The sequence below is a fragment of the Scyliorhinus canicula genome, unplaced genomic scaffold (genome assembly GCF_902713615.1).
Source record: "Scyliorhinus canicula unplaced genomic scaffold, sScyCan1.1, whole genome shotgun sequence".
NCBI classification, from domain to species: Eukaryota; Metazoa; Chordata; class Chondrichthyes; order Carcharhiniformes; family Scyliorhinidae; genus Scyliorhinus; species Scyliorhinus canicula.
The window spans coordinates 81,893-153,981 of record NW_024055453.1 but is presented as its reverse complement, the minus strand read 5'-3'; the positions used below and the strand labels follow the sequence as shown (position 1 = coordinate 153,981).

General features: G+C 47.6%; 2 protein-coding genes and 1 non-coding gene across 3 annotated transcripts; all 3 read left to right on the top strand.

Moving 5' to 3' along the window:
• The first annotated feature begins 23,675 nt into the window (after positions 1 to 23,675).
• Positions 23,676 to 23,748, top strand: trnak-cuu. Its single transcript has one exon. It is a non-coding gene; the product is annotated as a tRNA-Lys (tRNA).
• A 1,600-nt stretch (positions 23,749 to 25,348) lies between these two features.
• Positions 25,349 to 27,220, top strand: LOC119959534 (zinc finger protein 774-like). Its single transcript, XM_038787756.1, has 2 exons — positions 25,349 to 25,692; positions 25,995 to 27,220. Exon 2 carries the CDS (start codon positions 26,339 to 26,341, stop codon positions 27,167 to 27,169), a length of 831 nt encoding a protein of 276 aa, XP_038643684.1. The 5' UTR covers positions 25,349 to 25,692; positions 25,995 to 26,338; the 3' UTR covers positions 27,170 to 27,220.
• A 17,910-nt stretch (positions 27,221 to 45,130) lies between these two features.
• LOC119959530 (zinc finger protein 271-like) lies at positions 45,131 to 68,000 on the top strand (the record flags this gene model as incomplete). Its single annotated transcript, XM_038787750.1, has 2 exons — positions 45,131 to 45,741; positions 67,025 to 68,000. Coding segments are annotated over exons 1-2 (1,464 nt in total), but the record flags the coding sequence as incomplete, so codon positions are not given.
• Positions 68,001 to 72,089: the final 4,089 nt, after the last annotated feature.

The window sequence follows — 72,089 nt, the reverse complement described above, 5'->3', positions numbered from 1 at the left end:
TACAGTTCAGAAGGAGGGCATTTGGCCCATCGAGTGCACCGGCCCTTGGACTTAAGCTCCCGACTTCAGCCCATACCTCCATCCTAATCCATAACCCCACCTCACCTTTTTGTACACTTAATTGCAATTTAGCATGGCCAATCCACCTAATCTACATATCTTTGGACTGTGGAAACCGGAGACCCGGAGTAAACCCACACAAACACTGGGACAACGTGCAGACTCCGCACAGACAGTGACCCAAACCGGGAATCAAACCTGGGCCCCTGGAGCTGTGAAGCAACAGTGCGAACCACTGTGCTACCGTGTGGCCCACACGTGGGAGTGGTACTGGGGAGAGGCTTTTTTACTGTTCCATGTGTGGGAGGAGATTCACTCAGTCAAACAACCTGCACAGACATCAGCAAGTTCACAGGCAACAGCAGGGTTTGGATTCAGCTGTTGTTGCTGCTGTTAGTCACATCCAGGACTGAATGATGCCTGGACGGCTGTTTCCAGTGGGGCTCCACAGATTTCCGGGATATATCCATGATTTAGAATGAAATGTATGCACCAGGATTATACAAAAGTTGCTGATGTGTTTTAGTGAATGAGGGAGAAAGCCATGGACTGGGTCAGATGGACAGAAAAATGGTGAATGGAATTCAGTCTGGGGCAGTGGAGATAATGAATTCAGGAGGGTAAAGAAGGCACGGGAATGACCAATAAATGGGATGATGCTGAGAAGTGTTGGGAAACAGAGAGACCTTGGAGAACATATCCACAGATCCCTGAAGGTGGCTGGACAGGTAGATCAGGTGGTCCAGAAGGCATTTGGGACACTTGCCTTTCTTGTCGCAGGACCAGAATATAAGAGCAGGGAGATAATGTTAAAACTTCATAAAATACTTGTTCGTGCACAGCTAGAGGACTGAGCACAGTTCTGGTTACTGCTGGAATCAACTATAAATGAAAACCAAATTCGTTAAATAGCTTAAAACTGAAATTAATCTTTTAATTACAGTCTGTGTTTAATAAATCAAATCTAGGGGTGAAGAGGAAGCTAAATAACAAGTGACTGAACAGTGACCTAATCTGAATTTTTCAGTAAATAAAAATCTGAGGCATTTAGATAATGAGGTTTGGCAAACAGTTAACTTCCTATAAAAATACGGTGACTTCAGGATAATGATTGGTGCGTATCTGCTGAATATTTGTTTTATTCTGAAGTTTATTTACTTCAGTCAGTTAATAATGAAATAAATAAAGACATGACAGCACATCCCAGCCCTGTGGAATACACATCCAGTTCCACGTGGGAAAACCAGGGCACTTCCATTACGCTGGAATGTCATCAGCTGGAGCAGCAGGAAGCAAAGGGGATTGGTCCAGAGGTATTTTTGTGATCAGAAGACTGTTTCCAGCGGAGTTCTGGATTGTTCAGGACAAGATTCCCTGCTTTGTGTGTTATATATGAATTATTTAGACCAGTGGTTCTCAACCTTTTTTAACCCATTGACCCCTTTTCCTCTTAATTTTGTTTTGTGGACCCCCATAGCCATTCCACAGAAAAAAAAGCTTCTTATATTTTTCACTAACAAAAAAGTAAAGGAATTGTATCAAATATTAAAGAAATAGTAAATGATTATGCTTTATTTTGAAGGAAAACTAATTTATTGCAAATAAACATATTTAACAATTAAATTCTATAGAGCATTATGTACACTAGTGAATAATTCATAATAAACCATTTTAAGATAGGCCTAAGTGAGTAATTAAGAAAAAGATGCAGATTTATTCAATGAGATCCCTGTGGTTGATGCTGCTCAGCGAGTTTTTTTATATTCGGCTCCATCGCGGTCAATGGTAGCCGAAGATCACCCTTTTTCACAATGTCGAGTCTATTACGAGCTTTTGATAATAAGTGAAAAACACGACTAAATCCTGATTCAACAAGGTAAGATGATGGAAAAGCTATAACGTAGAGCTGTGCTTTATCCCAGAGTAGTGGGTACTTTTTAGCAGTGTCATTTGTTTTCCATATATTATGCTTCCCATCTTTGAATTTTGCGTGCAATATTTCATCACTTTGTAATTCAATGAGGGTCTCCTGTAAAGAAATGTCTACATCGGCAGCATTAACTTCAAAAGGAATTGCCACCCAAGTTGGTATATCCATCATGAGTAGGTCACTAAACCGAGCTTGCATATTTTAATGCAAATTTTCCAAATATTCAGCATAAATTAGATAGATTATAATCTCTCTTTGACCTTTGTCAGTGCGAGAGAGAGAGAGAGAAAGGTGAATATTCATCATGAAAACAAACATCTAAGGTCGCTGCCTGCTACCTGAGAAAAGATGAGTGATTTTCACCTCCGTTTGTTCTAGGTAACTTTAAATTAACGACACTGTCAAATGTAAGTTTTTTTTCTTCTTGATTGCCATAAAAAATTCATAGCTACATGAATATTTCTACTTTTAGTATTTTAATATGGCGTAGATTACTGTAAAAATTTAATTCTCAGTAATAACAATTGTTCTGAAGTAGAATTGCTCTATGGACCACTAAAATATCACCGTGGACCCCCAATTCGGTATTTGTTTGTGTGGACCCCCAGTAATGTTACATGGACCCCCAGGGTCCATGTGGACCCCGGTTGAGAACCACTGATTTAGACTTTAACAAAGGGACATGGTTGAAACATTTGCAGTCTTGTGGTTGACAGTGAGGAATAAAGTTGGAGACTACAGAAGATATCAGTAGACTGATCAGCTGGGCAGCACGGTAGCATAGTGGTCAGCACAATCGCTTCACAGCTCCAGGGTCCCAGGTTCGATTCCGGCTTGGGTCACTGTCTGTGTGGAGTCTGCACATCCTCCCCGTGTGTGCGTGGGTTTCCTCCGGGTGCTCCGGTTTCCTCCCACAGTCCAATGATGTGCAGGTTAGGTGGATTGGCCATGATAAATTGCCCTTAGTGTTGAGTGGGGTTACTGGGTTATGGGGATAGGGTGGAGGTGTTAACCTTGGGTAGGGTGCTCTTTACAGGAGCCGGTACAGACTTGATGGGCCGAATGGCCTCCTTCTGTACTGTAAATTCTATGAAATGGAGATCAATCTGGAGGAGTGTGAGGGAATAAATACACTTGTGGTCTGTGTACAAGGACACACAGAACTTTCTCTACTGTGGTATTCTGCAGTCTCTCGATTTAAATTATTATTATTATTCCCAACATGGGACAACTTCACTTTTTCCCCAAATTATACTTTATCTGCCAAATATCTCCCGCTGACTTACCCTATGTATGATCTTTCTGTAGGCTGTTTCTGTAACTGGGTGAAGCTCTTTTCACAGTCAGTTCACTGGAACACTCACTTGATTGTGTGTGTATCGGCACTTTTCCAGTCACAATAATACTTGAAATCTTTTCCCATGGCCAGAATAGACTTAACATTCCTCCTTCCACATTCAATGTCTGTAACATTCTGATCCTAATGAATCGAATAACTTAGCCGTGAAGGCACACGGTAGCACAGTGGGTAGCACTGTTGCTTCACAGCGCCAGGATCCCGTGTTTGATTCCCGCTTGGGTCAATGTCTGTGTGGCGTCTGCATGTTCTCCCCGTGTCTGTGTAGGTTTCCTCCGGGCTTTCCGGTTTCCTCCCACAAGTCCCAAAAGACGTGCTTGTTAGGTTAATTGGCATTCTGAATTCTCCCTCTGTGTACCCGGAATGTGGTGATGTGGAGCTTTTCACAGTAACTTAATTGCAGTGTTCATGTAAGCCTACTTGTGGCACTAATACAGATTATTATTAACTCATTGACCCATCTCCACCATTCTGTTCCTCCACTCCCAGTTTTCTCCCATCCTCTACTCTGGTTTGGTTCAATTCTAACCTTTGTACAGACAGAGTGAAGTTAACGACTCAATCATTTTCTCTCCTGGTCACTGAAGCCCCACCCACTTCCTGTTGCCTCACCATGATGGCCGTACATGAGCTCTGCTACTCCCTGAACCATGATGTGGAGATGCCGGCGTTGGACTGGGGTGAGCACAGTAAGAAGTCTGACTTTGAATGTGAGCCTTTGCAGATAATTACAGGATCTGTAAAGGCTTAATTACCGGCAAAGACTCACATTCAAAGTATCGCCTTGCATCTTTGACTTTGTATATATGTTTCAGGAACCTACCTCTTCATTCACCTGAGGAAGGAGCAGTGTTCCGAAAGTTAGTGATTCCAAACAAACCTGTTGGACTTTAACCTGGTGTAAGACTTCTCCCTGTACTCCTTGAATCAAGACGGCAGGCATTAGCCTGCGACTGTTCCTGGGAAAAAGCCCCAGACCAGCAAATTTGGGACCCACCAACAAGCAGTAAACGGTAACAAATACAAAGTCAATACCCTTAACATCAACAATGATCCCATCCTCCCACCACCCCAACCAACGGCCCACCTGTCAATATCTGCATCAAATAAAACAAACTCTCTCACGGTGGGAAAAAAAACAAAGAAGAGAAAGGAGTCCGGAATCTCCCATGGTCACCACTATAGAGCCCCCCCCCCCTCCCTCCAATGACACTCAATGCCATCCAACCTCCAAAAGAGTACTGTAAATGACACCCAAGAGTTGTAAACCCCCCCTCCCCCCACAACTCCGCCCCTCCACTTTCTCTTGTAAAAATCCTCCCCCCCACCTCGGTTCCTTCCCCCCCCCAACTATCCACCCTGGCTAGACCACTCGGACCCTGTTCTGCCAGGCTCCGATGGCCGCAGCCCCTCCCCCCACCTCACCCCCGTTCACTGGCCTGCTTAAACCGGCCAGCGTGGAGGCCCCCGCCCGGGTCTCTTTCCCCCTTGCCCAGCCCCAGGAAAAACCCAGAAATCCCCTTTAGCACACAAACCCCGCATACACACCCACACCCCAAAGAACCCACATTACGACTGAAAGTCCCATTTCTTCCCTTGTCCAAATATATACAACGTTGGCTCCTATAGCCCATACACCAGCACGCAGTGAAACAAAATAAAAGAAGAATACAGTCATGAGGCTACATCGGTACATGACCATTTCTCAATTCTGCCACAGTCCTTCTGCCTTCGCAAACTCCTCCGCTGCTTCCGCCATCCCAAAATAAAAGTCCTTGAACTTGTAGGTCACCCTCAGCTTCGCTGGATACACAAAGTCGCACTGCACCTTGCTAATGTACAGTGCCCTCTTCACCCGCTTGAAGGCAGCCCGACTCCTCGCCAGCTCCACTGTAAAGTCCTGGTATATGTGTATACCAGCTCCAGCCCACTGCACCATCTGCTTCTGCTTAGCCCAGCACAGGATTGTCTCCTTTACACTGTACCTACGGAAGCACAGAGTCAATACTCTTGGCGGCTCACTCGCCTTTGGTACAGGCCTGAACGACTGATGAGCCCGATCCAGCTCACATCGGGAGGGATCCTCCCCCTCACCAATAGCTTTGCCAACATCGTGGCAAAATACTCAGTCGGCCTGGGTCTTTCCACTCCTTCAGGCAGCCCCACAATCCTCAAATTCTGTCGCCTGGAACTGTTTTCCAGGTCTTCCATTTTGCCTCACAGATCCTTGTTGATTTCCGTCACCTTCCGCATCTCCTTCCCCATCGAGGTAAGTTGATCACCATGCTGCAGTAATGTCTCTTACACTATCTTCAGCGCCTCGCCTTGCTCCCTCACCTCTGCCACTGCGCTCGCCACCGCCGTCCTCACCGGGGAAATCTACTCCACCAGCACTTTCAAAACCGCCCCCATCTCCTTCCTCATTGCCTCCATGTGTTTTGTAAACTGCCTTTTGACTTCCACGGCCATCACCTTAGTTATTTCTTCAGCCGTAACCAATGCGGCCTCCCCTGGTACTCCAGCCTCCATTTTCTTTTATGACCCCGCGTTGACCTTTCCACTCCCTGACCGACTTTCAGCCGCTTTTTTCGCGGCTGTTATTTTGCTGATCTTTTGACATTTCCCCTTCCTGTGTTGTCTCCTGACTTTTGCTGCCTCCGCTTCCCTTAGGACCGGGCGTTACACCCCGACAATGTCGTACCCGAACGGGAGCCCTCCAACGTGCAGCTGCCTCCCGCCCAACGTCACCGGAAGTCCCTGTAGACATGCACTCTAATGCCGTTCTGTCCCTCTACACCTCACTGTCATACAATTCATATTCTTTCCCTTTGCCGTGTTTGTCCTCCCCAAATGTATTTATTATCCCGCGCTTCTCTGGATTGACCTCAGTTTGCTACTTTTCTGGCCCACTGATCAGTTTATTGATGTCTTCCTGCAGGCATTACAGCCTTGGTTCAAACATGGAGAAAAGCGCTGAATGCCAGAGGTGAGGTGAGCGTGTCTGCCCTTGACATCAAGGCAGTACTTGACCGAGTATGGCATCAAGGAGCCCCAGCTAATCTGGACTCAATGGGAATCAGGGGGAACACTCTCCGCTGGTTGGAGTCGTACCTGGCACAAAGGACGATGGTTGTGGTGGTTGGAGGCCAACCATTTCAGCTCCAGGACATCACTGCAGGCATTCCTTAGGGTAGTGTCCTCAGCCCAACCATTTTCAGCTGCTTCATCAATGATCTGCCTTCATCAGAAGGTCAGAAGTGGGGATGTTTGTGGATGACTGCACAATGTTCAGCACCATTCGCAACTCCTCAAATAATGAAGCAGCCCTTGTCCATCTGTACTGAGTGGGTCTCAAACCAGTTTGTGTGTGGGTTCCACCTTTACCAAATGTTGCTGCTGCTGTGTCAGAAATTATTCAACTCAGCACCTTCCAAACTTCATCAATATCAATGTTGATAGTTGAAGCTTTTATTGATGTGTGTGAAAAACGTTACTGGTTTGTTTCCCATATCTCGATCATTTAATTTGATGACAGAAATGTGTGCAATGTGTAAGTCAGTGAGAACTGTCGGCATGAATTAATCAGCACTTTATAATTGGAGATGTTGGTCAGTGGAGCCTTTCAGATGTTGATTTGTAGATTTTACAAACATTTTGTAATCTGCTTTTCCTGGAGGTCAGTTAAGGTTGAAGTAAAAGTTTAGAATTTTATTATAAACAGGATCCTGTTGAGAGCTCTGATCGCTGATGGTGTTTTTAAAAAGAGACACTGCAAGGCTCGAAAACCAGTGACAACATCTCCAGTATATGAAACTCCAGCTTGTTTTAGGGTTGTTAACATCAGCAAAAACAAACACAGTATTGTCAGACTATCAATCCTGGATGTGATTAACAGCAGAAATAACTGCAGAACCCAACCCCTGCAGTTGTTTATGAACTCGCTGATGTGTCAGCAGGCTGGATAGCCAATGGAACCCTTTGCCACACACACAGCAGGTGAACGGTCTCTCTCCAGTGTGAACCCGCTGGTGTGCTTTGAAGTTGCCCGAATGCCTGAACCTCTTTCCACAGGAAGAGCAGGTGAACGGCCTCTCCTCAGTGTGAACTCGCTGGTGTGTCAGGCAGTGGGATGACTGAGCGAATCTCTTCCCGCACACAGAGCAAGTGAATGGTTTCTCCCCTGTGTGAACTCGCTGATGTTCAGTGAGTTCAGATGACGACCTTAACCTCTTTCCACAGGAAGTGCAGCTAAATGGCCTTTCCCCAGTATGAATTCGCTTGTGTACCACCAGGTTGGCTGACTGAGTGAATCCCTTCCCACAATCTGAACAGGTGAACAGTCTCTCCCCTGTGTGAACACGTTGGTGTTTACTGAATGGGATGAATGCCTGAACCTCTTTCCACAGTCGGTGCAGCTGAAGGGCCTCTCCTCCGTGTGAAATCGCTGGTGTGACATGAGACAGGCTGACTGGGTAAATCCCTTCCCACACAGAGAACAGGTGAATGGCCTCTCCCCAGTATGACTGCGTTGATGGTTTGCCAGCTGGTATTGAGAATTGAATAGTTTACCACAATCCCCACAGTTCCACGGCTTCTCCCCAGTGTGAGAGCGTCGATGGTATTCCAGCCGGGATGGATAATTGTATCCCTTCCCATAGTCATCACATTTCCACAGTTTCTCCATGGTGCCTGTATCTTCCTGTCTTTGCAGGTTAGATGATCGATTGAAATCTTATCAACAGAGAACACATGTACAGTTTCTCCTCACTGTGAATGGTGTGATTTTTAGAGACTGTGAACTGGTTAAAGCTCTTTCCACAGTCAGTTCACTGGAACACTGTCTCTCAGGTGTACGTGTGTCGGTTCATTTCCAAACACACTGGTGTTTGAAATCTTCTCCCACGGACAGAACAACCAAACGTTTCTCCTTCCACATTCAAAGGCCAATGATATTCAGATCCTTCTTTCTTAAAAAAATATTCAGATCTGGATAAATCTTGTCAGATCTTGCAATGATGTTCCTTCCAGTCATCCTCCCCTTCCAATAGCCTGGAAATGCAGATTACAAAATTTTCCACAACAAGTGTGGAGCACAGAAACACAGAAAAGCCAAGTCTAGTTTCTATGGAATATTTTTCCTGTCTTTTTTCCCCAAAAGCTGTAAATCCCTGCCCGCACACATTCTCTCCTCCCTGGGCTGAATTCAAACCCATCTCACCCTTTATTTCATCAACTCCAAGATCCCCCACCCTACCCCCCACTTCCTCGCCTCTGCCTGGATGCAGTTCTGGGCAGAGCGAGAACAAAATCAGCGATACAATCATTTTCTCTCCTGGTCACTAGGACCCAGAAGCCCCGCCCACTCTCTGCGTCACCACCATGGCCCCTCAGACACCATGTTCGCCACGGAATGAAGATGGTGGCCTTTAACCTGGGCCTATTTCCGGGGGAAAGTCTGGGAGCTGGAACCGCGGGACCTGCAGGTTGTTATTCGGGGTTTGTGGCCCACACTGAGTGTTAATGAACCCTCTCCACCCACCCGCCGCTTCCCCTCCGCCGCCTCTCACCGGCGGCCGAGCAACAAACCAACCTCTGTTCAGCGTCATCCCTCACTCTGTGCATGCTCCAAACTGTGTGAGACTGCGCACGCATCCCGGTCCCCTGTATTGTAGATAGGGGGCTTTCTCCATTGCCAGGAATGCTGGGTAAATGACCCACCATGGATATGTGCAATCAGTTAATATTTGCCCATTGGAACCCCGACAACCAATTGGAAAGCAATTGTGCATATGTACTTAACCCACATATGTACAACTATTCTTCAAGATTTTGTGGTCAGGGAGTTTAAATCTAACAAAAGCTCTGTGGTCTCACATACTGCATTGGAACGTGCATTTCCCTTGGGCGTTCCAATGCTAAAATGCAACATTTAACATGTCTGAATGTAGCCTGGAACACAGCAAGTGGTAATGTGATCGAAATTTCTCCGAAGCATTTCAGTGTGGCACTGTAACATACAGAAAGAAACATAATTCATATGACCAATAATGACCAATAAATGGGATGATGCTGAGAAGTGTTGGGAAACAGAGAGACCTTGGAGAACATATCCACAGATCCCTGAAGGTGGCTGGACAGGTAGATCAGGTGGTCCAGAAGGCATTTGGGACACTTGCCTTTCTTGTCGCAGGACCAGAATATAAGAGCAGGGAGATAATGTTAAAACTTCATAAAATACTTGTTCGTGCACAGCTAGAGGACTGAACACAGTTCTGGTTACTGCTGGAATCAACTATAAATGAAAACCAAATTCGTTAAATAGCTTAAAACTGAAATTAATCTTTTAATTACAGTCTGTGTTTAATAAATCAAATCTAGGGGTGAAGAGGAAGCTAAATAACAAGTGACTGAACAGTGACCTAATCTGAATTTTTCAGTAAATAAAAATCTGAGGCATTTAGATAATGAGGTTTGGCAAACAGTTAACTTCCTATAAAAATACGGTGACTTCAGGATAATGATTGGTGCGTATCTGCTGAATATTTGTTTTATTCTGAAGTTTATTTACTTCAGTCAGTTAATAATGAAATAAATAAAGACATGACAGCACATCCCAGCCCTGTGGAATACACATCCAGTTCCACGTGGGAAAACCAGGGCACTTCCATTATGCTGGAATGTCATCAGCTGGAGCAGCAGGAAGCAAAGGGGATTGGTCCAGAGGTATTTTTGTGATCAGAAGACTGTTTCAAGCGGAGTTCTGAATTGTTCAGGACAAGATTCCCTGCTTTGTGTGTTATATATGAATGATTTAGACTTTAACAAAGGGACATGGTTGAAACATTTGCAGTCTTGTGGTTGACAGTGAGGAATAAAGTTGGAGACTACAGGAAGATATCAGTAGACTGATCAGCTGGGCAGCAAAGAAGCAAATGGAGATCAATCTGGAGGAGTGTGAGGTAATAAATACACTTGTGGTCCATGTACAAGGACACACAGAACTTTCTCTACTGTGGTATTCTGCAGTCTCTCGATTTAAATTATTATTATTATTCCCAACATGGGACAACTTCACTCTTTCCCCAAATTATACTTTATCTGCCAAATATCTCCCGCTGACTTACCCTATGTATGATCTTTCTGCAGGCTGTTTCTGTAACTGGGTGAAGCTCTTTTCACAGTCAGTTCACTGGAACACTCACTTGATTGTGTGTGTATCGGCACTTTTCCAGTCACAATAATGCTTGAAATCTTTTCCCGTGGGCAGAATCGACTTTACATTCCTCCTTCCATATTCAATGTCTGTAACATTCTGATCCTAATGAATCGAATAACTGTTAGCCGTGAAGGCACACGGTAGCACAGTGGGTAGCACTGTTGCTTCACAGCGCCAGGATCCCGTGTTTGATTCCCACTTGGGTCAATGTCTGTGCGGAGTCTGCATGTTCTCCCCATGTCTGCGTAGGTTTCCTCCGGGCGCTCCAGTTTCCTCCCACAAGTCCCAAAAGACGCGCTTGTTAGGTTAATTGGCATTCTGAATTCTCCCTCTGTGTACCCGGAAAGGCACTGGAATGTGGTGAGGTGGAGCTTTTCACAGTAACTTCATTGCAGTGTTCATGTAAGCCTACTTGTGGCTCTAATAAAGATTATTATTGACTCATTGACCCATCTCCACCATTCTGTTCCTCCACTCCCAGTTTTCTCCCATCCTCTACTCTGGTTTGGTTCAATTCTAACCTTTGTACAGACAGAGTGAAGTTAACGACTCAATCATTTTCTCTTCTGGTCACTGAAGCCCCACCCACTTCCTGTTGCCTCACCATGATGGCCGTACATGAGCTCTGCTACTCCCTGAACCATGATGCGGAGATGCCGGCGTTGGACTGGGGTGAGCACAGTAAGAAGTCTGACTTTGAATGTGAGCCTTTGCAGATAATTACAGGATCTGTAAAGGCTTCATTACCTGCAAAGACTCACATTCAAAGTATCGCCTTGCATCTTTGACTTTCTTTATATGTTTCAGGAACCTACCTCTTCATTCACCTGAGGAAGGAGCAGTGTTCCGAAAGTTAGTGATTCCAAACAAACCTGTTGGACTTTAACCTGGTGTAAGACTTCTCCCTGTACTCCTTGAATCAAGATGGCAGCCATTAGCCTGCGACGGTTCCCGGGAAAAAGCCCCAGACCAGCAAATTTGGGACCCACCAACAAGCAGTAAACGGTAACAAATACAAAGTCAATCCCCTTAACATCAACAACGATCCCCTTTAGCACACAAACCCCGCATACACACCCACACCCCAAAGAACCCACATTACGACTGAAAGTCCCATTTCTTCCCTTGTCCAAATATATACAACGTTGGCTCCTATAGCCCATACACCAGCACGCAGTGAAACAAAATAAAAGAAGAATACAGTCATGAGGCTACATCGGTACATGACCATTTCTCAATTCTGCCACAGTCCTTCTGCCTTCGCAAACTCCTCCGCTGCTTCCGCCGTCCCAAAATAAAAGTCCTTGAACTTGTAGGTCACCCTCAGCTTCGCTGGATACACAAAGCCGCACTGCACCTTGCTAATGTACAGTGCCCTCTTCACCCGCTTGAAGGCAGCCCGTCTCCTCGCCAGCTCCGCTGTAAAGTCCTGGTATATGTGTATACCAGCTCCAGCCCACTGCACCATCTGCTTCTGCTTGGCCCAGCACAGGATCGTCTCCTTTACACTGTACCTACGGAAGCACAGAGTCGGTACTCTTGGCGGCTCACTCGCCTTTGGTACAGGCCTGAACGACTGATGAGCCTGATCCAGCTCACATCGGGAGGGATCCTCCCCCTCACCAATAGCTTTGCCAACATCGTGGCAAAATACTCAGTCAGCCTCGGTCTTTCCACTCCTTCGGGCAGCCCCACAATCCTCAAATTCTGTTGCCTGGAACTGTTTTCCAGGTCTTCCATTTTGCCTCACAGATCCTTGTTGATTTCCGTCACCTTCCGCATCTCCTTCCCCATCGAGGTAAGTTGATCACCCTGCTGCAGTAATGTCTCTTACACTATCTTCAGCGCCTCGCCTTGCTCCCTCACCTCTGCCACTGCGCTCGCCACCGCCGTCCTCACCGGGGAAATCTACTCCACCTGCACTTTCAAAACCGCCCCCATCTCCTTCCTCGTTGCCTCCACGTGTTTTGTAAACTGCCTTTTGACTTCCACGGCCATCACCTTAGTTATTTCTTCAGCCGTAACCAATGCGGCCTCCCCTGGTACTCCAGCCTCCATTTTCTTTTATGACCCCACGTTGACCTTTCCACTCCCTGACCGACTTTCAGCCGCTTTTTTCACGGCTGTTATTTTGCTGACCTTTTGACATTTCCCCTTCCTGTGTTGTCTCCTGACTTTTGCTGCCTCCACTTTCCTTAGGACCGGGCGTTACACCCCGACAATACCGTACCTGAACGGGAGCCCTCCAACGTGCGGCTGCCTCCCGCCCGACGTCACCGGAAGTCCCTGTAGACATGCACTCTAATGCCGTTCTGTCCCTCTACACCTCACTGTCATACAATTCATATTCTTTCCCTTTGCCGTGTTTGTCCTCCCCAAATGTATTTATTATCCCACGCTTCTCTGGATTGACCTCAGTTTGCTACTTTTCTGGCCCACTGATCAGTCTATTGATGTCTTCCTGCAGGCATTACAGCCTTGGTTCAAACATGGATAAAAGAGCTGAATGCCAGAGGTGAGGTGAGAGTGTCTGCCCTTGACATCAAGGCAACATTTGACCGAGTCTGGCATCAAGGAGCCCCAGCTAATCTGGACTCAATGGGAATCAGGGGGAACACTCTCCGCTGGTTGGAGTCGTACCTGGCACAAAGGACGATGGTTGTGGTGGTTGGAGGCCAACCATTTCAGCTCCAGGACATCACTGCAGGCATTCCTCAGGGTAGTGTCCTCAGCCCAACCATTTTCAGCTGCTTCATCAATGATCTGCCTTCATCAGAAGGTCAGAAGTGGGAATGTTTGTGGATGACTGCACAATGTTCAGCACCATTCGCAACTCCTCAAATAATGAAGCAGCCCTTGTCCATCTGTACTGAGTGGGTCTCAAACCAGTTTGTGTGTGGGTTCCACCTTTACCAAATGTTGCTGCTGCTGTGTCAGAAATTATTCAACTCAGCACCTTCCAAACTTCATCAATATCAATGTTGATAGTTGAAACTTTTATTGATGTGTGTGAAAAATGTTACTGGTTTGTTTCCCATATCTCGATCATTTAATTTGATGACAGAAATGTGTGCAATGTGTAAGTCAGTGAGAACTGTCGGCATGAATTAATCAGCACTTTATAATTGGAGATGTTGGTCAGTGGAGCCTTTCAGATGTTGATTTGTAGATTTTACAAACATTTTGTAATCTGCTTTTCCTGGAGGTCAATTAAGGTTGAAGTAAAAGTTTAGAATTTTATTATAAACAGGATCCTGTTGAGAGCTCTGATCGCTGATGGTGTTTTTAAAAAGAGACACTGCAAGGCTCGAAAACCAGTGACAACATCTCCAGTATATGAAACTCCAGCTTGTTTTAGGGTTGTTAACATCAGCAAAAACAAACACAGTATTGTCAGACTATCAATCCTGGATGTGATTAACAGCAGAAATAACAGCAGAACCCAACCCCTGCAGTTGTTTATGAACTCGCTGATGTGTCAGCAGGCTGGATAGCCAATGGAACCCTTTGCCACACACGCAGCAGGTGAACGGTCTCTCTCCTGTGTGAACCCGCTGGTGTGCTTTGAGGTTGCCCGAATGCCTGAACCTCTTTCCACAGGAAGACCAGGTGAACGGCCTCTCCTCAGTGTGAACTCGCTGGTGTGACATGAGACAGGCTGATTGGGTAAATCCCTTCCCACACAGAGAACAGGTGAATGGCCTCTCCCCACTATGACTGCGTTGATGGTTTGCCAGCTGGTATTGAGAATTGAATAGTTTACCACAATCCCCACAGTTCCACGGCTTCTCCCCAGTGTGAGAGCGTCGATGGTATTCCAGCCGGGATGGATAATTGTATCCCTTCCCATAGTCATCACATTTCCACAGTTTCTCCACGGTGCCTGTATCTTCCTGTCTTTGCAGGTTAGATGATCGATTGAAATCTTATCAACAGAGAACACATGTACAGTTTCTCCTCACTGTGAATGGTGTGATTTTTTAGAGACTGTGAACTGGTTAAAGCTCTTTCCACAGTCAGTTCACTGGAACACTGTCTCTCAGGTGTACGTGCGTCGGTTCTTTTCCAAACACACTGGTGTTTGAAATCTTCTCCCACGGACAGAACAACCAAACGTTTCTCCTTCCACATTCAAAGGCCAATGATATTCAGATCCTTCTTTCTTAAAAAAATATTCAGATCTGGATAAATCTTGTCAGATCTTGCAATGATGTTCCTTCCAGTCATCCTCCCCTTCCAATAGCCTGGAAATGCAGATTACAAAATTTTCCACAACAAGTGTGGAGCACAGAAACACAGAAAAGCCAAGTCTAGTTTCTATGGAATATTTTTCCTGTCTTTTTTCCCCAAAAGCTGTAAATCCCTGTCCGCACACATTCTCTCCTCCCTGGGCTGAATTCAAACCCATCTCACCCTTTATTTCATCAACTCCAAGATCCCCCACCCTACCCCCCACTTCCTCGCCTCTGCCTGGATGCAGTTCTGGGCAGAGCGAGAACAAAATCAGCGATACAATCATTTTCTCTCCTGGTCACTAGGACCCAGAAGCCCCGCCCACTCTCTGCGTCACCACCATGGCCCCTCAGACACCATGTTCGCCACGGAATGAAGATGGTGGCCTTTAACCTGGGCCTATTTCCGGGGGAAAGTCTGGGAGCTGGAACCGCGGGACCTGCAGGTTGTTATTCGGGGTTTGTGGCCCACACTGAGTGTTAATGAACCGTCTCCACCCACCCGCCGCTTCCCCTCCGCCACCTCTCACCGGCGGCCGAGCAACAAACCAACCTCTGTTCAGCGTCATCCCTCACTCTGTGCATGCTCCAAACTGTGTGAGACTGCGCACGCATCCCGGTCCCCTGTATTGTAGATAGGGGGCTTTCTCCACTGCCAGGAATGCTGGGTAAATGACCCACCATGGATATGTGCAATCAGTTAATATTTGCCCATTGGAACCCCGACAACCAATTGGAAAGCAATTGTGCATATGTACTTAACCCACATATGTACAACTATTCTTCAAGATTTTGTGGTCAGGGAGTTTAAATCTAACAAAAGCTCTGTGGTCTCACATACTGCATTGGAACCTGCATTTCCCTTGGGCGTTCCAATGCTAAAATGCAACATTTAACATGTCTGAATGTTGCCTGGAACACAGCAAGTGGTAATGTGATCGAAATTTCTCCGAAGCATTTCAGTGTGGCACTGTAACATACAGAAAGAAACATAATTCATCGACAGCGTGGGCTTAAGTGGGGTGCTCCTTACAAGGGCCAGTGAAGACTTGATGGGCCAAATGACCTCCTTCTGCACTGTAAATTCTGATTCTATGATTCTATGACAACAATTTTCCCAAATCCCAACTGTGATAGGGCTGAAATCTCAATGAGACTTTATTTGTGTCCAGCTCCTTAGGCTGGATATAGTGAGGTAAGCGTCTGTGGAGGGAGATTTGTCACAGTCCATGGAGTTGAACGGGTAGATAATGAGGCTTTAATCTCAGGATCATCATTTTGAGTTGCGTGTTGGGTGATTAATTTGATGTTTCTGAAAAAAAAAACCTTTTCGAAAACTTCCGGTGGCGGCTATGTGGGAGTAGGTCCCACATTTGGTGGCTCTCGCTCTGACTAGACATTCGGACCTTCCCCCCCCCAACTTTTTTTGCGTTTTTCAGTGCTGGACTTGAAGAAACAGCGAACAAGGGTCTGTTGTTATCTATATTGGTTTCTGGAACAGAGAGCCCGAAGGGATTGAAAAGGAACAAACAAAAAGACAGGCTCGAGCTGGGTGTTGGCTGCAGCAGCGGACAAGATGGCCGGTTACGCATGAGGACCAACATCATTATAATCAGATTAGGGATGGGGTTAGGTTACAGAGTGTTGTTGCTGGGAGGGGGGGGGGGGGGGGTTGTTCGGCTGACAAGGGAGGGACTTGATTTCAGAAGCGGAGAAGAGGTCAGGGATGGGCGCTGCCAGGCGGCGGGGCTACAGAGGCACGGGACAGGGGCTGGGGGCAGGCCCAGGAAAGGGGATGGCTGACCGGCAAGGGGGGGGGGGGGGGGGGTGCCCCACAAATAGGCTGGTCACGTGGGACGTTAGGGGGCTAAACGGGCCGGTGAAGAGGGCAAAGGTGTTTGCGCATCTTAGGGCTCTAAAGGCGGATGTGATAATGTTGCAGGAGACGCACCTGAAGGTAGCGGACCAGCTTAGGTTGAGGAAGAGCTGGGTTAGTCAGGTATTCCACTCAGGGCTAGATACTAAGGCCAGGGGGGGGGTCGCGATTCTGGTGAACAAGCGGGTGCAGTTTGAGGTGGGGTAGTATCGTTTCGGACGGGGGGAGGGGGTGTGGGGTTCGGTCCGTGGAGGTTTGGAAGGCTGACAGGGAAGGAGTTCTCCTTTTCTCGCACGTCCATCGGGTATTCTCTCGGATCGATTTTTTAAAATACTGAGTAGGGATCTATTGACAGGGGTGGTGGATGCGCAGTATTCGGCAATCGCCATTTCCGACCATGCCCCACATTGGGTCGAGCTGCAGGTGAGTGGAGAGAGGTTCCAGCGTCGCAGTGGAGGCTGGATGTGGGATTGCTGGCGAAGGGGTGTGCGAGAGGGTGAGGAAGTGTATACAAAACTACCTGCAGGTCAACGATACGGGGTAAGTCTCAGCAGCGGTGGTGTGGGAGGTGCTCAAGGCAGTGGTGAGAGGGGAGCTGATTTCAATCCGGGCTCACAGGGACAAGACGGACAGGGCAGAGACGGACCGACTGTTAGCGGAGATCCTGCAGATTGACGGGAGGTATGCGGGGACACCGAGTGCGGAGCTCTGGAGGGAACAGAGGAGGCTGCAGCCGGAGTTTGGGGTGGTGTCCACGGGTAAGGCAGGGGAGCAGCTCAGAAAGGCAAGGGGTGCAGTATATGAACATGGAGAGAAAGGCAGCAGGATGCTGGCCCAGCAGCTCAGAAAGGTGAGGGGTACGGTATATGAACATGGAGAGAAAGCCAGCAGGATGCTGGCCTAGTAGCTCAGAAAGAGGGAGGTGGCGAGGGCAATAGGTAAAGTGGTGGATGGAGGCAGTAACTTGGTGGGGGATGCGGCGGGTGTAAACAGGGCTTTCAAGGACTTTTATAGCAAACTCTATAGCTCGGAGCCCCCCGCAGGGCCAAAGAGGATGAGACGCTTCTTAGATGGCCTGACATTCCCAAAAGTGGGTAAGGAGCTAGTAGAAGGGCTGGGCGCCCCGATCGGAGCTGAGGAGATATTTGAGGACTTAAAGGCCATACAGTCAGGTAAGGCCCCGGGGCCGGATGGGTACCCGGTAGAAATTTATAAAAGGTTCTCCAGGATATTGGGGCCGCTGCTGGTCAAGTTTTTTAATGAGGCAAGGGACAGAGGGGTGCTGCCCCAGACAATGTCGCAGGCCACCATCTCCTTGATTTTAAAACGGGACAAGAACCCAGAGTTGTGTGGGTCTTATAGGCCAATCTCCCTTCTTAACGTGGGCACTAAACTGCTGGCAAAGCTTTTGGCCACCAGGATTGAGGATTGTGTGCCAAGTGTTATTAGGGAGGATCAAACGGGTTTGTTAAAGGTAGGCAACTGGGGGCGAATATAAGAAGATTGCTCAATGTGATCGTGATGTCCCCAGTGGGAAAGGAGGTGGAGGTAGTGGTGGCAATGGATGCGGAGAAGGCATTTGACCGGTCAGAGTGGGACTATTTATGGGAGGTGCTGGGACGGTTTGGATTTGGGGTGGGTTTCATCGACTGGGTCAGGCTGCTATATCAGGCCCCAGAGGCGAGTGTGAGGACAAACAGGACGACTTGTGACTATTTAAAACTGCTGTTTGCGCTATAGAGCCGCTGGCAATTGCTCTGAGGGCTTCAGAGGGTTGGAAGGGGCTGGTTCGAGGGGGGGGGGGGGGGGGAGGAGGAGCAGAGTTTCATTGTACGCGGATGACCTGCTCTTGTACGTTTCGGACCCGATGGTGCGGGATGGACGGAATCAGGCGACCTGGGGGAATTCAGCCGGTTTTCGGGGGTACAAATTGAATATGACAAAAGTGAAATATTTGTAGTTCAGCAGAGGGGCCAAGGGGACCGGCTGAAGGAGCTGCTGTTCCGGTTAGTTGGGAAAGTTTCAGGTACCTGGGAATACAAGTGGCGCGGGATTGGGGTCGACTGCACAAGCTGAACCTGTCCTGGCTGGTAGATCAAATGCGAGGGGAGTTCCGGAGGTGGGATGCGCTCCCGCTGTCGTTAGCTGGGAGAGTTCAGACAGTTAAAATGATGGTCCTCCCGAGGTTCTTATTCGTGTTCGTGTCTCCCCATTTTCATTCCACGTTCCTTTTTTAAGAGGGTAAGCAAGATCATTTTGGGCTTTGTGTGGGCGGGCAAGTCCCTGCGAGTGAAGAGGGTGATGCTCGAGCGGAACCAGAGGGAAGGGGGGCTTGCACTGCCGAATTTCAGCAACTATTATTGGGCGACTCACGTAGCCATGATAAGGAATGTGGGTGGTGGGAGGAGGGTCAGCTTGGGAGCGGGTGGAGGCAACCTCATGTAGGGCTAGGGGTACCAGTCTGGGGGCGCAGGCAGGTGCTATCTTTTCCACTTGTGCCACTGAGGGGGATCCAAGATAGAGTTGTGTCGAGAGGATGGTTGGGGGAGGGAAGTGTCTCGGATATTTTACAAGAAGCTCATGGGGACAGAGGAGACGCAGACCGAGGAGCTGAGGCATAAATGGGAGGTTGTTAGGAGGGGAAATTGAGGAAGGCCTGTGGGCCGACGCGCTGAGCAGGGTTAATTGGACTGCAACATGTGCCAGGCCTGGCTTGATTCAATTTAAGGTCATCCACCGGGTCCACATGATAGTGTCCCAGATGAGCAGATTCTTCGGCGTGGAGGACAGATATATAAAGTGTCTGAGAGGACCGGCAGGACCATGTCCACATGTTTTGGGCATGTCCAAAACTGAGGAGATACTGGCAGGGATTCGAGGGCGTCATGTCCAGAGTATTGAACACGAGGGGTGGCAATGAGTCCAGAGGTGGCGATTTTTGGGGTTTCAGTGGCCCTGGAAGTCCAGGGGGAGAAAGAGGCCCACGTTTTGGCCTTTGCTTCCCTGGTAGCCCGGAGACGGATACTTCTAGCTTGGAGGGGACTCAAAGCCCCCGAAGTCGGAAGCCTGGCTGTCAGACATGGTGAGTTTCCTTGGCTTGGAGAAAGTCAAGTTCGCCTTGAGAGGGTCGTTGGTAGGGTTCACCCGGAGGGGGTGGCAGCTGCTTATTGACTTCTTTGGGGAGATTTAATCGTCAGCGGGGCGGGGGGGGGAGGGGGGGGGGGGCAGGGGAATGTGGTATCGGGGGTCATTTAGGCAGATCCGGGTGGGGTGGGCTACGGCAATTGCACTATGTACTTTGTTTACTGTACAGTCCTTTTGTTTTCATGTTCTGTAATTCTACTGTTTACAATGCCGGAAAATACCTCATTAAAATTGTTTGTTCAAAAACAAAGTTTCAACACACTGCGTATTTAACACAAATCTAATTTATTTGACTTTTAGCCAGAATATTAGTCCCTGTAAATGGGCTGGAATTGTTATCAGCAGAAAGAGACCTAAATGAACATGGTTCAGTCCTGAATGTGAGGAACAGCAAAACCCAATCATTATGGTTACTTGTGGCTTCGTTGGTGTCTCAGCAGGTGGGATGACTGAGTGAATCCCTTCCCACACTGAGAGCAGGCGAATGGCCTCTCTCCAGTGTGAATTCGCTGATGTACAATGAGCTGTGATGATTGTCTGAATCCAGTCCCACAGTGAGAGCACCTGAACGGTTTCTCATCAGTGTGAACACGTTGATGGTACATTAGATTCCCAGAACTTTTGTAGCACTTCCCACAGTCTGGACATTGAAACGGTCTCTCATCAGTGTGAACTCGCTGGATGATTCAGCAGGTGGGATAACTGAGTGAATCTGTTTCCACACTTGGAGCAGGTGAATGGGCCTCTCCCAGTGTGAATTCGCTGATGTACAGTGAGGTGAGACGAGTGTCTGAACCCAGTCCCGCAGTGAGAGCACCTAAACGGTTTCACGTCAGTGTGAATACGTTGATGGTACATTAGATTCCCAGAACTTTTGTAGTACTTCCCGCAGTCTGGACATTGAAACGGTCTCTCCCCAGTGTGAACTCGCTGGTGTTTCAGCAGGCCGGATATGACTTAGTAAATCCCTTCCCACACTCGGAGCAGGTGAATGGTCTCTCCCCAGTGTGAACTCGCTGGTGATTCCGCAGGGCCGTTAACTGAGTAATCCCTTCCCACAGGTGGAGCAGGTGAAGGTCTCTCCCCAGTGTGACTGCGTCGATGAGTTTCCAGGCTGGATGGGTAAGTGAATCCTTTCCCACAGTCCGCACATTTCCACGGTTTCTCCTCAGTGCGGCTGCATTTCTGTCTCATGGGGCCTGATGACGTGTACGGTTTCTCCCCACTGTGAACGATGCTTTTTCCTTCCATATTCAAAATCTGCTGATATTCAGGAAATGATAAATTGAGGAATCTGTCAGATCCTGATGTGATGCTTGATTTGAGTTTTCGGACTTTGAAGCCTCCCCTTCGAACACCCTGTGAAACTGATTAAAAAGAAAAATTAGAGAGTGAGAGAGAACCCACAAAAACACAAAGGCAGGTTGTGAAATTGAGCTGAATGAATCTGGTCATTTGTGGGGCCGACACTGGGAAAAAGTGACCAAGAAAACTGCTGGATTGTCACAAAAACCCAACTGACCTCTTTGGGAGGAGAGAGAAAGAGGTGAAGAGGGATTTTGTATATCTACAAGACATATTAAGAGAGTAGTTCGCAAAGCAAATTCGATCTGAGCTTCATCAAGAGTAATATTGACAGGAAACTATGCCCCTGGTGGCACGGTGGTTAGCACTGCTGCTTCACAGTGCCAGGGACCGGGTTCAATTCCGGCCTTGGTGACTGTGTGGAGTTTGCATTTTCTCCCCGTGTCTGCGTGGGTTTACATCCGGTGCTCAGGTTTCCTCCAACATCCCAAAGAAGGGCAAGTTAGGTGGATTGGCCTTGATAAATTGCCCCTTAGTGTCCAGGGATGTGTAGGTTAGGTGGGGCTATGGGGTTACAGGGACAGGGTAGGGGTGTGGGCCTAGGCAGGGTGCCCTTTCAGAGAATCAGTGCAGACTCGATGGGCTGAATGGCCTCCTTCTGCACTATAGGAATTCTATGGTTCTAATTCTATCCTGTGAATCTTTATAAAGCTCGGGTGTAGAAGTCACCTATTTCCTAACACTCCTAATAGGTAAAAGATAGCTATTTAGGATAAATATTAAGCCCCAGTTTTACCCATTTTAAATGAAGGATTTCAACATTCTCATAACCTCAGGTCATCTCAAAACATACAGCTTACAAAACAGCATCCTTTTTACTGTCCTAATGATTTTCCAGAGACCTACAATTAATATTTTTACTGTCCTAATCATGTCCCAGAGTCACACAAATAATTTTTACTGTCCCAATGATTTTCTCGACACCCAGGTATGAATCTCACCAAGGCAGAAGGTAAAATTTGAATTCATTGAAAGTTTACTGATGACCATGAAACCATTGCTGATTGTTGCAAAGACCCATCTGGTTCACTCATGTCCTTCAGTGAAGGAAATATTTTATCCTTACCTGGTCTGGCCTACATGTGACTCCAGATCCACAGGGATGGGTAATAAATGTTGGCCCAGCCAGTGACACCCACAAATTATTCAAATAAAATCCTGGTTACTCCAGTCAGTCAATCCGGGAGAGTTGGCATCCGGTCCAGGCTCGCAATGCACAATAATAATAATAATCGCTTATTGTCACAAATAGGCTTTAATGAAGTTACTGTGAAAAGCCCCTAGTTGCCACATTCCGGCGCCTGTTCGAGGACCCCGCCCCTCATTCACTCCAATTGCTTGGAGGACCAGCAGCTCCAGGTCAGTCCTCCAGTCCCACCCCTCCTCTTCCTATTGGTCGTGAGCTGCCATCAATCACCTGGGCATTGTGACGGTACCAGATGGTGAGAGCGGTCACAGGCTCAGGCTGACTCGCTGATTGTCCAATAATAAGTGAGAGTCTCAGTGGGACAATCAGACAATAATAGTGGAGATGGGGCCCAGAGGGGAAACAGCAAAGGATTCACTCACTTTGAGAGTAACAAACAGTGTCTGTTCCCTTAATAAGAGTCAGGCTGCAGTGTGTGTGAGTGAACACATCATTGGATCAAATGTAGAATCATGGAATACCCTCAATGCAGAAGGAGGCCATTTAGCCCATCGAGTCTGCAACAACCCTCTGAAAGAGCATCCTACCTTGGCGAATTCCCCACCCTATCCCCACAACCCCTCCAGTGACAATTTAACACAGCCAATCCATCTAACCGGCACATCTGTGGACTGCAGGAGGAAACCAGTGCATCCGGAGGAAATCAATGTATAGACAGGAAGAATGTACAAACTCCAAAAGTGACCCTAGGTCGGAATTAGTCACAGAATCTGCAGTGCAGAAGGGGACCATTCAGCCCATCGAGTCGGCACCGGTATTACCTGATCTGGCCAACTCAACTGGTTAATTCTGAATTGCACTCTGAAATTGTCTAGCAAGCCACTCAATTTAAGGGCAATTAGGAATGGGCAACCAAGCTGGGCTGCCAGTGACACTCACATCCCATAAAGAAGAGAGAAAATCAAAGGGCTGTTTCCAGTGCCGGTTTCGAAGGAATCAGTACTGGGCCCTTCACTCCTGGTTACATCATTGATTTGAAAGTAAATGTAGGAACATGAATAACAAGTTTACATGTGACACAAAAATGATTAAACACTTGATAGTGAGGAAGAAAGCTGGAGGGGAAACAAGGCAAAGGATTACATGATAAATGGCAGGACAGGACTAGTTAGGCCAGAGCTAGATTCCTCTGCACAGGAAGACTGCACTAAAGAGAGTACAGAGGAGATTTAACAACATCAGCCAGAAATTGACAATGTTTGCTCTGAGGAAAGTTTGGATAAACTGAGGCTGTTTTTTTTGGAACAGAAAAGACTGAGGGGAGACAAAAATGAAATTATGAAAAGCAGCCCGGCTAGCTCAGTCGGTAGAGCATGGGAGTCTTAATCCCAGGGCCGTGGGTGCAAGACCCACGTTGGGCGCTTCAGCTTCTTTAATCTGAGAAGATTGAGCTGAACTGTTTTATGGGTGGCACAGTGGTTAGCACTGCTGCATCACAGCGCCAGGGTCCCGGGTTCAATTCCTACTTGGGACACTATCTGCGCAGAGTCTTCACGTTCTCCCAGTGTCTGTATGGGTTTCCTCCCACAAGTCCCGAAAGACGTGCTTGTTAGGGGAATTGGACATTCTGAATTCTCCTTCTGTACCTGAATAAGTGTTACTACCAGGGGATTTTCACAGTGACTCAATTGCAATGTTAAAGTAAGGTAAGCCTACTTGTGACAATAATGAAGATTATTCTAAATGTATAAAATTCTGGGGGATCATGGTGGTACAGTGGCTGTGTGCCTGTGTGATGGGGATCCGGGTTTCATCCTGGCCCCGGGTCACAGTCTACAAGGAGTTTGCACATTCTCCCATTGTCTGTGTGAGTTTCACCCCCACACCCAAATACATGCAGGTTAGGTGGCTTGGCCAAATTAAATTGCCCCTTGATTGGAAAAAAACATAAATTTATATATTTTTTAAATTCTGAGGAATTGAAATAGATTGGATAGGAAGGTCCTATTCTCTTTGATTGAGGGCTACATATAAAAGGGGGCAGAGATTAAGGGAAGGACTAGGATGTTTAGAGGGTGGTGAGGATCTGTGATATGCTGCCTGAAATTATGGCAGAAAGCCTCGTAATATTTAAAAAGTAATTTGGTAAGACATTTGAATTGATGTAACTTAAAAAGCTACAGACCATAATCTGGAATTTTATTTTTTTTAATATACATTCAGAGTACCCAATTTTTTTTCCAATTAAGTGTCAATTTAGTATGGCCAATCCACCCAGCCTGCACATCTTTGGGTGGTGGGGGAAAAGCCCACGCAAACATGGGTAGAATGTGCAAACTCCATACGAACAGTGAGCCAGAGCCAGGATCAAACCTGCGACTTCGGCACCGTGAGGCAGCAGGTCTAACCCACTGTGCCATCATGCTGCCCTCACAATCTGGAAATTGAGATTAGGCTGAATACCTACTTTGTAGCCACAATGAGCTGAATGAAATGCAACAGGAACAATAAATTTTGATAAAATCCGGGATAGTAACTCTCACTACTAACAAGGTCAGCAGTTTGCCCAGTTTAGCTGCCAAGTATGCTAATGTGGCAATTTTAAAATGTAGCTTCACACATAAGAGTACAACAGCAGATTATTTAACTTCCCCAATGTGATCGGTGTAATTAGTCTCAAATTTAACCTGGAATGGTCATTAAAAGTTTTCCAGTCACTCTGATATCTGAAATCTTTGTCCTCAGACAGAACAGACAAACCATTTTACCTCCCAATGATATTCAGGTCCTGATGAATCGAGTAACTCAATCAGATGATGATGATGTGATGTTTGGTTTGAAGTTCCCGTTGGCAAATCCTCCTGTTTCTAAAGGAATTTCACTCTCAGTCCAGGAGAGAAATTAACAAGATTCTCTCCTCCGGCTTCCGGTTCATGGATGCCCGCGCATGCGCCTTGCTGCACATTTCCGCTGAGAAAGATGGCGGCCGCGCAGGCGCCCTGCGGCATATCGCCCACGAAACAGATGACAGCCGTTAACAGGGGCCGATCAGAGAGAAAAACACCGATGCGGCTGGCACATGCGGTACAAACAACGAACGTAATCAAAAGTGCTGGAACCAATTTATCACCCTGAGGAACAAAATGGAATAATGGCGGATAATGCTACCCGGAATGCCCGGCGTGATCGAATACACCCTATCTCCATCTCAGGAGTCAGAACGCGCAGGCGCCAGTTGCCCCGCCCCCGGAAGTCTCCTCTCTGTGCGGAGCATGCGCGGTGCAGCTCCGGCCTGAGCGCAGCCGCAGTGAGAGTGAGTGCGGCTCCCAAAAGCTGAATGAGAGCCGCCGCGAGCGGGGACAATGGTGAGAACCCAAACCCCCCAATAAGACCCATTGGTTTTATTGTCAGTCTGCAGACAGGAGCTGGAGAACTGAACCCAGGCAGAAGAGAGGGAGTGAGAAAACTGGGAGTGGAGGAAAGAAATGATGCAGATAGTGAGATAGGTTTGGATTTCAGCCCAGGGAGGAGGGAGAGTGTGTGGGACGGGGATTTACAGCTTTGGAGGAACAAGAGAGGAAAAGATGTTCCAGAGAAAACTAGAATTGTCTGTTCAGAATTTCTATCCTGGACTGACAGTGATGACTTTTGTAAAGTCCTTTTACAGGATATTGGAAGTGGAGGATTGGCCGACAGAACCAAATATCACATCGATATCTGACAGCCACTCGATTAATCAGGAGCTGAATATCATCAGTCTTTGAAACTGGAAGGAGAAATATTTGTCTCTTCCGTTTAAGGAAAAAAATGTCAAAGATCAGTGTGACTGGAAAAGCACCGAGACACACACACACTCGAATGAGAGTGTTTCATTGCACTGACTGTGGAAAGAGCTTGAACTAGTTACACAGCCTAAAAGAAAATCACACCATTCACAGCAGGGAGAAACTATACTCCTGCTGCGTGTGTCGACAAGGCTTTAAGTGGGAGAGACATAAGGACACGCTCACCATGGAGAAACCTTGGAAATGTGCGGATTGTGGGAAGGGATTCAGTTACCCATCACAACTGGAAGTTCATCATCGCAGTCACACTGGTGAGAGACAGTTCATCTGCTCCATTTGTGGGAAGGGATTCACCCATTCATACAACCTTCTGACACACCAGCGAGTTCACACTGAGGAGAGACCATTCACCTGCCCTGTGTGTGGGAAGGGATTTACTCGGTCATCCCACAGTGTGACTCATCAGCTTGTTCACACTGATAAGAGACCATTTACATGTCCTGACTGTGAGAAGAGTTTTAAATGTAAAAAGGATCTGCTGACACATCAACGTATTCACACTGGAGAGAGACCGTTCTCCTGCTTCGTGTGTGGGAAAGGATTCATTCAGTCATCCCACCTGCAGACACATCAACTTGTTCATTCTGATAACAAATTTTTTAACTGTCCTGACTGTGAGAAGAGCTTTAAAAACAAAAAGGATTTACTAACACACCAATATGCTCACACTGGGGAGAGGCCATTCACCTGCTCGGTGTGTGGGAAAGGATTCAGCCGTCCATCTGCCCTACTGAACCACCAGAGAATTCACACTGGGGAGAGGCCATTCAGCTGCTCTGACTGTGGGAAAGGATTCATTAATTCATCCAACCTTCTGATACACCAGCAACTTCATACAGGGGATAGACCGTTCACCTGTCCTGAATGTGGGAAGGGATTCACACGTTCATACAATCTTCTGACACATCAGCAGGTTCACAATGAGGGGAGGCCGTTCACTTGCTCAGTGTGTGGGAAGGGATTCAGTCAGTCATCCAACCTGCTGACACACCAGTGAGTTCACAGTGGGGAGAGGCCGTTCACTTGCTCCAAATGTGGGAAGGAATTTTCTCATTTATCTTATCTTCTGAAACACCATCGCATTCACACTGGGGAGCGGCTATTCAACTGTAATGTCTGTGGGAAGGGATTTACTCAGTCATCCCACCTGCTAACACACCAGCGAGTTCACAAGAAACCACAAGGTTTAGATTATACCCTTATTGATGCTGTTACTCATGTACAGGACTGAGTAATGTTCACTCTGACAGTCTTAATCTGCTGATGAGGTTTATTATTCTGAATAAATGTGTTTGAAACGTTGTTGCAGATTTTTGTCTTTCCGAACTGAACATCACCTGTCTGGAGCTCAGAAAGGACAATCTGGGGGAGGATCACACGGCAGGAACAGAACTTCAGCCTGGACACAGTCCTTCAGGGTCACACTGAGAGGGACAAACAACACTTGGGTCTTTCTCATCTCTCTTCACTGACAGCAAAGTCCCCATGTGGGTTAATCCTGAGGCATCTAAGAAATGTGGTCCAGCCGCTCTCTTCCATATCTCAGAACCCCTAGACACGGAACAGAAGCTCCTTTACAACAAGTCTGCGTTAAAATAGCAGCTGTTAACTGCTGGGACAATTAGACAACAGTTTCATTCCTGGATAAAGAAGGAGCTGCAATCTGTGTCCAAGAATGCCCAGTTTTATTGATGTGTGCTTCCCACATTCTGTCCTTTTAAATAAACCTAACCCCTACGGGCCTTTAACAATCAGAAAAATAACAGAGAAAAGGGCGGAGCTGTGTCTGCCCCTTTAACTGGGAGCTGAGCAGTGTCAGAGCCCCGACTATTCCTTTAAGAATGAGTGATGTGCTCAGCTGAAGATTCCTATTGGCCGTTTTCTGGGTGATCTCCTTATTCTGATCATTCTCAGTGATCCTCGGGTATGTGAACCTGCTCTCCTGTCTCTCATTCACTAGGCATCTCCCTTCTCTCTCAGTTTCTCACTTCTCTCCACTCTCACACTCACTCATTCCACATACCTCCCACCTCTCTCTATCTTTCTCTCTGACACTCTCTCCTTTAACCTTTCTATTTCACAGAGCGCCTAAATTCACTAAACTTTTCTCTCTCTCATTATCTCTCTCTGAAGAACACACTGAACCTCTGCGCTTTCTTTTTTTTCTTTTTTAAATTTTAGAGTACCCAATTAATTTTTTCCAATTAAGGGGCAATTTAGCGTGTTCAATCCACCCACCTTGCACATCTTTTGGGTTGTGGGGGCAAAACCTATGCAAACACGGGGAGAATGTGCAAACTCCACACGAACAGTGACCCAGAGCCGGGATCGAACCTGGGACCTCAGCGCCGTGAGACTGCAGTGCTAACCCACTGAGCCACCGTGCTGCCCTCCTCTCTGCTTTCTGAGTGAACATCTCATTTCTGGAGACTCAATCCTTTCTCTCACTTTCTCTCTCTCCCTGATTGGCCCTGACTCACTTTTAATCGCCTATTTTCTAATAACCCTCTTTGAGGAAAATTTAAGTTTCTGTGATGTCCCCTCATTTCTCCCAATGATTTCCTCAGTCCATCTTCCAGTTCAGTGAAAGTGTTAAAAATCTAAATAACCTCATATTTTGATGTTTAAAATTGGAATGGAGGTGAATGTAATGCTGAGGCCGGCAGCAATCTGTGTGGGTGTTCTTGATGCTGTCAGAGTGAGTTCACCCTCACAGGCAGGAAGACTGTTCACGGTGATAACATGAAACTGACGCCTGCTGTTTCATTCTCAGGTAACACAACTTCCTGTTTCTCTGCTGCTGGTTCCAAACCGCACATCTCACTTCTGAGCAGAAAATAAATCCAGGGACCACAATCTGGTGAGAACATCTGTCAGTGCGGCCTATATCTGTCCACAGAGTCAGGGCAGAGTCACACAGATCACTTTGCGGTGACATTTACAAATGAACCGGTTATTTCTGTTCAGAGTCTCCATTCCCGGACAGAACCGGCTGTGTCTGACTTATTATTGTAACAGACACTGTGTTGGTTACTCTCAAAGTGAGTGAATCCTTTGCTGGTTATCCTCTGGGCCCCATCTCCACTGTTATTGTCTGAGACCCTGTGGTTTTATAAGGTTTAACGACTGTCATATGATAAAGGCAGATAATTATAACTTTTTTATTTTGTGTTTTGAGTTTTGTGAGTGATGACCTGCGATGTTTATCTCCCCACAGCAGGAGTATATTCTGCATCCGCCACTTAGTCTGGCGTGATACACGGTGTGAAAACTAAGTAAAGGAACAAACATTAACAGATGGACAAAACAAAGGGGGCTGTTCCCAAACAACAAATGGAGCACAGCCCAAAAGGAACTGGAAAGGAAACAGAAACTTAACAAAACCCATCAAATCAAAGTGTGAAAATCAGGGTCTATAAGGCAGCCCAACCCCTGCGGCTCCCACTGAGCACGGAAGGCCTCGAGTGTGCCCGTGGACACCGCACGCTCCAGGGACACCCTGCGGCTCCCACCGAGCACGGAAGGCCTTGAATGTGCCCATGGACACCGCATGCTCCAGGGACACCCTGCGGCTCCCACCAAGCACGGAAGGCCTCGAGTGAGTGAGCCCGTGGACACCGCACACTCTAGGGTCACCCGGCCGCGAACAAGGCTGCGGAAGAGGGGCAAACAGTCAGGTCGGATGACCCCCTTAGTCGCCCACTGCTTGGACCTATTAATGGCAAGTTTGGCCAGGCCCAGGAGCAGGTTCACAAGGAGGTTCTCCGCCTTCCCCGCCCCCCTCCTCACCAGGTATCCGTAGATCAGGAGCGTGGGGCTGAAGGGCAAACAAAATTCCAACAAGAACATTGTCAGGAAAGCAAAAAGGGAGTGCAGCCGAGGACAGGCAACATACACGTGCTCCACGGTCTCCACCAGGCCGCAAAAGTGGCAGGTCTCTGGGGAGGCCATGTGGTGGCTTAACTTTACTTAGTTTTCACACCGTGTATCTCGCCAGACTAAGTGGATATACTCCGGTTGAACGGCGCTGCCCTGTGCAACAGCCTCCACCCCAAGTCCCCAGGTTTTATTGGGAGGACGTGTCTGAAGAGGGTCCTCCACCGCCCGACGGCAACACGGCACACCAAGACGTGTCCGGACGGCGGGCGAGGGCAAGGAGGTGGAAAGTATCTCCCCGTGTTTGCGCGGGTTTCGCCCCCACAACCCAAAGATGAGAAAGTTAGGTGGATTGAACACACTAAATTTCCCTTTAATTGGAAAAAAAAAATGAATTGGGTATTCTACATTTATTTTTTTTAAAAAGAGGTGGAAAGTGTGCAATTGCAGGCCGTACAGGAAACCCCTTCCCGCGGTGCGAAAAGGAGGGTATTTTCACAAGGCAGCTGAGGTGGTGGGGCACCGGCGCCCGGGAGGGGGGGATGGGGGGTCCAAGCTGGCATCCACCCAGATGGGATACCCCTGGACAACTGCACCGTCTCGTGTTTAAGTGTGCCCACGGGGCTGAGCATCACTGATTTGAGGCCTCGGATAGCTTTGGCCGTGCGCTGGACGGACACAGCTCCGCACTCCGCAAGCTCGTAGGGCATTATCCAGCCCACTCCTCCACCACCCAGCACATCACCGATCCTGGTCACCCTGGCATCCACAGCCCTCCGCTCTGCCAGCCACTGGAATGTATATTGGCGGAGGTGCGGATTCCTGAGCAGCGGCTCCCTTACGATAACCACCACTCCTAACGGGGGAGAGCTGTGGGGCATCGCGACCATGCTCCAGACTTTGAGAAGGTCCTGGTACAGACGGGCAGTGCCAACAATGAACTCTGAAGACCTTGCTGGTCAACGAACAGGAGCTGCACATCGTAGTTCAGGTCATACACTTGGCAGAAGAAATACGTCGCCAGGGCACACCATCGTGGAGAAGGCTCAACGTACAGGTAACACTGCAGACTCTGAAGACGGAAAGTCGCTACCTGGGTGCAAAGGCACACCAGTACCTGACCGCCCTCAGCAATCGGGAGATTCAAGACCTCTGCAGCGACCCAGTGCAATCCATTGTCCCAGAAAAACCGAATCAGAGTTCTCTGGATGCGACAAAGTCAGGGGGAGGAGTCAAAGTGACCAGCCGGTACCACAGCATGGAGGCAACCAGCTGGTATATGAAGAGAACTCGACCCCTGCAGGACAGCACTCTGAGCAGTCCTGTCCAGCGTCCCAGGCAAGCGGTGACCTTGGTCTCCAGCTCCAGCCAGTTCGCCGGCCAGGCTTCCTCTGCCGGGCAAAGATGGACTCCCAAGTAGAGGATGTTGGTCCGGCTCCAGCTGGAGGGCCTGCGTTCCTCTGGGAGGGGGTCCATTTGACACGGACCGTCCAGGAGCCCGGAACATTTAGCCCAGTTGATCCTAGCAGAAGACGCAGCGGAGTGCACGTCTGGCACTCTCGCAACCTCCACAGGTCACCGGGGTCAGTGAACATGAGGAGCACGTCATCAGCGTCAGCCGAAAGGACCACCGTCATGCCCGGTTCGCGCAGAACCAGCCCCGACAACCGCATCCGCAGGAGGCGCAGGAAAGGCTCCACGCAGAGAGAATAAAGTTGGGCGGACAGGGGGCAGCCCTGACGCGCTCCGCTCCCAAAGCGAAGGGGCGCCGTCAGGGTCCATTAACCTTAATCAGACACTCCGAGGCGGCGTACAGTAATCGGAAGTGCGTCCCGAACCCGAAAGCTCGCAGAGTCCCGAGCAAATATTCGAACCCACCCTGTCGAACGCCTTCTCCTGGTCAAGAGACAGGAAGGCGTTCGGCAAACCAGTTCTCTGCTTTGGACTCGAGGAGCAGCCCCAGATTTCCCCAGCTCTCCAGGGCCAGCCGCACGCAGTCCCGGTAACCATGATGCTTTTCAAAAATGCCCGGAGGGGATGAGGCGAGACTCGGTGCCGGGCATGAGGCTGCCCTCTGCCTCACTGCAGAGAGCGTCTAAATCCTCCTCCTGGCCCGCCATTGAGCAGCCTTCCTCCTCCGAGCAGTCACTGGCTGAGCCCGAGCCCCCGTGGCAGGCACCGCGGGCCCATCAACAAGCCCTTGACCCGAGTTGATCCGGGACTGGTTTAGCACAGGACTAAATAGGTGGCTTTTAAAGCAGACCAAGGCAGGCCAGCAGCACGGTTCAATTCCCATATCAGCCACACCGAACAGGTTTCATTTGAAGCCTACTTGTGACAAGCAATTTTCATTTCATTTTTTTTCATTTCATGCCCTCTCAGAGCTCATCTTGTCCATGAGACCCAGCTCCTGCTCCATCGACCCTATTCCCACTGAGCTACTGATCAGCCAACTACCCTGTGACCACGGATATTGTCAACATTTCTCTCCCTTCAGGTACTGTCCCTCTGTCCTTCAAATCTGCCATCATCACCCCCTCAATAAAACAAACCCTTAACCCTGCCATCCTTACAAATTACTGCCCCATCTTCAACCTCCCTCTCCTCTCCAAACTCTTTGAACTTGTTGTCACCTCCCAAATCCTTGCCCATCTTTCCCAGAACTCCCATGTTTGAATCCCTTCAATCAGGTCTCTGACCTGTCACAGTGAAATACAAGAGACAAACAGAATCTCACCCGGAGAGAAAGACAGACAATCCGGGAGCTTGGATCCAACACGGATATGTCTATAAGACCAGAAGACAAGGGTAGCAGCACAGTCATTATCGAGAGACAATACCTGTTGGAGACAGGCAGACAACTAAACAGTATGAATCACAACACCAAGCTACCGAGACTCGCCCACCACTGAGCAGCCTTCCTCCTCTGAGCAGTCACCGCCTGAGCCCAAGCCCCCTGCTACAGAGTGTGGCGGGCGCCGCGGGCCCATCAACTAGCCCTTGGCTCGAGTTGATCCGGGGCTGGTTTAGCACAGGGCTAAATAGCTAGTTTTTAAAGCAGACCAAGGCAGGCCAGCAGCACGGTTCAATTCCCGTACCAGCCTCCCCGAACAGGCGCCGGAATGTGGCGACTAGGGGCTTTTCATAGTAACTTTATTTGAAGCCTACTTGTGACAATAAGCGATTTTCATTTCATCCTACCCCCAGGATCGTCCTCAGGTGGGTTCCCTGCAGGGTCCCCCCACGATTCAGGGTCCGTGGACGGCGGCGGCTCCAAACCTGCCTCCGCCTTCGATGCCGGGCCCTCGGAGTGACCCCGGAAGACCACCGGGAATAGGTCCGGGATGGAACTTGGCATCATCTGCTTGGGTGTTGTGAGCGGGGAGCCTTCCTCGCCGTCGCCCGCCCATGAGCCGAATATATGAGGACACTGGTGGCTGCCGCCAGCCCCCGGCGACGAACAAAAGGAGGTGACCGGGGAGTAAAACTGTACCGGGCGGAACAAGCCCTCGGTGGTCACGTCTCCGCCCGGCCCCAGGCCTCCCTGCTCGGGAGACGGCAGAATGGGCACCTCAGTGGCCTTGGAGACCGCCTTGACCTTCTTTTTAACGGGGCTGGGCCTCAGGGTGCTGGGAATAAACACAGGAGACACCCAACCCCGCTCGCCTGGGGAGGGGTAGCCAGATCCACCAACTCCTCCAGCCCGGACAGGCGGTGCTTGCGGGGGGCAGGCTCATCTCGCTGCGGGGTCTCCACTGCTGGAGGGCCCTCAGCAACGTCCCACCCGTCCGCATCGCCCAGGTCCTGGGATAGTGGTGAGGTTGGAACAGCCTCCAGCTCGGGGCCGTACACAGTGCCCCACCGCCCTCCGGAGCCTGTGTGGAGGTCTCTCCAGGCACCTCAGGTTGTTGCAAGGCGGCGACGGTGTCCCGAGGTGAGGTTGCGGCCTCCGAGTTGGTTGGGACGGGGTCAGTACCCATGATGGGGGCCAAGGTGTGGACGGGCCCGGTCCGACCGCTGTGCCGTCTTCCGTTTGGTGTTTTTAGGCTGCCTCTGGTCTAGCGGAGGCTCCCTCACCCCCCCCCCCCCCCCCCCCCCCCCCCCCCCGCCAGCAGCCGTGGTGTTGCCAAGGGCCGGCTGCTGGGCAGACGAAGAGGTGGCAGAGAGGGGCGGCAGTGCCAGCCGTGGCCACCCTGGAGGTGGTGTTGGTGGTGGCCGTTAGGGTGGGGCAGTTCCGGCGAATATGCCTCAGCCCTCCTCTGTGATCTCCTCCCGGGTCAGGTGGACAAAAATCTGATGCCGGAAGGAGTAGACATGGTGGAGGGAAGGGTCCCGCAGGCCGAGTGTCACTGACGCCATCCCGGACCTGACCTCCCCCAGTAGGTTGAGTTGGGGAGGAGGAGCTCGGTGGGGAGGTAGGGCGGGACGTTTGAAAGAACCACACATTCGGCGATGGCCTCCAGCAGGTCCACCGCCACGTGTGGCCCGCTCACCGTGAGCCCCCTTTCCAGGTCTCCAAGTTTTTTTTAACTGAAATTTATACAAAGTAATAAATTAATTAACTAATCAGAGATGGCTGGGCAGGTGATGTGCTGTAGCTGTATGATGTGGGAGCTGGCTGTTCCCCTTGTGAATGGCAATGACCACATCTGCAGCAAGTGTTGGTTGCTGGAAGATCTCCGGCTCAGAATTGATGATCTGGAGTCTGAGCTTCAAACACTGCGGCACATCCGGGAGGGGGAGAGTTACCTGGACACTTTGTTTCAGGAGGCAGTCACACCTGGGAGATTAAGTAATTCACATTCAGTAACTGATCAGGGACATCAGAGTGTGACTGTAAGTGAGGCAGGCAGAGGGAACCCGAGTTCAGGAGTGCAGGAGCCTCAGCCCTTGACCTTGTCCAACAGGTATGAGACTCTTGCTCCCTGTATGGATGAGGAAAGGGGCTCTGGACAGGATGAGCCAACTGACCACGGTACCATGGTGCAGAAGGCCATTCAAGAGGGGGGAGTAAAAAGACAAGTAGTTGTTATAGGAGATTCTATAATTAGGGGGACAGATAGTATCCTATGCAAGCCGGATCGGGAGTCTCGCATGGTGTGTTGCCTGCCCGGTGCCAGGGTGCGGGACATCTCTGACCGGCTTGAAAGGATACTGGAGCGGGAGGGGGAGGATCCAGTTGTTGTGGTCCACGTTGGGACTAACAACATAGGTAAAGCTAGGGTGGAGGACCTGTTCGGGGACTATCAAGCACTAGGAAGAAAATTGAAGTACAGGTCCTCAAGGGTCATAATCTCTGGATTACTGCCCGAGCCACGTGCCAATTGGCATAGGGATAGGAAAATTAGGGAAGTAAACACGTGGCTAAGGGATTGGTGTGGGAAAGAGGGATTCCACTTCATGGGACATTGGCATCAGTTTTGGAACCGGGGGGATCTGTACCGTTGGGACGGTCTCCACCTGAACCGATCTGGAACCAGTGTTCTAGCGAAGAGGATAAATAGGGTGGTCAGTAGGACTTTAAACTTCTGAGTTGGGGGGAAGGGAAAGTGAAAGCGACAGGGAGCAGGGAGTTAAATGGCAAGATACGCAGGAGGATAACATGTAGGCAGGTGGATTTAAGCTTGAGGCAGACTAGGAATGCAACAAAAAGGAAGGATAACTTTGGACATCTTAGGACTTCCAATATCTGTACTGATAAGAAAGTTAACATTAAGGCACTTTACCTGAATGCTCGTAGCATTTGTAACAAAGTAGATGAACTAATGGCACAGATCATCGTGAATGATTATGATGTGGTAGGCATCACAGAGACATGGCTGCAGGGGGTTCAGGACTGGCAGTTAAACATCCAAGGATATACAACCTATCGAAAAGACAGGGAGGTGGGCCGAGGGGGTGGGGTTGCCTTGTTAGTTAAGAACAAAATTAAATCTATGGCACTAAACGACATAGGGTCGGATGATGTGGAGTCTGTGTGGGTAGAATTGAGGAACCACAAAGGCAAAAAAACCATAATGGGAGTTATGTACAGACCGCCTAACAGTGGTCAGGACCAGGGGCGCAACATGTACCGGGAAATAGAAAAGGCATGTCAGAAAGGCAAGGTCACAGTGATCATGGGGGACTTCAATATGCAGGTGGATTGGGTAAATAATGTAGCCAGTGGATCCAAAGAAAAGGAATTCATGGAATGCTTACAAGATGGCTTTTTGGAACAGCTTGTCATGGAGCCCACAAGGGAGCAGGCTATTCTGGACCTAGTGCTATGTAATGAACCAGACTTTATTAAAGATCTTAAAGTAAGGGAACACTTAGGAAGCAGCGATCATAATATGGTTGAGTTCAGTCTGCAGTTTGAAAGAGAGAAGGCAAAATCGGATGTAATGGTGTTACAGTTAAATAAAGGTAATTACGAGGGCATGAGAGAGGAACTGGTGAAAATCAACTGGAAGCAGACCCTAGCAGGGAAGACAGTAGAGCAAAAATGGCAGGAGTTTGTATGCATAATTGAGGACACTGTACAGAGGTTCATCCCCAAGAAAAGAAAGATTATCCAGGGAGGGATTAGACAGCCATGGCTGACAAAGGAGGTCAGGAAATGTATCAAAGAAAAAGAGAGATCCTATAAAGTGGCCAAAAGCACCGGGAAATCAGAAGATTGGGAAGGCTACAAAAACAAACAGAGGTTAACAAAGAGACAAATAAGGAAGGAGAGGATCAAATATGAAGGCAGGCTAGCCAGTAATATAAGAAATGATAGTAAAAGTTTCTTTCAATACATAAGAAACAAACGTCAGGCCAAAGTAGACATTGGGCCAATTCAAACTGATTCTGGAAGGCTAGTGATGGGAGATGAGGAAATGGCTGGAGAACTTAATAAGTGCTTTGCGTCTGTCTTCACAGTGGAAGACGTTAGTAATATCCCAAAAATTATAAAGGGTCAGGGGGCTGAGTTGAGTATGGTTGCCATTACAAAAGAGATGGTGCTAAAAAAGCTAGAAGGTCTTAAAATTGACAAATCTCCTGGCCCCGATGGGCTACATCCTAGAGTTCTGAGGGAGGTGGCTGAAGAAATAGCGGAAGCGTTGGTTGAGATCTTTCAAAAATCACTGGAGTCAGGGAAAGTCCCGGACGATTGGAAGATCGCTGTTGTAACCCCCTTGTTCAAGAAAGGATCAAGACAAAAGATGGAAAATTATAGGCCAATTAGCCTAACCTCGGTTGTTGGTAAAATTCTAGAATCGATTGTTAAGGATGAGATTTCTAATTTCTTGGAAGAGCAGGGTCGGATTAGAACAAGTCAACATGGATTTAGTAAGGGGAGGTCGTGCCTGACGAACCTGTTAGAATTCTTTGAGGAGGTGACAAGTAGGTTAGACCAGGGAAACCCAGTGGATGTGGTCTATCTGGATTTCCAAAAGGCCTTTGATAAGGTGCCACACAGGAGGCTGCTGAGTAAGGTGAGGGCCCATGGTGTTCGAGGTGAGCTACTGGCATGGGTTGAGGATTGGCTGTCTGACAGAAGGCAGAGAGTTGGGATAAAAGGTTCTTTTTCGGAATGGCAGCCGGTGACCAGCGGTGTCCCACAGGGTTCAGTGTTGGGGCCGCAGCTGTTCACCATATATATTAATTATCTGGATGAAGGGACTGGGGGCATTCTAGCGAAGTTTGCTGATGATACGAAGTTAGGTGGTCAGGCAGGTAGTGCTGAGGAAGTGGGGAGGCTGCAGAAGGATCTAGACAGTTTGGGAGAGTGGTGCAGGAAATGGCTGATGCATTTCAACGTGAGAAATGTGAGGTCTTGCACTTTGGAAAAAAGAATCCAAGCATAGACTACTTTCTAAACGGTGAGAAAATTCATAATGCCAAAGTACAAAGGGATCTGGGAGTGCTAGTCGAGGATTCCCTAAAGGTAAACATGCAGGTTGAATCCGTGATTAAGAAAGCGAATGCTATGTTGTCATTTATCTCAAGAGGGTTGGAATATAAAAGCAGCGATGTGCTACTGAGCCTTTATAAGGCTCTGGTTAGGCCCCATTTGGAGTACTGTGTCCAGTTTTGGGCCCCACATCTCAGGAAGGACATACTGGCACTGGAGCGTGTCCAGCGGAGATTCACACGGATGATCCCTGGAATGGCGGGTCTAGCATATGAGGAACGGCTGGCGTTCCTGGGATTGTATTCATTGGAGTTCAGAAGGTTAAGGGGAGATCTAATAGAAACTTACAAGATAATACATGGCTTAGAAAGGATGGACGCAAAGAAACTGTTTCCGTTAGGCGAGGAGTCGAGGACCCGTGGGCACAGCCTTAGAATTAGAGGGGGTAAATTCAAAACAGAAATGCGGAGACATTTCTTCAGCCAGAGAGTGGTGGGCCTGTGGAATTCATTGCCGCAGAGTGCAGTGGAGGCCGGGACGCTAAATGGCTTCAAGGCAGAGATAGATAAATTCTTGATGTCGCGAGGAATTAAGGGCTATGGGGAGAATGCTGGGAGGTGGAGTTGAAATGCCCATCAGCCATGATTGAATGGCGGAGTGGACTCGATGGGCCGAATGGCCTTACTTCCACTCCTATGTCTTATGGTCTTATGGTCTTATGGACGTGGTGGACCGTCTGCTCGACCCACAGGAAAAACACGACCTTGCTGTACATCCTGGGGCAGCGTTCTACAGCCCTGGAGGGGCTAAAACAATGTCCCAGGCTGCCCCACACCCACCACAGGTGGTGAAATGCAGGCGGACGGCGGTCTTCAGCCCTGTGGGTCGCAAAACAAAGCCCTTGGTCTTCACAACAGCCCCAGGTGGTCCCACTCCCATCCCGGGCAGAGGAGCAGGAGGACAGAGGGCAGGGTCTGCAGTCCCAGGTGGTCCCACCTCAGGCAGAGGGGTGGGAGGACGGATGGCAGGGTCTTCACCCCAGGAGGGGGGCATCAACAGGCCCCAGGTGGTCCCACCTCAGGCAGAGGGGCGGGAGGACAGAGGGCAGGGTCTGCAGTCCCAGGTGGTCCCACCTCAGGTAGAGGGGCGGGAGGTCAGAGGGCAGGGTCTGCAGTCCCAGGTGGTCCCACCTCAGGCAGAGGGGCGGGAGGTCAGAGGGCAGGGTCTGCAGTCCCAGGTGGTCCCACCTCAGGCAGAGGGGCGGGAGGACAGAGGGCAGGGTCTGCAGTCCCAGGTGGTCCCACCTCAGGCAGAGGGGCGGGAGGTCAGAGGGCAGCAGGGAGGGGGAGGGGCTGAGACAGGAACAATCAGCGAGTCAGCCTGAGCCTGTGGCCGCTCTCACCATCTGTCACCGTCACAATGCCCGGGTGATTGACGACAGCTCCGGACCAATAGAAAGCGGAGGCGGGACGTGAGGCTTGAGTGAGGGCGGCTGGTCCTCCAACCAATCGGAGTGAATGAGGGGCGGGGTCAGGCTGTGATTGAAGCATGCGCAGTGTGGATAATGGCGATGCTGAATGGGATCTTTTTCAGATCCGGAATTGGTGAGAGGCATTTAACAATATGGAGGGAGCGAGAGATGGCGGGGGTGGGCGGAAACGTTGTGTAAAACTGTTGTAAGCCGCAAACCTCGGAAAAGAGTTTACTGCACCCAGTTTGTACCGAGCGGAGCTGCAGCTCCTCATGTTGGGCTCGGGTTAACGGGCGCCATCTTTATTGGAATGTGGCAGGAAAGGCTTCCCCAGGACATAGAACATAGAACAGTACAGCACAGAACAGGCCCTTCGGCCCTCGATGTTGTGCCGAGCAATGTTCACCCTACTTAAACCCACGTAACCCATATACCCGTAACCCAACAATCCCCCCATTAACCTTACACTACGGGCAATTTAGCATGGCCAATCCACCTAACCCGCACATCTTTGGAATCCACCTTTCTCAACAAGACCTCTTCACACCTGACTCACTCAATCCCAAATCTACACACATTGAATTTAGTGCTGTTGCAACCATCTCGTTAATGTACATATGGTTATTCGATGCCCATTTGGTGCAAAGTACATTACTGCTGATCTGGGGGGGGCGGGCATGAGCGGTTATCCTGGACCAGGGAGCAGGAGGAGAGAATGTTGTGAATTTCTACCCTGGACTGACAGTGAGTAATTTTGGAAACCCTTTTACAGGGGGTTAGTAGGGGAGGATTTACACACAGCAAATTCAAACCAAGAGAAATGTTTATCTTTCCTGAATTTTATTTCTGGACTGACAGTGATGCCTTTGTAACCATCTTTCACAGGAGCTTAGAAAGTAATTCGCAGACAGGAAACTCACAACCAATCCTCACATCCAATTCTGACAGCACCATTCGAGTTATCAGGACCTGGAGATTATCGACCTTTGTTTGTAAGCATTGAGTTCCATATCATTATCATTCACTCTGTAAAATGTCTTCCTCATATCCTCCCTGTAGATCTTGCTCACAATCTTAAATCTATGTCCCATAATTCTTTTACAATCTACTGATGGGAACAGATTTATTTCTCTTTTTTTCCGGGTTTGCTGTTATCGTTTCCGGTGCCTGGGTCATGCCAGATGGTCCGTCCAGATTCCACTCCGTTATTGTGTATTTATAGCGGTTGAAGGGCTTGGACCAGTCCATTTCCAGATCTAATACACAAGTGAAGTCTCTGCCAAGCATTGATTGATGTGTATCCAGGTCTGGGATGGATCCCAACAATTTTTTTTACAAATGCCACATCGTCCCAGTTAGGGGCTTAGCCATTCACCAACACCACCAGTGCACCTGCCAATGACCCACTGACCACCACGTATCTCCCATTAGTGTCCACAATGATCCTGGTGACCGAAAGAGGGACCTGTTTATTGATTAGAATTGCAGCACATCGAGCCCTTCCGTCAAAGCCCGAGTGAAACACGTAGCTCCCCGCTCCGCAGTCCGGTCTGATCTCTAACCCTTAGTCAAAGCCCGAGTGAAACACTTGGCTCACCGCTCCGCAGTCCGGTCTGATCTCTAACCCTTAGTCAAAGCCCGAGTGAAACACTTGGCTCACCCCTCCGCAGGGTGGTCTCATCTCTAACCCGCAATGAGTCTCCTGCAAGGACACCACACCAGCATTTTGATTCTTTAGGTAAGCGAAAACCCTTGACCTTCACTGGTCCACCCAATCCCCTTGCGTTCCAGGTGAGCAGCTGAATCAGGGGTCTCTGCACCAGCCCCCATCACGGAATCAGCCATTTCCACCGTGAGGGACTATCCAGCAAATCTTCAAAAAGTACGGGCCAAGGGTCCACCCAAGATGGCCGCCACACGCACAGATCTTCAGAGTAAAACAAAAACAGTTTTATAGTCATCATCAGCAAACTAACCCCCTCCCCCATTTTTCACCAACGCCTCATCTGGACACTAAAATTGAATCCAACGTTCCCCCGGGGCTCCGGCCCAGATGCTGAGCTTGTTGAACCAGCCAAAACTGGTTCACCAGCTGCAGCCCCCCCCCCCCCCCAAAACATCTCACTCCCATTCACCAGCTGACTGCTGACAGGGCAGTTCCTCTCAGGACAACAAGAAAATAAAAACAATGATATTGCCTACTTCGAGGATAAAACAGACCAGAATGCAGTCTGTAACTAGACTCAATTTCCAACGGGGGCCATCCCCCCCCCCCCCCCTTGTCCAATACAGATAACTGGACCCCAGTCCATGCTTTACAATAAAGGTATTCGCCTCCTCCAGTGTCTCGAAATGGAAGTCTTTCGACACATTTGTAACCTGCAGCTTTGCCGGGTATACCGCCCCGAATCAAACTCCTTTCTTACACAGAGCAGCCTGAACCTTATTAAAGGCCACTCACTTCCTCACCAGCTCGGCTCCCACATCCTGGTAAATCCTCACTCGGATAACTGAGAGAATCCCTTCCCACACTCAGAACAGGTGAATGGTCTGTCGCCGGTGTGACTGCGGTGATGAGTTCCCAGCTCACATGGGGACTTGAATCCCTTCCCACAGTCCCCACATGAAAAATGAAATGAAAATCGCTTATTGTCACAAGTAGGCTTCAAATGAAGTTACTGTGAAAAGCCCCTAGTCGCCACATTCTGGCGCCTGTTCGGGGAGGCTGGTACGGGAATTGAACCACGCTGCTGGCCTGCCCTGTGCTAAACCAGTTCCTATTTCCACGGTTTCAGCATGCTGCTGGTGTCCTTGTGCCTGTCCACATTTGACGATCAATTGAATAATAAACTTTATTAGTGTCGAAAATAGGCTTTTAACACTGCAATGGTTACTGAGAAAATCCCTTAGTCGCCGCACTTCGGCGCCTACTCGGGTACTCAGAGGGAGAATTCAGAATGTCCAAATCACCAAACAGCACGTTTTTTGGGACTTGTGGGAGGAAACTGGAACACCCGGAGGAAACCCACACAGACACGGGGAGAAAGTTCAGACTGCACACAGGCAGTGACCCAGCCGGGAATCAAACCCAGGTCCCTGGAGCTGTGAATCGACATTGCTACCCACTGTGCTATCGTGGTGTCCTTGTCTCCACAGAAGCATGAGTAGGGTCTCTCCCCGCTCTGAATGGTGTGCAGTACCGATGACAACTCTGGATTCAGGCGGTAGGGTGGGATCCTCAACCGGTCAAATTCGATCGGGTGAGGCATGAGGGCGGGATGGAGCCGGCGGATGGGTCAGGAGGCTTCATAAACACTCCGTGTAGCCCGAAGCTCCGAATACGAAGCTAGGATACAGCAGTTGAACCGGCGAAAGCTGCTCGGGCTTTTCCCCGAGACAGGTCCGAATGGACAAAGTGATTGGCGGGGTGCATGCGGAGGGAGTGCGAGCCCCGATTTGCTCTGCCTCCCATTCACTCTGATTGGCTGGAGGACCAGCCATTCTTGTTTGGTCTTCCAGGCACGTCCCCTCTTTCTATTGGTCCGAACCCGCCGTCAATCAGTCCTCGGGCATTGTGAGCTGAGCAAACCCTTCACAATTATTGTCAGCTCCCTGGTTTGTAGCTGCGGAGCTTCTCCCTCCCTCCCGGGAACAGGCCCAGGTTAACCGGCACCATCCTGCTTCACACACTGGAGGGTGGTTCACATCACAGGATGGGGGAGGGGGGGGATAATAAATTAGAGCTTACATTTTGCACTCAAATCAATGAAGACTCTGATCTCTGGCAAGGAAGGAAACCCTGGCAGGTGGGCGGGGAGGATTCACAAACACCCGCTGGAGGCCCCAAACCCCCAATAAGACCCATTGATTTTATTGTCAGTCTGCAGACAGGAGCTGGAGAACTGGACCCAGGCAGAGGAGAGGGAGGGAGAAAACTGGGAGTGGAGGAAAGAAATGGTGCAGATGGTGAGATGGGTTTGGATTTCAGCCCAGGGAGGAGGGAGAGTGTGTGGGACGGGGATTGACAATTTTGGGGGAACAAGAGAGGAAAAAATGTTCCAGAGAAACTAGAATTGCTTGTTCAGCATTTCTATCCTGGACTGACAGTGATGGCTTTTGTAAACTCCTTTTACAGGGGGTTAGAAATGGAGAATTTGCACACAACAAACTGAACCCAACAGAAAGGTTTGTCTCTTTGCGAATTCTACCCTGCATTGACAGTGATAACTTTTGTCACATGAGAGATTACAGCTCTCAGGAAAGATTAAATGGAGGGGGGGGGTGATGTGAGAGAGTGGCCATGGTTTAGCACACTGGGCTAAATCGTTGGCTTTGAAAGCAGTAAAGGCAGGCCAGCAGCACGGTTCAATTCCAGTACCAACCTCCCGAACAGCTGCATAGGGGCTTTTCACAGTAACTTCATTTGAAGCCTACTTGTGACAATAAGAGATTTTTCATTTAATTTCATTTCAATAAACAACAAGTCATAAATACAAGGTAGTTACGAATAGATCCAAGGGGACAATACGGACAAAATTATTTATCACAGGTTCAGAATGTGCAACTCATTACCATGGAAAGGAGTTGAGGAAAGTGCTGAGATGTTTTCAAAAGGAAACGGAACAAGCACATGAGAGAAAATGGAATCGAAAATCAGCTGAAAGGCTGAGATTTGATAGGTGGGACAGTCAGAGATGTGTGCCGAGTATTGACAGCAGGGGCTGGTTTAGCTCACTGGGCTAATTCGATGGCTTTCAAAGCAGACCAAGCAGGCCAGCAGCACGGTTCAATTCCCGTACCAGCTTCGCTGGAAAGGTGACGGAATGTGGCGACTCGGGGCTTTTCACAGTAACTTCATTGAAGCCTACTCGTGCCAATAAGCGATTTTAGTTTCATTTTGTTTTCATTTCAGCAGAATCTGTGACAGAATGGCCTGTTTGTGTCTTATATATTCACAATATTTCAATGTAATCTCCTTTTACAGAATATTCATGACGAGATCTGACAGAGTCACTTGATTCATCAGGACCGGCCTTTCAACGTAGATGGAGAAATGTTTGTCTGTTTTGTCTTTTGGAAAACATTTCAAAAATGACTGATTGAAAAGCACCGAGACACAGACATCTCAGTAATTTTCCACAGTTCGTTGGAACTGAGCTTTAACCAATCACAAAGCATGAAATTAAATTGCAGCATTTACATCAGGGAGACACCGTACTCAGGCTTCAACTGATGATCCAAGTTGGAGAGACATAAGGACATTCGCACCAAAGGAATCAAGAAGCAGCAATAGGACATTCAGCCCCGTGAGCCTGTTCCACCATTTAATAACATCACGGCTGATCTGATAGTGACCTCAAATCTGCATCCCACCTACACCTGATAACCTGTCGATAACCATGGAGAAACCGTGGAAATGTGGGGTCTGTGGGATGGGATGCAATTACCCATCTGAATTGGAAACTCATCGACGTATTCACACTGGAGAGAGGCCATTTACCTGCTCCGTGTGTGGCAAGGGATTCACTACGTTATCCAACCTCATCACACACCAACTTGTTCATACTGACCAGAGACCATTTAAATGTGCTGACTGTGAGAAGAAGTTTAAAAGCAGAAAGGATTTACTGATACATCAACGCACTCACACTGGGGAGAGGTCATTCACCTGCTCCGTGTGTGGGAAGGGATTCACTCAGTCATCCGAACTCCTGAAACACCAACTTGTTCATAATGATGAGAGACCTTTTAAATGTGCTGACTGTGAGAAGAGTTTTAAAAGCAGAAAGGATTTACTGTTACATCAACCCACTCACACTGGGGAATGGCCGTTCACCTGCTCCGTGTGTGGGATGGGATTTAATGCTTCATCAAACCTCCGGACTCACCATCAGGTTCACTCTGACCAGAGACCGTTTAAATGTGCTGACTGTGAGAAGAGCTTTAAAAGCAGAAATTATTTACTGTTCCACCAACGCCATCACACTGGAGAGAAGCCATTCACCTGCTCCGTGTGTAGGAAGGGATTCACTCAGTCATCCAACCTCCGGACACACCAACATGTTCACACTGATAAGAGACCTTTTAAATGTTCTGACTGTGAGAAGAGCTTTAAAAGTAAAAGGTGTTTAACGATACATCAACGCACTCACACTGGGGAGAGGCCGTTTACCTGCTCCGTGTGTGGGAAGGGATTCACTGAGTCATCCCAGCTTTTGAAACACCAGCGTGTTCACACTGGGCAGAGACCGTACACTTGCCCCGTGTGTGAGAAGAAATTCACTCAGTCATCCGATCTGACTAGACACCAACTTGTTCACACTGATCAGAAACCTTTTAAATGTTCTGACTGTGAAAAAAGATTTACAAGTAAACAGAATCTGCAGAAACACCAGCGAGTTCACACTGAAACAGAATCATAGAATTTACAGTGCAGAAGGAGAGCATTTGGCCCATCGAGTGCACCGGCCCTTGGAAAGAGCAACTTAAGCCCATATCTCCAACCTAACCCATAACCCCACCTCACCTTTTTGGACACTGAGGGCAATTTAGCATGGCCAATCCATCTAACCTGCTCATCTTTGGTCTGTGGAAACCGGAGCACCCGGAGGAAACCCATACAGACACGTGGAGAACATGCAGACTCCACACAGACAGTGACCGAAGCCAGGAATCAAACCTGGGACCCTGGAGCTGTGAAGCAACCGTGCTAACCACTGTGCTACCGTGTCGCCCATGCGTGGGAGCGTGTCGAAGCCAGCTATTTTCTGTAGGTAAAAGATAGCTATTTAGCATTAAGCCCCGAGTCTATTGAATACTATTTTAAAACTCACTCATAACCTCAGGTCATTTCAAAACACACGTTCAGCATTTCAAAACATAGTTTCAACAGAACACAGAAAATGATGAATTAAAATAGCATTCTTAATCAGCTAACAAATACATTTGCAAGATAACGTGACCAAGGACAGGACAGGCTCCGTCACAACAGGGCAGGAACCTAAAGGTGCTATTGTCCGCAGCAAGAATGCAGTTCAAGCAGCTTTCAATAAGGAAGCCGAATCGCATTCCATAAGCTCATACAAGAATGCATTTTAGGGTAATGTTGCCTATTAATGAGTGACAACTAACCCTCAAATCAAACTAATTTGATGTTAATCCAAACCAATTAGAATTACATTGGGGTGTAAATAGATGGCTAAAGTCTGATATGATTTGGCATAACCGTAATGGATTTTCGGCCATCTCTCTCTCTGGAATCAATCTATAATTTGACTTAAGTATTCGCTGTCTCTCTGTTTTTTTCCATATTTCACTTTCTGACTTTGACTTTTGAAGTTATTGCGAGATGTTTGCCTAAACAAGAAAATCATTTCTGTGATTGTTTGAAAGTTGAATTGTCTACAGATTGCCTCCCTGTGAGTCCTATGCTGCCTGGACTTATGAGAGAATAAGACTTTAAATGACTCTCAGTTGTAATCAATAGAGACAAATAAAGCAGATTCTTATTTGTACCTGAGAAATTTTAACTTAAATTTCTACTGAGTATTAGTAATCGCAATGTGCTGCTAAAACCGCAGGGTAGATCTAACAACCTGGCGTAGTTCGGCAAAAGGGGAGGAGCTCTGAAAGGAGATCGGACGAAATCTGAGAAGTTCAGAAACCTTCGGGAATAATCGGAGGAGGCCCACGAGGACAGAAGATCCAAGGACAAACGGCTAGACTGGGGTAATAAAGATCTTTTTCACCCATTGAAAGTCTTAAAGCTGCATCAATCAGTGCTTCAACCCCTGGAAAGGATATTTTCATAGACTGTGTTAAATCAATCAGGTGCCGGTCGTTGAAACTAAAATAAAACGGGACTGGGAAAAAAAATAGTCATGGTAGTGTACACAGATACAGAAAGGGAGTTGACGACCAAACAATTGGGTGTAAGGCTGCGTTTATGGTGGACATGAGTCCCAAAATAGATTCAGGACCTTCAAATGGTGGAGAACTACTCCCACAACGTCCAAGTGAGGTAGTGCTGTACCAGATGTTTCTATTGAAGATATATTGGGAGATTTTGGATCTTTCATTCGTAGACAATTTAGACCATGTGAAATCTCAAGAAAAATTGAAACAAAATATGATATCCCCAGAGGACAGTCGTCCCTCGACAATATCAGGAGGGCATTGGGGAAAATACACACGATTGCATGGTGCAGAACGTGCAAAATGGTCCCTGGCAATTATGGGACAAATATGCAGACAGCAAGAAATAACTATTAAAAATAAAAGTGATCATGAGCTTAAGTCCACTAAAGATCAACTGATTGCAGTTGTTGAGGAATTACGCGATGCAAAATCCAAACTTGAGCATTATCATGAAATTAGAACAGGATTGGAAAACAAATCCTTTAAAGTCCAGCAACTATCTTTTCAAATTGAGGAATTGCAACATAAAGTTCTTGAAATTAAGTCAAAATACCAACAGTTGCCATCAAAAACTGAGCGAATTGAAATTGAAAATTGCAAATTAATCGAAGAAAGATTTGATTTAGAAGGAGAAATGAACAATTTAAAAGGACACTGCAAAATCCTGATAGACAGTCTTGCAGCTCATAATTTAAACCAAAGCACAGCCCAGATTCAACAAGCAGCTGAACAAACAATTCAAATTCAGCAAGCAGCCCCAGTGGCACAATTGGCAATAGCACAGCCGAGATCAAGTGTCAGGACTAAATTAAAATCTAAAATTCATTTGCCAGTTGAATCAGATGAAAATAGTGATACAACACATTTTCCTACAATGCAAAATACTAAATTAATTTGACTAGCCCCTTTAAAACGCAAACGGATTAGAGTTGGAAGCAAGAAAGTAGAAGAGGAAGATGAAACTGTCACTAAAAACGTATTTGACCACCATTGGATTCATGAACCAGCAGACCCTGAAAAAACTGACAATTGGTCCAAAGATCTTCAACACCCTAAAAAGGGTGGTATGACCACATGGGATCAACTTCACAGATTAAAACCCGTTTATCATCTCCACCCATTTGATGGAGTACAAATTCTGACTGTTGTAGTAGGCATTCATGCCAGTGCAACTCTTGGAGTAGAGGTAGAAATTGCCCTCGAAGAGGATTTGCTAAATTTAGAAGCTGGTTGGCTGGCAATCAAAAATTGGCTATTAAAATTTCACCCCTCGAGAATTGATTGGTCTAAGATCACATCTTGCATTCAAAATATAATGAAGATGTTCAGGATTTCGAAGAAAGATTTTTACATACTTGGATAGAACACTCCGGAATGACACTCGGACATGAAACTGACACATGGGACACAAGCACTTTAAGTCCATTTAAAACGGCTTTTCTAGCCGGTGTTAAACCTGAAGTTTCTGCTGCCTTGAATTTGGTTTTACCGGCTTGGGCCACAGCTGGTACATATCGCGACATAGTTGAGCGATGCATTGAGATAGATCGTGATTTGCACAACCAGGCAAACTTAAATACCGCAGCTGCTCAAATACAGCCCATGGTACCTTTTGCTCAAGTTCAGCCGATGTTACCCATTGCTCAATTTCAGCCTATGTTATCTGCTGCTCCAGCAGCGGCTTTTGCAGCGTCTACAGGAATATCAGCAGTAACTACAATTTCGCCACAAGCGTCAGGGTAAACATGTACCCTTGCTCCATTAAAATCAGGTCAGAAAATACCACAATGTCTTTTCTGCGGTAGAGTCGGACACTGGATGGCTACATGCTATCAAACAACGGATGGATTCGCGAGATGATAATGAAGTAGACAATGTTCACTACAATACGTTTCCACCTCGTGGTCAATCACGTAACGCACACAAACAAGATGCACCCAGACTTGCGTACAGGGATTCTAGACCCTCCCAGCTGTTTCCATGTAGGGGGAGCCTTACCCACGTAGGGACATATACGATGACGACAATACTGTGAATGAAATGTTAAACAACTGTCCTCCAGCTCAAAGACGTTCTCTGTATGATAATTCAAAAAACGACGTAACCCCACTCTTGATGATTCTCTCCATTTTTCTCTACATGCACTCGTGGAACAGAAAAATGATGGACTATATATTTTACTAAGAGTGGGAGGTATTCATATCGATTTATTATTTGACACTGGAGCTGAACTTACCTGTGTTACTGAACAGAATGCTGCTTTCTTTCCCCTAACTGCAGAAAAATTGAAGCTTTTGCTGCAGGAGGAGATTCTATTACTCTTCGGAAGACTAAACCACTGCTTTTAGAATTTGGACCACATCAACTGATGACATCAATAGGGTAGGTCCAGTAACACAAACACTTCTAGGTATGGACATCTTATCACAACTAAATTCTTCACTCAATTTCAATAATGGAAAAATCACCTGGTCCATTAGACACATCAAAAAAATGAAATACAAAATCATCCAATTTGGGCAATTGACAAAAATTATTGTGGTCTTTTGAAAATGGAACCAGTCACTTTTATGGGATCTGCTCCATCTTATACCAAACAATACCCTATTAATAGAACTTCAATTCAAGGCTTTCTACCTATAATAAAACAACTTGAAGAAAGGGGTATTTTAGTGTGCATTCACAGTTCATCAAACAGGGCTGTAAAAAAGGCTAATGGCACATGGCGCCTTACTATTGACCACAGAAAAGCAAATCAATTCATTGTCAGAAAAGCTCCTTTAGTGGCAGATCCATCTACAATTTTTAACTCTTTAACTCCTGACCTTCAATGGTTTTCAGTCATGGATATGGCAAATGGCTTCTGGTCAGTACCACTAGCTAAGCAAGTACAACCATTGTTTGCTTTTACAGTTAATCAGCAACAGTACACATGGACTAGACTACCACAAGGTTTTCACAATAGCCCAACTACCTACCACATGGCTCTGCAGAATCATCTCCGGCAACTGCCTGATCTGTCTTCCACCATTATCCAGTATGTAGATGATGTTCTGATAGCCTCCATCAATAAAGATGATCATGAGAAAGATCTACGGGTGGTTTTGGACCACCTCAGTACTAATGGTCACAAAGTTAGCTTTACCAAAGTACAAACTGCCCAGGAAGAAGTTGTTTACTTGGGTCAGATAATTTCCAAAGGCAAAAGGGAACTTACTCAGGACAGAACAGCTGCCATCAAAGCAGCTAAATAACCCTCAACTGTACAGGAAGTCAGATCTTTCTTGGGACTCTGTAATTTTAACATAAATTGGATTGATTCTTATACTCAGTTATGCCAGCCATTGAATGATATTTTAAAAGGAAACAGAAAATCAAAAGATCGAGTTAAATTCAATTCTGAACAAAAACAATCTTTTCTGAATTTGAAAAAGACCCCGTGTTCAGCACCAGCCTGAGGTATTCCAAACAACGGAAAACCTTTTACCATGTTTGTTCATGAAAGAGATGGTTACATGACTGCAGTACTAGCTCAGGAACATGGTGATCAGCTAAGACCGGTTGGATACTATTCCCTTAAACATGTCAATGTGGCACTATCATTTGGCAGTTGTTTACGAGCCATGGAAGCCACATGTCGAGCTGTAATGGCAACATCAGGGCTTGTCCTGAACCAAAAGTTAACCATTAAATGTCCACACTCAATCCATTCTCTACTATCCAGGAACAGTGTCACAAGTTACATCAGCTAGATGGACAGTAGTTTTGGAAGCTCCCAACCTATATTTACGCAAAGCCAGTCCTGTAAACCCATCATCTTTGCTCCTGCTTCCCGAGGAACAAAAGGGAGGGGAGGGAGAAAGGCATGACTGTGTGAAAATAATCAAGGAAATGGAAGAAGTACGCTTAGTAGAAGAAGAGCCACTGCAGAACCTAGATTTAATCCTGTTCACTGATGGTTCCTCTTTTATTGACAAGGGTATCAAAAATGCTGGGTGGGCAGTCACAAGCCCATACGAAGTATTAGCTGAAGGAAGTTTGAACCCAGCTCAGCAGGCCAAATTAAAACCACTAACAGAAGCATGCCATATGGCAAGAGATAGAACTGCTAACATCTATACTGACTCCAGATATGGTTCTGGAGTAGCATATGATTTTTGCCATCTGGGGAGAAAAAGAGGATTTTTCACAACAGCGGGTACACCTATGCGAAATGCAAAGGAAGTACAAGATCTTCTAGAAGCTATGGCCTTACTAAAAGAAGTATCAGTTCTAAAATGTAAAGCCCCTACTCATGAGGACACTATGGAAGCAAGAGGAAATGCTCTTGCGGACCAAGCAGCAAGGGAAGCTGCCTCCCTTTGTGCCTCTCAATGGCATCAGGAATCCAGTCACATTTACAAATTGGGAGTAACCACCTTATTGCAGGATTTATCTGAAATGCAGGATGTTTGTACAGTGGAAGAAAAATGGACATGTTTAGAATCATGTATTCAACCATATGATGATGAAATTTGGAGAGAAGTTCAAACTTGTAAACCCAGAACAAACCATTATCTTATTCTGAGACCGACCACAAAATGCTGCTGGCCCCGATCCAAAAGCCTCTCATGGCAGTTTTAATAGACTGTGAGATTTTTAAACAAGAAAAGCCTGTTCAGTTAAGCGACGAGCCTAATGGCAAACAAAGTGTAATACAACTTAGCCCATTAAGCACCAAACAGCTTGGAGTTGTTTTTGTCACTGGTTTAAAACCAGAACTATCTGCAGCTTTAAACTTGATCCTACCATGACCTCAGTCCGAAACCTAAACTGCTAACAAAGACACGTTAATCGTTGCCTCTCCTCCTCCATTAATGACAAATCCAGCCCTTACACTCACTTAAAAAAATAAATCCAGAAGATTCCTTTCTCGTGTTGAAGACGACTATTTTGCGAAGACGACCATTTAGCGAGTTTCCAATTTCATGATTACACACTGGACTCTTACGATGAAGGCCTGCCTCCTGGCTACAGGGATATGGGATAAGTCACGTATCGCTAAAAAGTTGCCAAGAACTGTCAACTTGAGAAAACTGTCATAATTTTGAATGTTGCTTTATTAATTTTAAGAAATTAAGGGCAGCACGGTGGCCTAGTGGTTAGCACAACTGCCTCACGGCGCTGAGGTCCCAGGTTCGATCCCGGCTCTGGGTCACTGTCTGTGTGGAGTTTACACATTCGCCCCGTGTCTGCGTGGGTTTTGCCCCCACAACCCAAAAATGTGCAGATTACGTGGATTGGCCACACTAAAATTGCCCCTTAATTGGAAAAAATAATTGGGTAATCTAAATTTATAAAAGAAAATTAAGAAATTAACATATCTTGTTAGTTGTGCCTCCTTTAACAGAATCGATGAATTCATCTGCAGAAAACCAAGATTCAGCGCAAGATTGGTTCAGTCATATATTCAATATGTTATTGTATTTGATATTTTAAAATAAATGTTTAAAATTAGCCTGGAAATTAAAACTTCAGACAATGAGGAAGTTGTTTTGTTAAAAACAAAACTGATTAAAAGCAAATCTATATTCCAAAAGAACACATAATTCTAGAACATTTGATAACGGGAATTTGGCAGCAATCCAACTTTTACTCCCAGTCCATTTGAGTGACATATATGAAAAACGTTTAGAGATGCAAATGGCATCATTCCAATTTCTCCACCCACTGTCCGCCCTTTTTGTCTCTGCAGGAAAATTAACCCTTTCAACAAGCTTTTGTGTATAATCCAGAAGATGTCAAAGACTTAGCAATTCACATCCAATACAAAGTTTAAAAAAAACTTGACCAACCCTTTGATTACACTTGTTGGGGTTGACTTTCCAATTGGTTGGGTAGCACAGGAATTAACATCATTTAGGGACTTTTCCTATTTTGCATATTTGGACTTATCATTTACTTACTATTGCTGCTGATCAGATACTTTAGCTAATGCATGCCTACCCATAGTGCCCCACCAATCCACATGGTTCATATTGATTCAAATACACCACTAGCCAATAACATCAAAATGGAAGGTTTTGCTGAAGTATTATTTACTGCATTATTATTCATTTATTAGTGAATTATTATTAATAATTTATTACTAAATCACATTATCAACTTTGATAATTTTACCATTATTACTAAATCATATACTCAACATTTTACTGTATAATCATTTTATTTGTACACGGAAATTATTATTTGACTATATTAACATATTGTACAATTTATTAATACTGAATCAGTCGTATCAAATTTGATTAATTTATTAATTGTTATTCTTGAGAATTATAATGATTATTGCTGAAATGCCTGATACAATGCTTAAAACTGCAATGACAATGAGTTAATCTTTGCGCTTTTACCTATCCTATCGCATTTATCTTATTGTGATAATATCTCACTTATCCTTTCAAACTATCAAAGGGCCGAATTGTAGAAGCCAGCTATTTTCTAGTGCACCTGATCATCTATGATGGGTAAAAGTGAGCATTAATACCCTAGAATTAAATACCATTTTTAAACTCACTCATAGCAAAACACACATTCAGCACAATTCATTTTAAAACATACAGCTTACAAGATAGCATGTCATTGTTCTAACACAACTTTAAATACATAGTTTCTGATAAAGCATGTGCTTTAATGAATAAATTTCTCCAAGGGCAAGGGGAAGCTCCATGACAACGAGGTGGCTAACAGCCAATACAGATAAGAATGTTTTCTATTAAATGAGTGACAACTAACCCTCAAATCAAATTTATTTGATGTTAACCTAAACCAATTAGGATTACATTAGGGTTTAATTAGATGGTTAAAGACAGATATGATACAGTATAACTGTGAAGTTTTGTTCGGCCATTTTTAGCTGGATTACTCTCTCTCTCTCTCTTTCCGGACTCAATCTATTCTTTGACTTAACTATTCGCTGTCTTTCATATTTCACTTGACTTGACTTTTGAAATTATTGCCAGCTGTTTGCCTAAGTAAGAAAATCATTTATGTGATTCTTTGAAAGTTTCAATTGTCTACAAGTTGCCTTTTAAATGACTCTCAATTGTAATCAATAGAAGACAAATTAAACGATTCTTATTTGCACCTGAGAAGTTTTAACTTAAATTTCTACCGAGTTCTAGTAATCGCAAAGTGCTGCTAAAACCGCATGGTAGATCTATCAATGTGAAATGAAATGAAAATCGCTTATTGTCACGAGTAGGCTTCAGTGAAGTTACTGTGAAAAGCCCCTAGTCGCCACATTCCGGCGCCTGTCCGGGGAGGCTGGTACGGGAATGTTCTGTATATTCTGTGTAATTTGCAGACAGGAAATCTGACACCAGGACCTGACTATCATCAGCCTTTGAATGTGGAAGGAGAATGTTTGTTCTGTCTGTGGGAAGGGATCTTAAACATTAGTGTGAATGGAAAAGCACCGAGATGCATACAGACCAAGTGAGAGTGTCCCAGTGAACTGACTGTGGAAAGAGCTTTAACCAGTTACACAGCCTGAAACAAACATTGCACCGTTTACAGTGGGGAGACACCATGCAGGTGATCTGTGTGTAAACAAGAATCAAGGTGATCATCCAAACTGGAGAGACACCTGCAGCATGGATAAACCGTGGAAATGTAGGGACTGTGGGAAGGTATTCAGTTATCCATTCACACTGCAAAGTCATCAACACAATCACACTGGCGAAAGACAGTTCACCTGCTCTGTATGTGGGAAGGGATTCACTAATTCATCTGATTTTCTGACACACCAGCGAGTTCACATAGGGGAGAGACCATTTATCTGCTCTGAGTGTGTTTGGAGTGTGGAGCATGCTCCTCCAGATCGCATATCACACCTGCTGATACACAAGCGACTTCACACTGGGGAAAGACCGTAGACCTGGTCTATTTGTGGGAAAGGTTTCACAAATTCATCTGATCTTCGGACACACAGGCAAGCTCACACTGGAGAGAGGCCATTCACCTGTTCCATCTGTGGTAAAAAAATTCATTCAGTCATCACTCCTCACTACACACTTCATACCAACTTAGGCTTACATTAATATTACAATGAAGTTACTTTGAAAAACCCCGAGCCACCACATTCCAGAGCCTGTTCGGGTGCACAGATGAAGAATTCAGAAATGCAAAATTACCTAACAGCACATCTTTCAGGACTTGTGGGAGAAAACTGGAGCTCCCGGAGGAAATCCACGCAAATACGGGAGCACCTGCAGACTCCACACAGACAGTGCTGCAAGCGGGAATCAAACCTGGGACCCTGACATTGTGAAGCAACAGTGCTAACCACTGGGCTATCCTCCAGTTGCCGGGTAGATGTCAGTGTTCTAGCTGTACTAGAACAGCTTGGCTAGGAGTATGGTACAAGTCTTTAATACTATTGCCAGAATAATAGGCGGAATTCTCCCCCCTCCCCCCACGCAGGGTGGGGGAATCGTGGGGGTGCTATGTGAGTCCCGCCACGCCACCCCGGCATCCGCACATGATTCTCCCAGCCCCCCAAACCGGCGTGGTGCGATTTACGGCTGGCTGCTGGGAGAATCGCAGCTCGCCGTTTGTAATGAGCGAGCGGCGATTCTCCAGCCCGGTTGGGCCGAGCGGCAGGCCCAATATGACGGGTTCCCACTGGCGCTGTCCACACCAGTTTGCTGCCGGCGGGAACAGTGCGGGGAGATGCAGCACCGGGGGTGGGCTCAAAAGGGGTCTGGCCCGCGATCGGTGCCCACCGATCGGCGGGCCGGCCCCTCTGAAGGAGGACCTCCTTTCCTCCCCCACCCCGCAAGATCAATCCGACATTTCTTGCGGGTCACCCGAGGGGAGGACGGCAACCACGCATGCGTGGGTTGGCACTGGCCAACCTGCGCATGCGCGGGTGACGGCTGCATAATTTTTGCGGCGCCGCTTTTACACTGCACCAATGACCGGCCTGTGTAAATGATGCGGCGGCGCTCCGAGCCCCCCAGGGGCTGGGAGAATAGGGGGCGAGAAGCGGCCTCCGATGTCGGAGTGAAACACTCTGGTTTTCACTCCGCCGTTGGGACTTAGTTTCCCGATGGGAGAATCTCGCCCAATGTCTTTGCAGTATTCACTGCCTTCAGCCATTTATTGATATCACGTGATGTGAATCAAATTGGCTGAAGACTGGCATCTGTGATGTTGGGGACCTCTGGAGGAGACCAAGCTGGGTCACCCACTCGACACTTCTGGTTGAAGATTATTGTGAATATTTCAGCCTTGTCCTTTGCACAAATGTGCTGAGCTCCTCCATAAGACCATAAGACCATAAGACATAGGAGTGTAAGTAAGGCCATTCGGCCCATCGAGTCCACTCCGCCATTCAATCATGGCTGATGGGCATTTCAACTCCACCTACCAGCATTCTCCCCGTAGCCCTTAATTCCTCGCGACATCAAGAATTTATCTATCTCTGCCTTGAAGCCATTTAGCGTCCCGGCCTCCACTGCACTCCGCGGCAATGAATTCCACAGGCCCACCACTCTCTGGCTGAAGAAATGTCTCCGCATTTCTGTTCTGAATTTACCCCCTCTAATTCTAAGGCTGTGCCCACGGGTCCTCGTCTCCTCGCCTAACGGAAACAGTTTCTTTGCGTCCACCCTTTCTAAGCCATGTATTATCTTGTAAGTTTCTATTAGATCTCCCCTTAACCTTCTAAACTCCAATGAATACAATCCCAGGATCCCCAGCCGTTCATCATATGTTAGACCCGCCATTCCAGGGATCATCCGTGTGAATCTCCGCTGGACACGCTCCAGTGCCAGTATGTCCTTCCTGAGATGTGGGGCCCAAAACTGGACACAGTACTCCAAATGGGGCCTAACCAGAGCCTTATAAAGGCTCAGTAGCACATCGCTGCTTTTATATTCCAACCCTCTTGAGATAAATGACAACATTGCATTCGCTTTCTTAATCACAGATTCAACCTGCATGTTTACCTTTAGGGAATCCTCGACTAGCACTCCCAGATCCCTTTGTACTTTGGCATTATGAATTTTCTCACCGTTTAGAAAGTAGTCTATGCTTGGATTCTTTTTTCCAAAGTGCAAGACCTCACATTTTCTCACGTTGAATTGCATCAGCCATTTCCTGCACCACTCTCCCAAACTGTCTAGATCCTTCTGCAGCCTCCCCACTTCCTCAGCACTACCTGCCTGACCACCTAACTTCGTATCATCGGCAAACTTCGCTAGAATGCCCCCAGTCCCTTCATCCAGATCATTAATATATATGGTGAACAGCTGCGGCCCCAACACTGAACCCTGTGGGACACCGCTGGTCACCGGCTGCCATTTCGAAAAAGAACCTTTTATCCCAACTCTCTGCCTTCTGTCAGACAGCCAATCCTCAACCCATGCCAGTAGCTCACCTCGAACACCATGGGCCCTCACCTTACTCAGCAGCCTCCTGTGTGGCACCTTATCAAAGGCCTTTTGGAAATCCAGATAGACCACATCCACTGGGTTTCCCTGGTCTAACCTACTTGTCACCTCCTCAAAGAATTCTAACAGGTTCGTCCGGCACGACCTTCCCTTACTAAATCCATGTTGACTTGTTCTAATCCGACCCTGTTCTTCCAAGAATTTAGAAATCTCATCCTTAACGATCGATTCTAGAATTTTACCAACAACCGAGGTTAGGCTAATTGGCCTATAATTTTCCATCTTTTGTCTTGATCCTTTCTTGAACAAGGGGGTTACAACAGCGATCTTCCAATCGTCCGGGACTTTCCCTGACTCCAGTGATTTTTGAAAGATCGCAACCAACGCTTCCGCTATTTCTTCAGCCACCTCCCTCAGAACTCTAGGGTGTAGCCCATCGGGGCCAGGAGATTTGTCAATTTTAAGACCTTTTAGCTTTTTTAGCACCATCTCTTTTGTAATGGCAACCATACTCAACTCAGCCCCCTGACCCTCTATAATTTTTCGGATATTACTCATGTCTTCCACTGTGAAGACAGACGCAAGGTACTTATTAAGTTCTCCAGCCATTTCCTCGTCTCCCATCACTAGCCTTCCGGAATCAGTTTGAATTGGCCCAATGTCTACTTTAGCCTGTCGTTTGTTTCTTATGTATTGAAAGAAACTTTTACTATCATTTCTTATATTACTGGCTAGCCTGCCTTCATATTTGATCCTCTCCTTCCTTATTTGTCTCTTTGTTAACCTCTGTTTGTTTTTATAGCCTTCCCAATCTTCTGATTTCCCAGTGCTTTTGGCCACTTTAAAGGATCTCTCTTTTTCTTTGATACATTTCCTGACCTCCTTTGTCAGCCATGGCTGTCTAATCCCTCCCCGGATAATCTTTCTTTTCTTGGGGATGAACCTCTGTACAGTGTCCTCAATTATGCATACAAACTCCTGCCATTTTTGCTCTGCTGTCTTCCCCACTAGGGTCTGCTTCCAGTCGATTTTCGCCAGTTCCTCTCTCATGCCCTCGTAATTACCTTTATTTAACTGTAACACCATTACATCCGATTTTGCCTTCTCTCTTTCAAACTGCAGACTGAACTCAACCATATTATGATCGCTGCTTCCTAAGTGTTCCCTTACTTTAAGATCTTTTATAAAGTCTGGTTCATTACATAGCACTAGGTCCAGAATAGCCTGCTCCCTTGTGGGCTCCATGACAAGCTGTTTCAAAAAGCCATCTTGTAAGCATTCCATGAATTCCTTTTCTTTGGATCCACTGGCTACGTTATTTACCCAATTCACCTGCAAATTGAAGTCCCCCATGATCACCGTGACCTTGCCTTTCTGACATGCCTTTTCTATTTCCCGGTACATGTTGCGCCCCTGGTCCTGACCACTGTTAGGAGGTCTGTACATAACTCCCATTATGGTTTTTTTGCCTTTGTGGTTCCTCAATTCTACCCACACAGACTCCACATCATCCGACCCTATGTCGTTTAGTGCCATAGATTTAATTTTGTTCTTAACTAACAAGGCAACCCCACCCCCTCGGCCCACCTCCCTGTCTTTTCGATAGGTTGTATATCCTTGGATGTTTAACTGCCAGTCCTGAACCCCCTGCAGCCATGTCTCTGTGATGCCTACCACATCATAATCATTCACGATGATCTGTGCCATTAGTTCGTCTACTTTGTTACAAATGCTACGAGCATTCAGGTAAAGTGCCTTAATGCTAACTTTCTTATCATTACAGATATTGGAAGTCCTGAGATGTCCAAAGTTATCCTTCCTTTTTGTTGAATTCCTAGTCTGCCTCAAGCTTAAATCCACCTGCCTACATGTTATCCTCCTGTGTATCTTGCCATTTAACTCCATGCTCCCTGTCGCTTTCACTTTCTCTTCCCCTCCATCATGGAGGATGGGGATATTGTGAAGCCTCCTCCTCCAGTGAGTTGTTTAATTTCACCACAATTCACGATTGGATATGGCAGGACTGCAGATCTTAGTTCTGATATGTTGGAAAGACCTTCTCCATTCACCTTTTTCCCTGATGAAGGAGTTGCGCTCTGAAAGATGGTGATTCGAAACTAAACTGTTGGACTTTAACCTGGTGTTGTAAGACTTCTTACTGTGCCCACCCCAGTACAATGCCGGCATCTTCACATCCTGTTCACATCCTGGGGCTGTTTAGCACAGGGCTAAATCGCTGGCTTTGAAAGCAGGCCAGCAGCATGGTTCGATTCCCGTACTAGCCTTCCTGAACAGGCGCCAGAATGTGGCGACTCGGGGCTTTTCACAGTAACTTCATTTGTAGCCTACTCGTGACAATAAGCGATTTTCATTTCATTTTTCATTTCATTTCATTTCCTGATATGTCAGATAGATATTGTTCTGACAGTGCCACCTGGTGTAAATAATTTGATTGAATATCCAAAGATTGGATTGGATTTTGTTTATTGTCATGTGTACCAAGGTACAGTGAAAAGTATTTTTCTGCGAGCTGCTCAACAGATGATTAAGTACATGAAAAGAAAAGGAAGTAAAAGAAAATACATAATAGGGCAACACAAGGTACACAATGTAACTACATAAACACCGGCATCGGGTAAAACCTGGTAGGAGTTAATGTGGACATGCCGAATTTCCATAGTTTTGGGAGGAAGTATAGGCGCTGTTGTGATTTCTTGGTGGTAGCGTCTACGTGGGCAGACCAGGACAGATTTTTGGAGATGTGTACCCTAGGAATTTGGAACTGCTAACCATCTCCACCTCGGCCCGTTGATGCTGACAGGGGTGTGTACAGTACTTTGCTTCTTAATGTCAATGACCAGCTCTTTCGTTTTGCTGGCATTGAGGGAGAGATTGTTGCAGCTGCACCACTCCTCTAGACTCTCGATCTCCCTTCTGTACTCATCGTCATTTGAGATCCGGCCCACTATGGTCGTATCATCAGCAAGCACAGGAGTGAAGGGCCAAATTATTTCCATCGATAATGGAATGAACAGTCAATATCAGGGAATAGAGAGAAAAAGAGAGGGGAATAGAGAGAAAAAGAGAGGGAAAGCAATGATTCCGAGACAGAACCCAGTCCAAATAGAATCCGGGGAGCTGAAAACAAGGTTGGAAATGCTTAAAAATCTCTCCTTATTCCCAGAAATGAAATATAAGAGAGTACCGGGACGGAACGGTGGTGCAGTAGTTAGTACTGCTGCCTCATGGTTCCCAGATCCTGGGTTCAATCCCAGCCCCGGGTCACATTCTCCCAGTGTCTGCATGGGTCTTACCCCCACATCCCAAGAATATATGTAGGTTAACTCGATTGGCCACGTTAAGTTGCCCTTTAATTGGAAAAATGTATATAGCGAGCACTTATTCACAAAAATGGGTGTGATTTTTTTTGAAAAGCAATTGATCTGAATTGGGTAACAAATTTATTTTCACTGCAGTGTCAGGGTTCAATGGCGCTGTAATTACCCAGTATTCCCTTTGTATGTGCAAGTGCCCTATTCACTCCACAGGAGCCAACCGCGCAGGCGCAATGCTGGGCTGTATGTGGAGCATGCGCAGTGTCACTTTGCTGGGGCCCTGTGCGTGCGGGAGACGCTTTTCTGAACGGGTGAGAGTCGGTGGGCCGGAGGGAGGAATGGAGCCGGGAGTGGGGGTGGGGAGGGAACCGAGGCTTCATAAACACCCAGTGCAGGTCTCACAACCTCAATAGGAACTTGGAGGCCCCGGATTTGTAACACCCAGGCTTTTCCCCAGGGGCAGGCCCAGGTGGCCGGCCGCCACCTTGGATCAGTGGGGTGAAGCGCATGCGCCGTTATGTGACGCAATAGTGTGGGCGGGGCTTCAGGGTTCCGGTGACCCGGGGTGAGTCTCCTTTGCGACCTTTCTGTTCTCAGAGCTGGATTCAGGTGGACCCAGAGGCGACACTGATTCAGATGGTGATGGACATCCTGGTGCATCCTCAGCCACCGAGAGTAATTATGCAACATGTCGAGGATTTGAAAGCGAGAAACATGCCCCAATTCGATGCATTTTTGTTATGAGGCATCGAGGTGTCGCTCAATTCTCAGCAACATTTGTCACTGAGCCACACAGTGGAATATCAGAGCAGGTGGACAAAAGCTTGTCTGCAAGGTAGGTTTTAAGGAGATTCTGAAAATAGGAAAGTGAAGGAGTGAGCAGGAGAGGTTTAAGGAAGAATTTCCACAGCTTGGCTCTCAGGCAACTGAAAAAACAGGCACCAGTAATAGTGATTAATATTGCAAATGCTAAGTACAGCATTATGGCGCAGTGGGTTAGCCCTGCTGCCTCACAGCGCCGAGGTCCCAGGTTCGATCCCGGCTCTGGGTCACTGTCCGTGTAGAGTTTGCACATTCTCCCCGTTTTTGAATGGGTTTCGCCCCCACAACCCATCTTTGGTGGATTGGCCACGCTAAATTCCCCTTAATGGAAAAAATGAATTGGGTACTCTAAATTTATTTTTTAAAAAGCAAAAAATGTTGAGAATGCTCATGACCATAACATGTAAGATGTAGAGCAAAGTAGGCCATTCGGCCCATCGAGTCTGCCCTGCCATTCCATGAAATGGTGGCTGATCTGATATCCTCAATTCCACTTTCCCGTCTTATCCCCATAATTCCCTTGATTCCCTTCCTGATTAGTAATTGTCTATCTCAGTCTGAGTCCAGAATTAGATGAGAGCAAACATCTCGGTGGCTGGTTGAGATGACAGAGACAGGGAGACACAACCCTGGAGGAAAAGGTGCTTCTTAAAAGCGAAATTTTATAGGTCACTGAGCCACTGGATTAACTCAATATTACAGGGAGGTTGAATATGGGAGGTCATCTGAGGGTGTGTTAGGATAGTTGGGTCTAGAGGAAATAAGAGAATGGATTGGGTAGCACAAGTCGATAGCACTGTGGCTTCACAGCACCAGAGTCCGAAGTTCGATTCCCCGCTGGGTCACTGCCTGTGCGGAGTCTGCACATTCTCCCCGTGTCTACGTGGGTTTCCTCCGGGTGCTCCCGTTTCCCCCTACTGTCCAAAGATGTGCATGTTAGGTGGTTTGGCCATGCTAAATTGCCCTTATTGTCCAAAAAGGTTAGGAGGGGTTATTGGGTTACGGGGATAGGGTAGAAATGAGGGCTTAGGTGGGTCAGTGCAGACTCGATGGGCTGAATGGCCTCCTTCTGCACTCTATGTTCATGTCGGCCAGACCAGGTAAGGACGGCAGATTTTCTTTTCAGTTCATTCTCGGGATGTGGGAGTCGCTGGCTGGGCCAGCATTCACTGCCCATCCCTAATTGCCCTTGAACTGAGGGCATGTCAGAGCATTTTAAGGGTCAACCAGCTGACTGTGGATCTGGAGTGACGTATAGGCCAGACCAGGTAAGGATAGAAGATTTCCTTCACTGAAGGACATGAGTGAACCAGATGGGTCATTGTAACAATCAACAATTGGCTGAGCAAGCCACTCAGTTTAAGGGAAATTAGGGATGGGCAATAAATGTTGGCCCAGCCAGTGACTCCCACAAATCATAAAATAGAACCCTGGAGTCTCCAGTCAGTCAATCCGGGAGAGTTGGCATCCGGTCCAGGCTCGCAGCGCATGCCATCATGTTCATCAGTAGACTTCCAATGAATTAAAATTTTACCTTCTGCCTTGGTGAGATTCATGCATTGGTCTCTAAAATCATTAGAACAGTAAAAAAGATTTTTGGGTCTCTGAAAAAAATAGTTGGCCCCTCGAGCCTGCTCCTTACACACAAACTTGGAGTCGGCCCCTCGAGTTTGCCCCTTACACACAAACTTGGAGTCGGTACCTCGAGCCTGCTCCTTACACTCAAACTAGGAGTCGGCCCCTCGAGCCTGCTCCTTACACACAAACTAGGAGTCGGCCCCTCGAGCCTGCTCTTACATACAAACTAGGAGCCGGCCCCTCGAGCCTGCTCCTTACATACAAACTAGGAGTCGGCCCCTCGAGCCTGCTCCTTACATACAAACTAGGAGTCGGCCCCTCGAGCCTGCTCCTTACATACAAACTAGGAGTTGGCCCCTCGAGTCTGCTCCTTACATACAAACTAGGAGTCGGCCCCTCGAGCCTCCTCCTTACATACAAACTAGGAGTCGGTCCCTCGAGCCTGCTCCTTACACACAAACTAGGAGTCGGCCCCTCGAGCCTGCTCCTTACACACAGACGAGGAGTCGGCCCCTTGAGCCTGCTCCTTACACACAAACTAGGAGTCGGCCCCTCGAGCCTGCTCCTTACACACAAACTAGGAGTCGGTCCCTGGAGCCTGCTCCTTACACACAAACTAGGAGTCGGTCCCTCGAGCCTGCTCCATCAATCAAAAATTTTAACCACAACTCCACATTCCTGCCGACCCCGATAATCTTTCACCCTCTTGCTTATCTAGAGTCTATCCATCACTGCCTTAAAAATATTCAAAGACGGGGCAGCACGGTGGTGCAGTGGTTAGCACTGCTGCCTGACTGCGCCGAGGTTCAAGGTTCGATTAAGGCTCTGGGTCTCTGTCTGTGTGGAGTTTGCACATTCTCCCTGTGGTTGTGTAGGTTTCGCCCCCCACAACCCAAAGATGTACAGAGTAGGCGGGTTGGTCACGCTAAATTGCCCCTTAATTATTAATAAATGAATTGGGCACTTCAAATTTATTTTTAAAAAAATATTTAAGGACTCTGCTTCCACTGCATTTTAAGGACGGAAGTTCCAAAGTCATAGAATCCCGACAGTGCAGAAGGAGCCCATTCGGCCCATCAGGTCTGCACCAACCCTCTGAAAGAGCACCCCACCCAGGCCCACCCCACCCATGCCCACTCCATCTTCATAACCCCACCCAACACCCACGTCCTTGGAGACGAAGTGGCAATTTAGAATGGCCAAATCCACCTAACCTGGCTAATCCATCTAACCTGGCTAATCCATCTAACCTGGCTAATCCATCTAACCTGGCCAATCCACCTAACCTGGCCGATCCACCTAACCCGGCCAATCCATCTAACCTGGCTAATCCATCTAACCTGGCCAATCCACCTAACCTGGCCGATCCACCTAACCTGGCCAATCCACCTAACGTGGTCAATCCACCTAACCCGGCCAATCCACCTAACCCGGCCAATCCACCTAACCTGGCCAATCCACCTAACCCGGCCAATCCACCTAACCCGGCCAATCCACCTAACCTGGCCAATCCACCTACCCTGGCCAATCCACCTACCCTGGCCAATCCACCTAACCTGGCCAATCCACCTAACCCGGCCAATCCACCTACCCTGGCCAATCCACCTAACCTGGCCAATCCACCTAACCCGGCCAATCCACCTAACCTGGCCAATCCACCTAACCTGGCCAATCCACCTAACCTGGCTAATCTATCTAACCTGGCCAATCCACCTAACCTGGCTAATCCACCTAACCTGGCCAATCCACCTAACCCGGCCAATCCACCTAACCCGGCCTATCCACCTAACCTGGCCGATCCACCTAACCCGGCTAATCCACCTAACCTGGCTAATCCACCTAACCTGCACATCTTTGAACTCTGTGAGGAATCCGGAGCACCCGGAGGAAACTCACACAGACACAGGGAGAACGTGCAAACTCCACACAGTCACCCAGGGCCGGAATTGAACCTGGGTCCCTGGTGCTGTGAGGCAGCAGTGCTAACCACGGTGCCACCTCCTGTCTTACAACTCTCAAGAGAAAAAAATACCTTCATCTCCATCTGAAATGGGTGACCCCTTATTTTGCAACAGTGACGCCTTGTTCTAGATTCTCCCACAAGAGGAAACATCCTCTCCACATCCCCCTGTCAAGACCCCTCAGGACCTTATATCGTTCAATCCAGGTTTTACCCAAAACTTTAAATCTGTGTCCCGACTGTACGATCAGTGAATGGAAACAGAGTTTCTCTGTCCACCTGATGGAAATCTGGCATAATCTTGTGTCCCTGAATCAAATTTCCCCTCAGCCTCCTTTGCTGGAACCATTCTGGTAAATCTCCTCTGCACCTTCTCCAAGAACCTTCACTTCCTTCCTGAAGAGTGGTGACCAGAGCTTTATAAAGATTCATAGAATAGAATTGGAGCCATAGAATTCCTACAGTGCAGAAGGAGGCCATTCAGCCCATCAAATCTGCAGTGATTCTCTGCAAGGGCACACTGTCTAGGCCCACACCCCTACCCTGTCCCTGTAACCCCATAGCCCCACCAAACCCGCACATCCCTGGACACTAAGGGGCAATTTATCAAGGTCAATCCACCTAACTTTCCCTTCTTTGGACTGTTAGAGGAAACGTGAGCACCGGGTGGAAACCCACGCAGACATGGGGAGAAAGTGCAAACTCCACACACACAGTCACCAAGGCCGAAATTGAACCCGGGTCCCTGGCACTGTGAGGCAGCAGTGCTAATAGTCGTGCCACCAGAAGCATAGTTTTGGTATCAATATTACTGTTTATGAATAAAAGCAAATTACTGCGGATGCTGGTATCTGAAGCCAAAGAGAAAATGCTGGAACATCTCAGCAGGTCTGGCAGCATCTGTAGGGAGAGAAAAGAGCTAACAAAGGACCATCTGGACTCAACATGAGATCTTTTCTCTCCCTACAGATGCTGCCAGACGTGCTGAGATGTTCCAGCATTATCTCTTCGGTTAATGTTTATGAAGCTCAAGATCGAATTTGCTTTGCCATCTATTCTCTTTAATATGACTTGTAGATATACAAAATCTCTCTTCGCCTCTTTCTCTCTTCTCCCAAAGAAGCCAGTTGGGTTTTTATAACAATCCAGCAGTTTTCATGGTCACTTTTTCCCAGTGCCGGCCCCACAAATGACCAGATTCATTCAGCTCAATTTCACAACCTGCCTTTGTGTTTTTGTGGGTTCTCTCTCACTCCCTATTTTCTGTTTTCAATCAGTTTCACAGGGTGTTCAAAGGGGAGGCTTCAAAGTCCGGAAACTCAAACCAAGCATCACATCAGGATCTGACAGAGCCCTCAATTTATCATATCCTGAATATCAGCGGATTTTGAACATGGAAGGAAAAAGCATCGTTCAAAGTGGGGAGAAACCGTACACGTCATCAGGCCCCATGAGACAGAAATGCAGCCGCACTGAGGAGAAACCGTGGAAATGTGCGGACTGTGGGAAAGGATTCACTTCCCCATCCAAGCTGGAAACTCATCGACGCAGTCACACTGGGGAGAGACCATTCACCTGCTCCACCTGTGGGAAGGGATTCGCTCAGTCATCCGCCCTGCTCGGTCACCAGCGAGTTCACACTGGTGAGAGACCGTTCACCTGCTCCACGTGTGGGAAGGGATTCACTCAGTCATCCAACCTGCTGAGTCACCAGCGAGTTCACACTGGGGAGAGACCGTTCACCTGCTCCACGTGTGGGAAGGGATTCACTGAGTCATCCACATTGCGGAAACACCAGCGAATTCACACTGGGGAGAGACCGTTCACCTGCATCGAGTGTGGGAAGGGATTCACTCGGGCATTCACACTGCTGAAACACCAGCGTGTTCACACTGGGGAGAGACCATTCACCTGCTCCACGTGTGGGAAGGGATTCACTCAGTCATTCAACCTGCTGAGTCACCAGCGAGTTCACACTGGGGAGAGACCGTTCACATGCTCTACGTGTGGGAAGGGATTCACTCAGTCATCCAACCTGCTGAGTCACCAGCGAGTTCACACTGGGGAGAGGCCATTCACCTGCTCCATGTGTGGGAAGGGATTCACTGAGTCATCCACACTGCGGAAACACCAGCGTGTTCACACTGGGGAGAGACCATTCACCTGCACCGAGTGTGGGAAGGGATTCACTCTGTCATCCCACCTGCTGAGACACCAATGGGTTCACACAGGGGAGAGACCGTTCACCTGCTCCACGTGTGGGAAGGGATTCACTTTGTCATCCCACCTGCTGAGACACCAACGGGTTCACACAGGGGAGAGACCGTTTCAATGTCCAGACTGCGGGAAGAGCTATAAAAGTTCTGGGGAATTGATGTGCCATCAACGTGTTCACACTGACGAGAGACCGTTCAGGTGCTCTCAGTGTGGGATTGGGTTCAGACAATCATCTTACCTCACTGTACATCAACGAATTCACACCGGGGAGAGGCCATTCACCTGCTCCAATTGTGGGAAGGGATTCACCACTTCATCCAACCTGCTGAGTCACCAACGAGGCCACAAGTAACCACCGTGATTGGATTTTGCTGTAACTCAGATTCAGGACTGAACCATATTCATTTGGGTCTCTTTCTCCTGATAATAAACTCCAGCCCATTTACAGGGGCTAATATTCTGGCTGAAAGTTAAATAAATTAGAATTATGTTAAATTCGCAGTGTTGAAACTTTTTAATATCTCTGACACAAGTTATTTCCTTTTGAAGTTCTCTCGCTCTCCCCGTCTCTTCCATCCTCACCTCCAACAAGAAGTGTGAGGAGCTTGTGGAGCTTCTTTGTGACTGAGATTGAGTCAATCCGATCAGCTGTCTCTGCTGCTTCCCTCCCTTCCACGAGCCCACCAGACCAAACTGTCTCTAAATTTCATCCTTTTGACTTCTGGTGGCGGCCATGGAGTAGGAGGTCGCGCATTTGGGAGCTCCCGCTCGTGACGGACATTTTGAACCTATTCTCCCGATTTTTTTCGGAATTCTATTAGAAACATCGGTGGAGAGTGAGACAGTGAAGAGAAATCCCCCACCAGTATGTGGAGCCGTGGACCAGAAATGGTCGTAAAAGAAGAATTAGTTGAGCAGCGAAGCTGACTGTAGAACCTGCAGCACGGGAAAGCATGGCGGAGGTGCAGGATCCCGGTTTGGTGACACAGTGGTCAATGTTACTGCGGGTGGAGTTCATTCAGGAGAGCTTCGCCAAGCAAATGAAGGCAACCTAATTAAGGCAAGGATTGATTGGGTGGAACAGGAAATGGAAGCCCATGGACCGGCGATCCAGAAGGTGGCTGAGCACGAGGACCATTTAACCGCTTTGGAGGTGGAGGTGGGGCTGATGAGGGACCACCAGAGAAAGTTGCAGGAGGACCTGGAGAACAGGTCCCAGAGACAGAACCTGAGGATTGTCGGCCTCCTGGAGGGCAGTAAAGGGTCGGACGCAAGGGCATGTGTGACAAATATACTGGAAAAGCTGATGGGAGATGGGGCGTTTTCTCAACCCTTGGAAGTAGATGGAGCGCTTGGGAGTAAGCCGCGAGCGATATGAACCTCCGAGGGTGATCATTTAGAATGGTTGGGTGGGGGGGGGGGGGGGGGGGGGGGGGAGCTTCCGTTATTTGGGAATCCAGGTGGCACGGGAATGGGAGACATTACATAAGTTAAATTTGACCTGGCTAGTAGAGCGAATGAAGGAGGACTTTAGAAGGTGGGACATGCTCCCGCTCTCACTGGCGGGGAGGGTACACACCGTGAAAATGACGGTCCTCCCGGGATTTCTGGGGTTTGTCCAGTGCCTCCCCATCTTTATTCCAAAGGCCTTTTTAAAACCGGTAAACAAGGTGAGTTTGGGTTTTGTGTGGGCGGGTAAAACCCCGCGAGTGAAGAAAGTGTTGCTGGAACATAGTCGAGGGGAGGGTTGTCTGGCACTGCCGAACGTTGGCAACTATTACTGGGTGGCAAATAAAACCATGATTAGGTAGTGGGGGGGGGGGGGGGGGGGGGGGTGTCGGTCTGGGAGCGGGTCGAGGTGGCATTGTGTAAGGACACAAGTCTGGGAGCATTGATAATGGCACCTCTGCCATTCTCGCCAGCCCGGGTACTCCACAAGCCCGGTGGTGGTGGCAGCCCTGAGAGTCTGGGGGTAGTGGAGGAAGCGCATGAGTGGAGGGAGCATCGGTCTGGCCCCCAATTTGTATCAACCACCAGTTTGTACGGGAAGGCTGGATGGGGGGTTTCGGAGATGGCAGGGAGCAGGGATCGAGAGGATGGGAGATTTATTCATAGATGGGAGCTACCCCTGTCTGAAAGATTTAGAGGAGAAATTTGAATTGCCAGCAGGAAACGGATTCAGGGATCTGCAGGTATGGGATTTTTTGCGAAGGCAGGTTTCTACCTTTCCACTCCCACCGCCACAGGGATACAGGACAGGATAGTTTCTGCAACGGGGGTGGGAGAGGGAAAGGTATCGGATATCTACAAAGAATTCATGGAGTCGGGGGAAACTCAGATAGAGGAGCTAAAGGGGAAATGGGAAGAGGAGCTCTGGGGAGGAATAGAGGCAGGTCTGTGGGCGGATGCCTTGAGCAGAGTCAATACGTCCTCATCATGTGCCAGGCTCAGCCTGATGCAATTTCAGGTCATTCACCGGGCACAATTTTATTTTCAAATTTATAGAGTACAAAATTTATTTTTTCCAATTAAGGGGCAATTTAGCGTGGCCAATCCACCTACTCTGCACATCTTTGGGTTGTGGGGCCGAAACTCACGCAGACACGGGAGAATGTGCAAACTCTACACGGACAGTGACCCAGAGCCGGGATCGAACCTGGGACCTCAGCGCCGTGAGGCAGCAATTCTAACCACTGTGCCACCCCATTCACTGTGCACATGACGGTGGCCCGGATGAGCAGGTTTTTTAGGGTAGAGGAGAGGTGTGCGGTGGCGGGGGGGGGGGGGGGGGGGGGGACAGCAAGTCATGTCCATATGTTCTGGGCCTGCCCGAAGCTTGGGGGATTCTGGCAGGGTTTTACAGATGTCATGTTCACGGCCCTAGAAACAAGGGTGGTGCCGAGCCCAGAGGTGGCAGATTTTGGAGTGTTGGCAGTCCAGGGGGCGAGAGGCTGACGTCCTGGCCTTTGCCTCCCTGGTAGCCCGGAGAGAGATATTGCTAGCGTGGAGGGACTCGAAGCCCCCGGAATCAGAGATCTGGGTTAACGACATGTCTGGGTTTCTCAGTCTTGAAAAAAATCAAGTTTGCCCTCAGAGGGTCAACGCTCGGGTTCATCAGGAGGTGGCAGCCGTTTGTCGACTTCTTTAGAGAAAATTAACTGTCAGCAGAGGCACAAAACTTAAAGGGGGGTAGTTAGGCTATTTTCTGTTGAGGGTAGGAGGGACTTTTTAGGGATGGAGATGATTTATGCACGATGTTTTATGTGGATTTGCATTGTTTACTGTTGTCACTTATTATAAAATTACAAAAACCTTAATAAAATGTTTTTTTTTTAATCAGCATCGCCAAAATCAGATCATCTGCACATTGCCACATTGCTGTTTGTGCCATGTTGCTTTGTGGAAATTGGCTGCTGCATTTCCTATAACAGTGACGACACTTCAGAAGCTCTTTGGGACATGCTGTGGTTATGAAAGGCGCTACAGAAGTGCAAGTTTTAAATTGAAGATTGATGCTTTCTGATCCTTAATTGATTTCAGACATCCCCAATTAATAAATTTGCTTTCGTTCGGTCAAGACTTTAACCAATTAAATCAAAGGCAGAATTCTGGACAGTAAATTTAAAAAGGAGTTTTTTAAAGAGAAGCTTTACTGACTAACTTGAAGACATTGATGTTTACTTCAAGGTGGTGATCAGTCTGTGGAAGCGTAACCCTCCCTGGCTCCTCTGTTGACAGTAATTTCCTTGGAACTCGGCCTCGAGAGTCTTCAATACTTGGCCAGCAAGGAAGACCTTTGGAACCTCGACTTTTACCCCCAAAGTGACCATTACCTCATGTCAGAGTTGGGCCTGTGGTAACGTGACCATTGGTTAATTGGGCACCAGTTTAATTTAATTGGATCTTTAATTACTGACACCACCTTCTTTCATTACTTTTCACAGGAATACAATTGAATAGTTTCATACTATCCCTTTACCTGATTCTGCACAATGTGATTTGGAATGCACTGTCCATAAATGGTGCTAGAATCTCATTGGACTGTAACTTCCAAAAGGGAATTTGGTACATTCTGAAAAAGAAAACAAAATAGTCGAACTATGGAATTAAATGGGTCGCTGTACAAAGAGCTGGCACGGGAAAAATGGGCCAATTAGACTTCTCAGTGCTCGAGGAACCTTGTGTACATGTAAAGCGAGTGGTAATGACCTGGAACCTACTGCCTATGAGGGTGGGAGATGCAGAGATGACAGAAGGATTGCAATAGGAAATTGGACAGGCATTGAGAGAAATAAACCCACAGGGATTTGGGGATAGACGGGGCAATGGACAGACTGGCTTCCTCCACAGGGAGCCGACACGGTCCCAAAGGGCTGAATGGCCCCATTCCCCACCCTCCAGATGCTGTGATCTCAGGAGAGAA

What these genes read in the sequence shown, in the direction of transcription:
- LOC119959534 (XM_038787756.1), top strand. Translation starts at nt 26,339, where the DNA reads ATGGAGAAACCTTGGAAATGTGCGGATTGTGGGAAGGGATTCAGTTAC.